Source organism: Lycium ferocissimum, chromosome 4, assembly GCF_029784015.1.
Source record: "Lycium ferocissimum isolate CSIRO_LF1 chromosome 4, AGI_CSIRO_Lferr_CH_V1, whole genome shotgun sequence".
Lineage (NCBI taxonomy): Eukaryota > Viridiplantae > Streptophyta > Magnoliopsida > Solanales > Solanaceae > Lycium > Lycium ferocissimum.
In genome coordinates this window covers 32,137,504-32,208,054 of record NC_081345.1, presented here as the reverse complement: position 1 = coordinate 32,208,054, position 70,551 = coordinate 32,137,504, and the positions used below count along the sequence as shown (strand labels likewise).

At 33.8% G+C, this 70,551-nt stretch overlaps 7 protein-coding genes and 1 non-coding gene across 10 annotated transcripts in view; 6 read left to right on the top strand and 2 right to left on the bottom strand.

The window, feature by feature from the left end:
- Nucleotides 1-2,524, top strand: part of LOC132052333 (uncharacterized) — a 4,051-nt gene extending 1,527 nt beyond the window's left edge. The window contains exons 3-7 of one of the 2 annotated variants that reach the window (XM_059443821.1): nt 1,208-1,343; nt 1,442-1,552; nt 1,641-1,723; nt 1,807-1,864; nt 2,254-2,524. In XM_059443821.1, the coding sequence (XP_059299804.1) occupies nt 1,208-1,343; nt 1,442-1,552; nt 1,641-1,723; nt 1,807-1,864; nt 2,254-2,333 (468 nt within the window). In that variant the 3' untranslated portion in view covers nt 2,334-2,524. Of the gene's footprint in view, nt 1-1,207; nt 1,353-1,441; nt 1,553-1,640; nt 1,724-1,806; nt 1,865-2,253 lie in introns of both variants that reach the window. The other variant, XM_059443822.1, reaches the window with a different exon arrangement.
- A 9,328-nt stretch (nt 2,525-11,852) lies between these two features.
- Nucleotides 11,853-20,077, top strand: LOC132052332 (kinesin-like protein KIN-14C). The gene is made up of 23 exons (XM_059443820.1): nt 11,853-12,040; nt 13,119-13,259; nt 13,359-13,516; nt 13,609-13,719; nt 13,907-14,111; nt 14,214-14,341; nt 14,442-14,525; nt 14,629-14,706; nt 14,791-14,883; nt 14,987-15,016; nt 15,390-15,731; nt 15,819-15,900; nt 15,995-16,090; nt 16,177-16,356; nt 16,459-16,565; nt 16,649-16,827; nt 17,053-17,217; nt 17,330-17,583; nt 17,808-17,971; nt 18,394-18,518; nt 19,062-19,196; nt 19,567-19,637; nt 19,724-20,077. Exons 2-23 carry the CDS (start codon nt 13,157-13,159, stop codon nt 19,783-19,785), a joined length of 2,952 nt encoding a protein of 983 aa, XP_059299803.1. The 5' UTR covers nt 11,853-12,040; nt 13,119-13,156; the 3' UTR covers nt 19,786-20,077.
- Nucleotides 20,078-24,625: 4,548 nt separating this feature from the next.
- Nucleotides 24,626-26,580, bottom strand: LOC132052330 (uncharacterized). Of its 2 annotated transcripts, XR_009413976.1 has the most exons (4): nt 26,350-26,580; nt 26,157-26,223; nt 25,063-25,618; nt 24,626-24,802 (listed from the first exon to the last, which is right to left on the bottom strand). XR_009413976.1 is itself a non-coding variant. In XM_059443819.1 (3 exons), exons 1-3 carry the CDS (start codon nt 26,511-26,513, stop codon nt 25,316-25,318), a joined length of 534 nt encoding a protein of 177 aa, XP_059299802.1. In that variant the 5' UTR covers nt 26,514-26,580; the 3' UTR covers nt 24,883-25,315. The 2 variants fall into 2 exon arrangements, 1 of the variants encoding a protein (XP_059299802.1); XM_059443819.1 differs by lacking the exon at nt 24,626-24,802 and having other exon boundaries at nt 24,883-25,618.
- A 15,669-nt stretch (nt 26,581-42,249) lies between these two features.
- LOC132054599 (NAC domain-containing protein 20-like) lies at nt 42,250-45,278 on the top strand. Its single transcript, XM_059446573.1, has 3 exons — nt 42,250-42,484; nt 43,470-43,738; nt 44,421-45,278. The coding sequence occupies exons 1-3, from the start codon at nt 42,277-42,279 to the stop codon at nt 44,958-44,960; spliced, it is 1,017 nt and encodes a 338-aa protein (XP_059302556.1). The 5' UTR covers nt 42,250-42,276; the 3' UTR covers nt 44,961-45,278.
- A 905-nt stretch (nt 45,279-46,183) lies between these two features.
- LOC132054598 (VQ motif-containing protein 20) lies at nt 46,184-47,483 on the top strand. Its single transcript, XM_059446572.1, has one exon. The coding sequence runs from the start codon at nt 46,323-46,325 to the stop codon at nt 47,199-47,201; it is 879 nt and encodes a 292-aa protein (XP_059302555.1). The 5' UTR covers nt 46,184-46,322; the 3' UTR covers nt 47,202-47,483.
- Nucleotides 47,484-53,226: 5,743 nt separating this feature from the next.
- Nucleotides 53,227-53,300, top strand: TRNAN-GUU (transfer RNA asparagine (anticodon GUU)). Its single transcript has one exon. It is a non-coding gene; the product is annotated as a tRNA-Asn (tRNA).
- Nucleotides 53,301-55,004: 1,704 nt separating this feature from the next.
- On the top strand, nt 55,005-57,750 carry LOC132052329 (small ribosomal subunit protein eS7-like). The gene is made up of 6 exons (XM_059443818.1): nt 55,005-55,029; nt 55,842-55,926; nt 56,017-56,090; nt 56,190-56,313; nt 57,019-57,201; nt 57,440-57,750. The coding sequence occupies exons 2-6, from the start codon at nt 55,852-55,854 to the stop codon at nt 57,557-57,559; spliced, it is 576 nt and encodes a 191-aa protein (XP_059299801.1). The 5' UTR covers nt 55,005-55,029; nt 55,842-55,851; the 3' UTR covers nt 57,560-57,750.
- Nucleotides 57,751-59,299: 1,549 nt separating this feature from the next.
- On the bottom strand, nt 59,300-66,808 carry LOC132052328 (protein NPG1). Its single transcript, XM_059443817.1, has 6 exons — nt 66,632-66,808; nt 66,069-66,266; nt 65,070-65,325; nt 63,776-64,989; nt 62,392-62,539; nt 59,300-59,870 (listed from the first exon to the last, which is right to left on the bottom strand). The coding sequence occupies exons 2-6, from the start codon at nt 66,240-66,242 to the stop codon at nt 59,551-59,553; spliced, it is 2,112 nt and encodes a 703-aa protein (XP_059299800.1). The 5' UTR covers nt 66,243-66,266; nt 66,632-66,808; the 3' UTR covers nt 59,300-59,550.
- Nucleotides 66,809-70,551: the final 3,743 nt, after the last annotated feature.

The following is a 70,551-nucleotide window of genomic DNA, read 5'->3' as shown; positions in this document are numbered from 1 at the left end:
GGCTAAGTGTGTTTTTCACATACTTGTTCAACCTATATTTAACGATTAAGTGTCCTCCACTGGCCAAAAAAAGAAAAAGAGAAATTAATATGAAAAGTCAGATGCCTTCTCCACCCACCACCCTCCAGTTCTCTGCCACTCAGTCTCTATGCTATAGAGTTTGATTTATACATACGATACTGTCAACTGTGGGATAATACCAGTCTGTATGCTTCTTTATTTCGTTTGTAAAGCTTCCCAATTGCCTTATAGGTACAGATAAAGATATGAATGGCTTAGAGCTGTGCATTTCTGTTCCATTTTCTCTCAATTTTAGTTCTTTAGAGTGAGTTCCATCTCTTTGCTTTTGTTCTACTTCTGTCTGGTTCAGTTTCTTAGTATTTATTGGAATTGGAAGTATAAATGGAGTTGCAGTGCACCGCTGATGCTTCTTCTTTAGTGTATACTTTCTTGGTGAAATAAGAAGGAAATTTCTTTTAGTTCTCCAAACAGCTTTTCTAGAAAATCCTCCCCTCCCCTTCCCGAAAAGAAGATAAAACCTGCAAGTAACAACTATACTTCAGTTCCAATCTAGTTGGGCTTGACTATGTGAATCCTCACTATCCGTATCACTCCATTTAAACCTGTCTCCATCCAAATATCTATAAAGAAAAGGTTCTCTAGCACTAGAAGTTTTTACACTTTTACTGGCATATAAATCTGTCACATGATACAGGACATTGGACCTAAAGAAACATACTAATATGACTAAAACGTGACTCCGACAGTTTCTAAACGTTGAATATAAAATGGGAGGAGGCATTTTCTTTTGCTACTGACAACTCATAGGGAATCCTTCTTTTAGCGGAGGGGAGAAAGCAGGAATAAGAGCACCTGCAGCTTTGTTTGCTTGATCCTACCTTGGGGCTCGTAGGATCTAAACATTTTAATCGACCAAAGCATCCTTGTTAAAATGTTTGCTTGCATACTTGTCACTTTTCCTATTAAGGATAATAGCTGTGTCCTTCCAATTCAGTCTGTAATATTAGCAAAATAAGTTGTAATTCCTTGCACAGCAAATGGAAGAAAGGAATTGGCGTTTACTAACTTCATTTGCAATTTATTCTCGCAGAGGGTCATTATTTCTTTACGAGGCTATACAATTAGTTAAAATCCTTGTATGTCTTTTTTCTAGAATGTTTATATGATTTCTTCTTTCCTTCTGCAGGCAATGCTTACAATTTTAGATAGCCGAATAAATAAAGCTGGGCGATTAAAAGCGTTGTATGTGAGGACTGAGAAAGGCGTGCTCTTTGAAGTAAAACCTCATGTTCGTATCCCTAGGACATTTAAGCGATTTGCTGGTATCATGTGTAAGTTTAATTACCTTGTGAACAGTTCTTCCCCATCTCTTTCCTGTTTTGTCAAATTCTGCTGTTTTCTGATATGGCTTCAACTTCAGTGCAGCTGCTACAAAAGCTGAGCATAACTGCTGTTGGTAAACGAGAGAAACTGTTACGTGTTATAAAAAACCCTGTTTCGCAGTACCTACCCATCGACTGCCGGAAGATCGGTGAATAATTTTCTCTTCGTTCCTCCCTTCTCTAACTGAATGTCCTTGGCAATTGACTAATACCTCCACTTCTCCTCTTATGCTTCAGGCTTCTCTCATAGTTCTGAGAAACTGGTGGATATTCAGGACTATGTTAATGGAATTAGCAATGACATGAACCTTGTTTTCATGGTATGTTCTAGTATAATTTTCTATAGAAGTTCGATTTTTAGGGACTTATAGTTACTTGATAAGTTGATATCTGTCATATGCAGGTTGGGGCAATGGCCCATGGAAAAATTGATAAAGAATATGTCGAAGATTATATATCAGGTAAACCAATCCTTCCTCTTTTCTTTTTTATTTTTAGTCCAATATCAATTAGAGCACAATAGTCGATCTTTCTGCCTTTCTTTGATATACATGGCTGGTTTTAATGCTTAGGAATGCACCTTAACATACTTGATGCTTCTAACAACCAATGTCAAATCCAATGTCAAGTACCATATCATAGCCCACTCATCTTGATAAGTTTAACGAGTTATTGTCGAGCCACCTTTACTTCTACTCTCTGTAAATATGACTTTAGCTTCTTTTTAACGCGAGGTATGCATGCATATTTTATGTTAGTTCTAAACTAGGTCCATGATGTTTGCTCTATGGCAAATTTTTGCGTCTTTCCTGGAGCTGAACCTTGTCTAATCATCTGATGTATCTTGCAGTTTCCGATTATCCATTGAGTGCTGCATACTGCATATCTATGATCACGAATGCTGTGGAGCGCAAATGGAAAATTTTGTAGACTTGCACCTTACCCTGATTTTAGTTGCTACATTTACTTTCTAGAATGTTATCCTTTCAAGTACTCGTCTTACCTTGTCATCCTAATTTAGCATTTACTCTATTTTTAAATATATTTTTGTTTCTTTATCTTCTTTTCTCTGTCATATAAAGTTTCAAATCAATGTAATGAAGGATTTGTTGTTGATCCAACTTTTCTCTGGTCAATGATTTAGGGAGTTGGTCTTTCCTTGAAACATTAAGAAGAACGTAACACTTGACTTTTCTTTGTATGAACTGGTCATATTCAAAGGTTGCAGCACTATACTATCTGTATATGAAATGGAAGTTACTGAAAAAAGAGAAAACAAAGAGAATGATTTGTACTTCTTTCTACAGTTGGATGATTTTCCTTGTACAACTTTTCTAATTGGAAAATAAGAAGTTTGACGCATTCTAAGTACATTAGAAGTTTCGAATATGACTAGCAAACATACAATTTGGAAACGATGGGCGTAGTAGTATAGTAAGAAACTGAGAGTGGGTGAACAAATTGTGGAACACAGCATGACTATGAGGACAGAAAACCTGAGAAAGTTAAACAGGTAGGAAACTTTCTTTCTGTAAAGCAAAAAGAGTAGAAGATCCAAATATCCAAGCATCCCAAATGTAGAGGTAAGTTGACAAATTTAAAAGCTCACTTAGATTTTACTTGTACAAGTTCCACACTCCACGGGACAAAAAGAATAGAACTCGACATTTCTTGCAAAATCTCCACGACATTCACTTAGAAAATATGGAGAAATTGTGAAAAGTAAGTAACGTAAGAACTTCTTAAAAATATGTTTTTCCGAAAGACTACTCATTCAAAAGCAACTACTTCCGGTCTTCCTCGGTCTTAAAGAGAGAGGCAGAGAGTACAAGGTTCAACACAAGTAATTTTTGGTGTGCATTTGACAATCTATTTTTAAAAATCTTAGAAATATAAAAACCGTCTTTAAAACTATAAGGTAAATTCCCTAATAAAATATTTAGAAATTAGAAGTGTTGGGAATATGTAATCAAACAAAAAATATTTGACTATACTTCTGTACATCCGTCCACAGTAGGGGAAAGAAGGTTACCATATATACAAGAATCTTTTAATTTGTTACGGAGTTATTTCTTATCAATCAATCAAGTGAGTCTTTCAGTTTTTACGAAGCCCTTTTTGGTCGATCAATCAAGCAGTACAAGCAAATGATGACATTGTCATTCTCAGGCGGAACTATAGTTAAACTTAAGGGTTCAACAGAACCGAACAACTCCGACCTAAATTCTGCATTTATGTTAAATATTACACTCATCTATAGCAAATTGCTTTTTCCAGAACTCAAAACTCAAAATTGTAAGTCAGCCTATGGTCATTCTCGGAAGAATTAGCTATAGGTGACCTTTTAGTTGTGAAATTAGTATAGGCGACTCATGGGGACCACTTGAAAGCAAAACCCAATTAAATTTGGGATTAAGAAAATTGGGGTCCAAAATGTATTTTTTTAAACTTGTTAATCTTTTACAAAATATAAAAAGACCCCAATTTAATCCAAAAAACCCATCAACCCCCTTCTCCTCCTCCCACCCCTCCCCCGCCCCACACCCCCACCCCCCAATTTTTTTTTTTTTTTTAAAGTTTTGAATTATTTATTTGCTTTTTCACCAGCCACCCCCTCCTCCTCCCCCACCCCCCCCCCCCCCCCCCACCAAAAAAAAATTGATTTTTTTTAATTTATTTTTTTTTCTTTTTCACCAGCCACCCCCTTCTCCTCCTCCCACGCCCGCCCCCCCCCCCCCCCCCCCATTCCTCCCCCCAAATTTTTTTTTTAAAATTGATTTTTTTTATTTATTTTTGCATCCCCCTCTTCCTCCTCCCAACCCTTCCCCTCACTCCGCCCAAAGAAAAAAAAATTTAAAATCAAGCTCCCACTCCTCCTCCTCCCACCCCTTTCCCCCTATTTTTTTTTAATTTATTTTTTCACCCCACTTCTTCCTCCTCCAAACCCTCCCCCCGCCCCCGATTTTTTTTTATCGCCCCCACTCCCTCCTCCCCCCCCCCCCACCATTTTTTTTAAATAATATATTTTTTTTTACCAGCCCCCACTCCTCTTCCTAGCCCCCAATTTTTTTTTTTTAAAAAAAAATTGATTTTCTTTATTTGTTTTTTCACCCCCCCCCCTTCCTCCTCCCCCAACCCCCAACCCCTCCCCCTCCCCCCCCCCCCCCCCCAATTTTTTTTTAAAAAATTTTGAAAAGTTTTTCTTTTTGTTTTTTTTGCACACCCCACCCTTCCGGGAAAAAAATTGTTTTGAAAAAAAAAAATTTTGAAAATTTTTATTTTATTGCCCCCCCTCCACAAATGATTTTTCTTGAAAAGAAGTTTTGAATTTTTTTTTTTTTTTTTTGGTTTCTTACTTCCCCCGCCACCCAAAAAAAATTAATTTTGTTTTAAAAAAAAGTTTTGAAATTTTTTTATTTTTGGTTTTTTGCAACCCCCCACTCCAAAAAAAAAAAAAAATTAGAAAGGAAGTTTTGAATTTTTTTTTTGTTTGGGTTTAGGAAAAGTTTGGATAAAATTCAGGTTGTTGTTGTTATGTGTTTGTAGTGAAATAGATGATTTTTTTGTTGTTGTCCTGGTATGGTTCAGGGTTTAGAAAAATATATCCAACAGATAGTTTTTTTGTTCTTGTCCTGGTATTTATCTGGTTCTATTTGTAGAAAATAACTAACAGATTTGTAGTTGTTGCAATAAATTCTACATTTTTTGCAACAAGTAGACAATCTGTTGTAACGACTCACTAATCTGTTGGACATAGCTTCAGTTATTTGCTTCTGTTTGTAGAAGATATCCAAAAGATTTTTAGTTGTTGCAACAAGTTCTACACTTGTTGTAACAAATAGACAATCTGTTGCAACAAGTTCTACACTTGTTGTAACAAATAGACAATCTGTTGCAACAACTACAAATCTGTTGGACATAACTTCAGTTATTTGCTTTTGTTTCTAGAAGATATCTAATAGATTTTTAGTTGTTGCAACGAGTTCTACACTTGTTGTAACAAGTAGACAATCTGTTACAACAATTACAAATCTGTTGGACATAGCTTGCTTTTTTGGTTCTGTTTGTAGAAGATATCCAACAGATTTTTAGTTGTTGCAACAAGTTCTACACTTGTTGTAACAAATAGACAATCTATTGCAACAACTACAAGTCTATTGGACATAGCTTCAGTTATTTGGTTCTGTTTGTAGAGGATATCCTACAGATTTGTAATTATTGCAATAAGTTCTACACTTGTTGCAACAAGTAGACAATTTATTTATGAATCAGCAAATGTTGAGGAAAGATATAGTCAAATTGGCAGCCAAACTGACAATCAATCCTCAAAAAGAGATGAAGAACAGAGCCAAGAAGCAGTATATATAAATGAAGAAAGTGAAGAAGAATTAGAAGATGAAGAAACTGATGATAGAAATGAAAGAGATGAAGTAGATCAAGGAAATCTGATACACCCCAGAAGGTAGTTGTTAACCAAATTATTACTTAAGTTGTGGTATTTGGAGGCTGTTGAACAATTTCTGTTTTTTTTTGTCCTTTATGTTATTTGTGAATGATGTTTATGAACTTATTTATTTTGATTAGTTGTGATATTTGGAGCCAAGGTGGCTGTTGAACAATTTCTATTTATGAACTTATTTATTTTGCTTACTAATTATTGTTATTGCAACAAATTACTCACCTTGTTGGAAAAAATCAAACAATTGCTTAAATTATTGTAAAAACTGAAAAATATGTCGCAACAGATGAGTTAATTATTGCAACAGATCATACAGTTGTTGAAGAAGTTGTAACAAGTTACTAATCTGTTTCAACAGATGGATCAGTTTAAACAAGTCACTAATCTGTTTAGACAAGTTGCCTAAATGATAGCAACAGATCATACAGTTGTTAAAGAAGTTGCAACAAGTTACTAATATGTTCCAACAAGTAACTAATCTGTTTAAACAAGTTACTAATCTGTTTAGACAAGTTGCCTAAATGATTGCAACAGATCATAGAGTTGTTGAAGAAGTTGCAACAAGTTACTAATCTGTTCCAACAAGTAACATATCTGTTTAAACAAGTTACTAATCTGTTTAGACAAGTTGCCTAAATGATTGCAACAAATCATACAGTTTTTGAAGAAGTTGCAACAAATTACTAATCCGTTTCAACAAGTTAGTAATATGTTCCAATAAGTAACTAATCTGTTTAAACAATTTACTAATCTGTTGCAACGATAGTACGATTGTGGAAGAGTTGCAACAAATTACTAACTGCTTCAACAAGTTACTAATCCATTCCAACAAATAACTAATCTGTTTAAACAAGTTACTAATCTGTTGCAACAGATCATACAGTTGTGGAAGAAGTTGCAACAAATTACTAATGATTTTAGTAGATATATATATTGATCACTAAATATGGTTGATTTCCACTGTTTATCACTAAATATGGGTGAATCAAGTAGTTCACACCAAATCACTCCAATGATCACTCCATTTAGTGCATATTGGACTTAGTTGATTATCTATCCTGACCCAAAATACCATCAAATTGCTTAAGTGTATATATTGATCACTTAATATGATTGATTTTCATTGTTTATCACTAAATATGGGCGAATCAAGTAGTTCACATCAATTCACTCCAATGATCACTCCGTTTAGTGCGTATTGGACTTAGTTGATCATCTATCCTGATCCAAAACACCATCAAATTGCTTAAGTAAATATATTGATCAATAAATATGGTTGATTTCCATTGTTTATCATTAAATATGGGCGAATCAAGTAGTTTACACTTCACATCAATTCACTCCAATGATCACTCCGTTTAGTGCGTATTGGACTTAGTTGATCATCTATCCTGACCCAAAACACCATCAAATTGCTTAAGTATATATATTGATCAATAAATATGGTTGATTTCCATTGTTTATCACTAAAGATGGGTGAATCAAGTAGTTCACATCAATTCACTCCAATGATCACTCCGTTTAGTGCGTATTGGACTTAGTTGATCATCTATCCTGACCCAAAACACTATCAAATTGCTTAAGTATATATATTGATCAATAAATATGGTTGATTTTCATTGTTTATCACTAAATATGGTTGATTTCCATTGTTTATCACTAAATATGGCTGATTCCCTTTATTGATCACTAAATATGGGTGAACCAAGTAGTATTTGTTGCAGCAAGTGTAGTATCTGTTGGAACAACTGTAGTATCTGTTGGAACAACTGTAGTATCCTTTGTAACAACTGTAGTATCTGTTGTAGCAAGTGTAGTACCTGTTGCAACTCAAATTACCATCAAATTGATTAAATATTTTATATTGATCACTACTTATTATTGATTTCCTTTGTTTATCACTAAATATCATTGATTCTCTTTGTTGATCACTAAATATGGGTGAATCAAGTAGCATCCGTTGCAACAAGTGTAGTATATATTGCAACAACTGTAGTATTTGTTGCAGCAAATGACATAGTTGTTGAACAAGTCCTTACTCTTGTTGGATAAAACACAATAAGTTACCCACTTTCTGCAACAAGTCACTCCACTTGTTGGAAAACCCCCAACATGTAACTTAGTTTCTGCAACAAGGCACATCTTGTTATTTGTATTGCTTATTTGCACGAAATCTTTTAGCATTGGATAAAACACAAGTTACTAGTTGTTGCAACAAGTCCTATTACTTGTTTGATAAAACCCAACAAGTTACGAGAGCAAGCTACTATTCATTACTTGTTGAAAAGCGTTCAAAGAATTTATTAACAAAAATACATACATTTGTGATTTGAACACTATCAACATATCATATAAACCAAGTTCACAAGCACCAATAACAGAAATTACCATTCTAAAAAAGAATAACATTAAAATGTCATAAAGTTCCAACAAATAACTATTATTACAACACAGTGCAATTAACAACTATGGAGCATTTCGGCTTGGACAACAACTATAAATCTGTTGGATATTTTCTACAAACAGAACCAAATAACTGAAGCTATGTCCAACAGATTTGTAGTTGTTGGAACAGATTGTCTACTTGTTGCCACAAGTGTAGAACTTGTTGCAACAACTATAAATCCGTTGGATATCTTCTATAAACAGAACCAGATAAATACCAGGACAAGAACAAAAAAATCATCTATTGAATATCTTTTCCTAAACCCTGAACCAGGACAACAACAGAAAAACCATCTATTTCACTACAAACACACTACAACAACAACCTGAATTTTATCCAAACTTTTCATAAACCCCAAAAAAAATCAAAACTTCTTTTCAATATTCTTTTTGAGTGGGGGAGAGGGGTGGTGCAAAAAAAAAAAAAAAAACTTTTCAAAACTTTTTTTTTTTAAACAAACATTTTTTTTTGGAAGGGTGGGGGGTGGTGGGTGCAAAAAAACAAAAAGAAAAACTTTTCAAAACTTTTTTTTAAAAAGCAATTTTTTTTTTGGGGGGGGGGGGGGGGGTAGTGAGGGGTTTGGAGCGGGGAGGCGGGGTTTGGTGAAAAAATTAAAAAAAATATATCAAATTTTTTTAATTTTTTTGGGTGGTGGGGGGGAGGGGGGATGAGAAGAGGAGTGGGGGCTGGTAAGAAAAAAAAAAAATTAGATTTTTTTGGGGGGGTGGGGTTTGGTGAGGGGTGGGGGGAGGGTTGCGAGGAGGAGGAGGACGAGGGGTGTGAAAAACTAAATTAAAAAATCAATTTTTTTTTTGGAGTGGGAGGGTGGAGGGGTACAGTAAAAAAAAATTAAAACTTTTTTTAATTTTTTTTAGGGGGGAGGGAGGGTTGCGAGGAGGAGGAAGGTGGGGGGGGGGGGGGTGAAAAACAAATAAAGAAAATAAAAAAAATTTAAATTTTTTTTGGAGGGTGGGGGGAGGTTTGCGAGGAGGAGGAGGGGGGGGGGTGAAAAAATAAATAAAGAAAATTTTAAAAAAATATTTTTTTTGGTGGGGGGAGGTGTGGGGGGTTAGGGGGTTGGGAGGAGGAAGGGGTGAAAAAAAAAATAAAGAATATAAAAAAAAAAATTGGCCGGGGCGTGGGGTGGGCGGCGGGGGGCGGGGGAGGAGCATGGGGTCATGGGGTCGGGGGAGGGGTCTGGGCAGGGGTGGGTCAAAGTGTTAAAAATAAAATTTGAGTGCAAAGTGTTAAAAATAAAGTTAATGGTCAAAGTGTCAAAGTGGAAACTTTTGGGCAACTTCAAAACCCCTTAATCACTAATAGAAAATTATCACCTCCACCTAATAATTAAAACTTGAGTCACCTTTCCTAAAATAAAAAACTAAAGAGTCACCAAAAATTAAATGCCCCGTCATTCTCTTCTAGATGGTACTCCCTCTGTCCCATATTAGTTGTCTTGTTTTTCTTTTCGAAAGTTAAGTTGACTAATCTTTGGAGCTTAATTGGATTAGATCAATTCAATATTTTAAAATTATAATTTATACAACAACAACAACATACCCAGTGAATCCCACAGCGTGGAGTCTGGGGAGGGTAGAGTGTACGCAGACCTTACCCCCATCTTAGGTAGGGAGGTTGTTTCCGGAAGACCCTCGGCTCAAGAAAAAGCATAAGAAAGGTCAGATACGGACAAACAAATCAAAGCAATTATGAAAATGAAAACAATGAAAGTAAATAAGCCGTTATAAACCAACAGATACTCGCAGAAATCAAGAGACAAGAAACTATAGAGCAATATAACTACTCGTAAGAAAGGATAAACGCGACTACCTACTAGCCTTCTACCCTAATATAAGTCCTCCATACCCTCCTATCTAAGGTCATGTCCTCAGTAAGCATGAAATGCGCCATGTCCTGTGTAATCACTTCCCCACATACTTCTTCGGCCTACCTCTACCTCTTTTGAAACCATCGCTAGCCAGCCTCTCGCACCTCCGCACTGGGGCATTTTCATCTCTCCGCATCACATGCCCAAACCATCTCAGCCTCGCTTCCCGCATCTTGTCTTCCACTGAGGCTACTCCAACCTTGTCTCGGATGACTCTATTCCTAATCCTATTGCTTCTAGTGTGCCCACATATCCATCGCAGCATTCTCATTTCCGCCACTTTCATCTTCTGAACATGAGATTTCTTGATTGGCCAACACTCCGCCCCATACAACATAGTCGGTCTAACCACCACTTTGTAGAACTTGCCTTTAAGTTTTGGTGGCACCTTAACTTGTCACCAACCTTTACGGAGGCAAGCCTCCATTCATCCACCACCGCACCAATACGGTGTGTGACGTCATCATCAATCTCCCCGTTTCCTTGTATAATAGACCTAAGATACTTGAAACTATCTTTCTTCCGTATGACACAGGTGCCAAGCTTCGCTTCCACGTCGGCCTCATGCACTATATCAACGAACTTGCACTCCAAGTACTCTGTTTTGGTCCTACTTAACTTGAACCCTTTAGACTCCAGAGTTTGTCTCCAAACCTCCAGCTTAGCGTTAACCCCGCTGCGAGACTCGTCAATCAGGACTATGTCATCCGCAAATAACATACACCATGGCACCTCACCTTGAATTTGCCGCGTCAATCCATCCATCACCAACGAGAATAAAAATGGGCTAAGAGCTGATCTCTGGTACAATCCCATCACCACTGGGAAGTGCTCTGTTTCATATTAGTTGCTATGTTTGGCTTTTTGAGAGTCAAGTTAACTAATTTTTTAAGCTAAATTAGATGATGAGCCCGTTTGGATTAGCTGGAAAAAAAAAGTGATTTTTAAGCATAAATGCTTAAAGTACTTTTTAAGTGTTGAAAGTTATTTTATAAATAAGTAGTTACGTGTTTGGATAAAAGTGCTTAAAGGGTTTTTAGAAGTAAGGGTAGTATTGGAATTAACAGAAAATATAAGGGATAAAAGGGTAAAGTTGTTGGTCAAACCAAAATGACTTTTTAAGATGGGGTTGAGCTTGACTTCTTGATTTTGGCTTATTTTATGCACTTTTTGACTTAATTTAAGTTGTTTTCTATTTTACCAAACACCACCAATTTATAAGTCAATCCAAACGGGCTCTATATCAATTCAATAGCTTAAAATTATAATTTGACATTCAAAAACTACACGCAAAGTACTACAAGTTGCAATTCTTCTCATATTAATATGGTGAAAAAATATATCTCAAAATGTTGGTCAAAATTTATATAATTTGATTTTTTTAAAAAAAAAGTGGACTAGTAATATGAGACCGAGGGAGCAAGATATTACTACAGTAATTTTTTTCCTACAAAGTAACAACATAATAATAGGAAAAGAAGAAAAACGTGGGAACTTTTTTTTTTTTTTTTTGGCTTGGGAAAGTTTTATTTTTTTACTAATGAAAAGGTTGACACAAGGCAAATATAAAAAGAGAAAATAGAAAGGTTAGCTAGGAAGAGATCTCCTAAATTAACGGTACGCGGTCAGGTTATCAACCTCCCTCAGGAGACTAACGGTACACGGAAAATGGGAGACTAAGCGAACAAAAAATTCCTCAGAGACAAAATTCTGAAAGAAGAAAAAAAAAAAAGAATTCCATATTGATTGCTAATAATAATGACAATAATTAAATAATCATTGCCTTTGGTCTTCTCTAAAGAACGTGCACAGTTTATGCCTTTCCATATCTACACTTTTCACAGGTTCTTTCCATCTTTTTCAACAAACATTCCTTTACAATTTCAGTCCTTTTCTGTTGACAAGATTTTTGTCGTTAATGAGTATGTTTTTTCATCTTATTCTTCTTATTGGTGATTTATGTATTCTTGGTTTCTCTATTCTTGATTTTTAATTTGCCTGTGATCATTCATAGAGTTGATTCTTGGATAATAGATTTCAAGATTGAGTATTGGTTAGTTAAAGCTTGAAAATTGAACAAAGGGTTATTTGTTTTCATGAAAATTTTGATGGTATTAGAATGGTTGATGGCTTTTGCATGTGTAATTGCCACCTTACTCTGAAGTTGTGCGTTTCATATTCTCAATTTGGTGATTATATTTCTTTGTTCCTATCTTCTTATTATTGATCACATTGCTTTACCATATAGAAGGTCGTTGCTTCTCATAATTTCTAGCTATTTTTCTTCATTTTCTACCTTTCAAATTATGTAATGTTTTATACATTGTGTTGATCAATTTATACTGTTGATTAAAGCTAGTCGTAATTTTTAGGACCAGGACCGGGACCATATTAGTATAAGATGCAACTCCAAAGTTGACTTTACTTTCCTCAATGCCCATGTTGCATGTTGTTTGAAGTGCATATGAAAAAAATGGTGGTAACTGTTTTTGCGTTCTTGTTATGCTAATCATAATGTTCACACAGAGCGATGAGATTTAATTTGGAATTCCTTGGATTATTTGTTAGCTAGTTCCAATTACCAAGAGGTCACCTGTATGATAACCGTGCCTGCCTTGGTGGAAAGAGTTACCCGGTACCTGTGATGGTGGAGGGTACCAGGTACTTGTGTTGGTAGAGGGTTGTAGGTACCTGTGAAATTAGTCGAGGTGCGCGTAAGCTGGCCCGAATATCACGGTTATTAAAAAAAAAAAGATCTGATAATTGTATATTGCCTTGCAAACTTTCTGATAATTGTGTATAGTGAACTTGCAAGCTGCTTCTGTTGTTGAGACAATCTTTTAGACGGAATGTTTTCGTTTTACGATTTGTGGAGGTCAGGGATAAATTGATTTCAGCATATCTGTTTTCAATGTGATTCAGATGTTCTCTGAATTGAAGACCGTGCTCTAGTTACCATCATGAATTCAATCCTGGATCGTGTAGCTAAAGATTGTGGTAGACGGAATAGCTCAACTCCGTCCACTAGTGGGGACATCTTTGAGCCTTCGTCAAGTAGTAATGGTGAGGCTGAAGTCAAATAATATTTAATACCATGTATTTGCTGATCAAACTCTTGCTTGGGCTGATTTTCTCTTTGATTTCACTTTGTTATGTATACAGCTAAGCAACGGGCAACTTTGGTAGAGTGGATGAACAGTCTTCTTCCTTACTTAAGTTTGCCAGTAAATGCTTCTGATGAGGAATTACGAGCATATTTAGTTGATGGAGCTATCTTGTGTCAATTATTGAACAAGTTGAAACCAGGTTTTATACCAGAGGTAGTAGTAATTAATATGTAGGATTTTACAGTAATTAGAAGCTAAGGGTGGTTTTGTTTTGATGATCTGACTTACTGCATCTTTCATTCTAGCTTAATGGTTCAGGTCATTCTTCGGAGTTAGGCTCAGAAAATGTGAAACGGTTGTTGTCAGCTATGGATGAAATGGGCTTGCCTAGGTTTCAAGCATCAGATCTAGAAAAGGTTAGCACGAGTATAAAGCTGTGCTCTCATGTTTCTAATATATGTGCATCATTTTATGTCTGCTTATCATTATATAAAATGGTTGTATGTGTTATAATATGCATAAATGTGTAACTTTCTGTACCTTTAGGTACAATTATACATCATTTTTCTTCTTTTGATATATTCACTCTGATACATTATCCAGGGATCCATGAAAATTGTTGTGGAGTGCCTTTTAACACTTCGAGCAGAATTTACTCCAGATGTTGGAGGATATGGTTCAACCACACCAGTATCTCGCAAACAGGAACTGTCGAGTACTCATTCTTCCCCATCCTCAACAGAAGGGAGACGAAAAATAGGATCAGATTCAAAATTCCAGCGTGCTTTGAGAAGTCCCGTGATGGCAGGTATGGTTGTTTAAATCCCTATGTTCTAACTACTTTCCCAAGCTTCACTAACGAGATATCTTTTTTCTTAGATTGTTGACTTCTGTATTTTGAACTTTATAGAGCCATCAGCTGCATTATTACATCACGTTGGACATAAGTTCCATGAAGTATTTCAGCTTAAACAAGGGGGCTATGCTGATCTTCCCCCATCGAAGATTACCGAAATGATGAAATCTAACAGCTTGGATGTTAGTAACATGTCCCTTTTTGTCGGTGAAGCTTTGACTAAATTATACATCTGAAATTTGACTTCATACTTATTACAACTGATTGTTTTCTTGCACTCAGATTGCCCCAACCCAGTCACTTCTAAGTGTTGTGAATGGGATTCTTGATGAAAGCGTTGAGCGGAAGAATGGAGAGATACCTCATGTGCGCACAAACGAGATAAAGATATTCATGATTATATTCTGTTCTACTCGAATACATCACAAGAATTACACCCTAACATCGTTTAGTTGTTTAAATCTGTCAGCGGGTAGCATGCTTGTTGAGAAAAGTAGTGCAAGAAATTGAGCGGCGAATCTCTACTCAAGCTGAACATCTTAGAACGGTATATATGATACGCCTTTGCTGTTTTCGCCCAAATTCTCTTTAAAATGAACCTTTCTCATGACATTTATTCTGTTGTCTGTAGCAAAACAATCTATTCAAGACTCGTGAGGAGAAATACCAGTCACGGATCCGAGTCCTGGAAGCCCTTGCAACTGGGACTAGTGAAGAGACGCAGGTAGTGTAGGCTTCGCTTCCTTTGAAAAAGTTTTTGAAGTCTAGGAAATTTTACTTCTTCAAGAGCTTATGCATCCTTCACCCACACAAATCTTTTATTTCAGATTGTCATGAACCAGCTTCAGCAAATTAAGGTAGTTCACCACCTCTCTTTCTCTGCCACATTGTTTGCTCAATGATCAGTATATTTAGTGGTATATATACATTCTGTAGTTTCATTTCCTGTAATTTTGTTTGTATTAACTCTTAATATATGATCTACCTATCTGATCTCTTGAAAATAAAGTTACCTGTACTTTCTCCCATCCAAGGTTTTTGCTTGCTTGGAGTGAGCACTGAGTGTGTTGTAATCATTACTTATTTACATCAAACATCATTTTCAACAGTGTTATGTATCTACTCTGCCTACAATTTTATCATCACATGTGTTCAATGAAATTTGCTATTGATGAAAAGGATCTGATTTTAAAGTTTAGCATCCCTATTTGAACTGAAATCATATTACAGAACGTAAAAATCAAAATGGATGAGGAAAAGAAAAATGAGAATCACGACGTGGTTAGATTGATGAAGGAGAAGGATGATCATAGTCAAGAGATTTCAGCTTTGAAGCAAGAACTAGAAATAGCTAAGAAAGCACATGAAGTACGGTGCCTAGAAATGGAAAAAGAGGCTAGAGATACTCAACAAAAGCTTGAGGAGAGGTTGAAAAACATCGAGAGCCTTTTAAAAGAATCAACAAACAGAGTGAAAGAACTCGAGACTTTTTCTGAATCAAAATCACAGAGGTGGAGCAAGAAGGAGAATGTGTACCAAATATTCACAGAATTCCAGCTTGGCGCACTACGAGTATGATTTGATCTTTTTTTTTCTCTTAATTTAATCTAACATAATTCGTTGTTTGTCACATCTGATCTGGATATCCATAAACTTCAGGAGCTGAAGTTTGCTTCTCAGTCGATAAAGCAAGAAGTAGTGAAAACACAAAGGAGCTATGCAGAGGAATTCAATCAATTAGGTCAGTGCTGTATATAGGTGGAAGATATCAAAACAGATTTTAAAGTTAAGTGATTGTGTAGGATTTTTCTTATGAAGTTAAATTTCTATGATAGGTGAAAAATTTAGAGCACTAGACCATGCAGCTGCAAACTACTCTGTCGTCCTTGCTGAGAATCGTAAACTACACAATGAGGTCCAGGAGTTAAAAGGTGTTGTTATATTATGAAATTTTAGAATTAAGAGGACGGAATATTTCTCTCCTTTTACTGTTGCTTATGAATCTTTTTCAAATTAGGAAATATTAGAGTGTATTGTCGGATAAGGCCATTCCTTCGTGGACAAAAGGAAAAACAGTCGGTGATTGAATATATCGGAGAAAATGGGGAGCTAATTGTTGTAAATCCTTCCAAACAAGGAAAAGAAGGCCGTAGGTCTTTCAAGTTCAATACGGTCTACAATCCAGCTTCAACACAAGGTTTTCAGATTCCTCCGAACTATGCCAGATAAAGTTCATACAAATTCTGTAAAATTATGTTTCATGAATAAAAAAGGAATTTCTCTATTTCAACCTTTGCAGCTCAAGTGTATTCAGATATTCAGCCCTTAGTACAGTCTGTGCTTGATGGTTATAATGTATGTATATTTGCCTATGGTCAAACTGGCTCGGGAAAAACGTACACCATGGTAAGAATACTGTCCTATATAAATTTGTTAAATATGTTTACACATCGTTTAACATTGCTGAAGCAAGTTAAATTAACCTCCAGACTGGTCCGGAGGGAGCAAGCGAGGAGGATTGGGGAGTCAATTATCGAGCTTTGAATGATCTTTTCAGAATTTCCCAAATGAGAGAGAGCACTTTCAAGTATGAACTCAAAGTTCAAATGATGGAAATATATAATGAACAAGTTCGTGACTTACTGTCAAGTGATGGTTCTCAAAAAAGATATCCTTTACTAAATTTCATTTTTTTTAAGCTTTCCTAGCATTATCTCCATTTTTCTCCTTTTCTACATTAAACAAATTGTCAATTTGGATGTAAACTACCAAAATGTTTTAGTTGTCCCTTCCTTTTCTCCCATTTCGTACAATTCCAAATAATCACAAAAGATCAAAATTATGTTTGCAATATATATCATGGATCTGCGACTGTTTTCCTTGATTTGCACACACTTGGGATTTTATCTACCTCTCAACCCAATGGGTTAGCTGTCCCAGAAGCAAGCATGTTCCCCGTCAATGGAACTGATGATGTCTTAGATTTAATGCATACGGGATTGAGAAATCGAGCAAAAGGTTCTACTGCCATGAATGAAAGAAGTAGTCGATCACACAGGTTCAAAACAACTATTCATCTATGAATTTCAATATTTAAACTACATGTTTTTCCTTTTAAGTTTTGATAGGTTATTTCCTATATGGTAAAACTTATTTCAATATATGTCCAGTATTGTAACTATCCATGTCCAAGGGAAGGATATAAAGAGTGGTTCGTCAATGCATAGTAGTCTTCATTTGGTGGATCTTGCTGGAAGTGAAAGGGTAGATCGCTCTGAGGTGACAGGAGATAGATTGAAGGAGGCACAACATATAAACAAGTCATTGTCTGCTTTAGGAGATGTCATATCTGCTTTGGCACAAAAGAATGCTCACATTCCATACAGAAACAGCAAACTAACTCAAGTCCTTCAGGCTTCATTAGGTATTTCTCTTTCTATACAAAATGTTTTGCTTTCAGTTCCTCGTACAATGGTAGACCTAACAGTATAAGCATGTACCTGAGGCTTCTAATGGAAACAAATGTCTGACATGGTTGAGATCTCTAGCTTTGGTGTTTAAAGATTTTGAACATGTCAGGTGCTTGCTTCTTATCTGTAAGATCACCGTCTTTCTTGTGGTAATTTATAATTCTATTCTGTTGTACAGGCGGTCAGGCAAAGACACTTATGTTTGTGCAGCTTAACCCTGAGATTGCTTCATATTCAGAAACCATGAGCACATTAAAATTTGCTGAACGGGCATCTGGAGTAGAGCTAGGCGCTGCTCGAAGTAGCAAAGACGGCAGGGATATCAGAGAGTTGATGGAGCAGGTGCTCTCGTAACTTTCTATTTGTACTAGATTAGAACCTTTAATTGTTGTACTAGAATTGGTGACCAATACCTTTTTCCAATTAGTTAAATGTGGGCCTTATTAATCGCTCTCAAGTAAATTACTAATTTGGAGCAAAGAAGAAGATTTAGTTATTCAAGTAGGTTGGTCATAAGGCGAGACTATTGTCTTGGCAATGATATTAGTTGGCGATGGGTTTAAGCCCTGTCCATAAACAAGAAGTTCAAAGCTACTTACCAGTCGAACCAAGCATGATCACCTGCGTTCTTTTTTCTTTTTCTCAATCGAGATGGCTTTCCTCTTTATTATTCCTCGAGCGAGAGCTGATATTGCTGCCTCACTTAGAATTTCCTGCTCTGGAGCATGTGAATTTGTGACCATTGTTAACTTTTGATCTTCCAGGTAGCATCTCTCAAAGATACAATAGCTAAGAAAGATGAGGAGATTGAGCAACTACAGCTGCTCAAAGATCAAAAGAATGTTTCTCCAGAATCCAATGGTGAGAAACGCAGTCCAAACTCATTCAGGTATGGTTCTTCATCTCCAGGCAAAACTTTATTTCGTGAGACTTACAAGGGGTTTAGACATAAGAAAGTGATATTTGAAAAAAAGTTGAGAAACGGTATTTGGAAGTTGAAGTTGTGTTTGAACATGCATTTAACTTTAAAATAAGTAGAAGTTTTGTGAGTGGAAAAAATAATTCACTTGAAAACTGTTCAAAACCACTTTTTCAAACTTGAAACTCATCTTCAGAAAAAATTTCAAAAGATCAATGTATAACCAAACGCTGTTCTGAAAAAAGAAAATTGAAAAAAGGAAAAAAATTCATGTCCAAGCGGGCTGTTTGGATGTAGCTTGGAATTCTGTGGTAGGAAAGACTCCAGACTCAGTGAGAAAGCAACATCTGATAAGGGCTCAAAGAGTACTGATCAGAATTATTTAGCTAGTTTCAAGAATTATAGTGATGAGTTTAGACACCAACAGGAGTCCCTCTGGCAGTCTCAATCTGAGACTGTTAGACGGATTGTAAGTCAGATTATTTCTGCAAATGCTGATATCTTTGTGTTCAGCGACGCAGATAATGAGGAAAGACTAAGTGATATGCTATCTGATAGTGGTCTTTCTGTGGGCACAGAAACTGATGGATGTGCTGAAAGCACCAATCCTTTCCCTGAAGGATACAAACCACCAGAGAAGACACATAAGTAAGTAAACATCATCTCGGTATGTTTGTGCTTTCTACAGAATGTTATTTTTATGAAACATAAGAGAATAAAGATCTTAGAGTTTTATTCAAGTAAATCCAGGTACCCTGATTGGCTTATGTAGAAATTTTATATAGAAACTAAACTTTCATCTGAAATGTTGTTATTAACTACATGGAAAAGGTAAAACAAAAGGTCAAGCATTCAAAAAATACTTATTGCTTTAGATGAAACTAAAAAATCCAGGAAGTTCGTAGACTTAACATCACTCCTCCAAGATTTAAGGTATTCCAACTGTTTTGAACTAGTGATTTTCCGCTGCTTGACTTGAGCTAATTGCTTGACTATCATCCCACATGGCCTTTTGCAGATACAAAACTACATATAAAATACGTAGATCTCCGCAAAGATCAGACAGGGATTCTCCAAAAGCCTCTAACGGTATGTTGATTAAGCATGACATGTTCCCAGAATACCCCTTGGCTAAAAATTAGTGGTGTAATTGGAACTTCCTTAATATGTTTCAGGTCTGCGAAAGTCGACCAGTGCAGCCAATATGTTGGCTAAATCTACCAAAAGGTGGCAGTAACATGATGCAGTAGTTGTGTTTATCAAATTTCTCCTCTTTAACTGTACAGATTCTTTTCATTGACCAGGGAGAGTCCCTTTTAGAGTGTAGGACTATACATGACATTTTGCTATTTTTTCTTTTTTTATTTGGGAATACGGAGGGAGGGGCAGGTTGTGATATACTACACTCAATTTTTTTATAGGTTTCTTTTTTCTCTGTAAGGAATTCAGTGAGTAAAGCTTGTATAAAGTCTGTTGAGTTGTCACATACAAATGTTGGTTTTTATCAGCAATTTATCTTCGGGTTACTCGTATTCTGGATATGCTTCAACATCTTGTTTTGACGGAGAAACCTCTAGCTAGCAGGCCTCCGAATTGTGAAAATAAGTTAAGGACAAGAATTGCAGTTCAGTTTGAAACACATCAAATGTACAATGTCATTCCAGAAACTTGAAAGGACTTATCTTTCTTTGAAAGAATTCATATGTCAGTACAAACTTTTCCAGAAAGCAAGTCATGAAAATATTCGTCCTTGTAATCTTTTTGATCTCTTAAACTTGTACCAGTAGGACTCTATGGCAGTGAATAGACACAACCAAGGAGGCTTTCTTTCCTTTGGATAGAAAAGAACCAAGAAAAACAGTGAGATTTCCTTTTCTTATGAAGGGAAAAAGTGTTTTTATGCAGAATGAACTATATGTGTGAGCATCAAGGCACATAACTACATTCTTTATTGTGTGCACTCCTTACTGGTTTCCCTTAGTCTTAAAACCTTTCAGATAATTTCACGAATGATCATTCAACTTTTACTTTATCCAAAATTACCTAGTTTTTTTTTTTTTTTTTTTTTTGTAACAAAGAAGTCGCCTAAGTATCAAGTAATGTACCATGTACGTAAATGTCAGTATCAAATAATGTACCATCTACGTAAATGTCTTTTGATCATTTGTTTGAGGATAACCGCGGACTATTATTCAACTGCACTGAAATGGAGGTGGTATTACGAGTCTCCAATACTGTTGGATATATGAATAACTTATTAACGTCTGGCAAAGAAGTTAACTTTTGGTAAAGAACTACGTACACAGTAAAAGCAAATCTTGCAAAGGACAAAGAATATCTAACGGCACAATCAAGTGTAAAACTCGAGGCTATAGTATATATCCTTGCTTGATTAGTTATTTTGCATAAGTTTCACCACCTTATTCTACACTCAATTTTAATTAAAAAAAATTCATCCATTTGGTGCGTCTTGTATTAACCCCACCAATCCTTAGTAAAACAAGATTAGTTTATTTGAAGTAAGCAAGAAGCCTACTCCCGTAGAAAGCATGCAAAAGAAAGAAAAAAAAGTAGAAAATTTTGATTTAACTAAGGATACATACTAATATATACTAGTATATTTTAGTAATAATATCATCAACATACTTGACTATATACATAATATCTTTTCTCGACGACATTACATTAGTTGTAGTCAAATACGAGAAAGAAACTTTTTTATTTAAAAATATCCAAGGATGTACAAGGTGGACAATGCAATGCATAAGGCACGAATAGCACATAAAGGCTAGTTCACTCCGAGTCTTAATTTTGCCTTTGGAAACATTAATCCCTATTAACAGGTTAACAAAGTAGCAGTAAGGCTCCTCCTTTTGGAACAACCTTGAACCATAGTTGGAATTTTATGTTAAGGGTTGCAAAAGGAAGACAAAAAAACTAAAAATAGCAGTTGTGGATGTGTGGGGGCAGAGAGGGGGTGGACGTATATGTATAAACAAAACTTAAAAGTGAAATAGCAAAGCAGGCTCGAATCCGCCATATCCATCATAAAGATACTTGTAAACAAAAGGTATAACACAATGGGGGACCAAAATATTAAAGGTTGAGATATCATTCACAATTGGATAGGTTCTCCACATTGTATAGACAAGGGCCATCGTGACAACGATAAGACATGTACCTAAGTTAAGAGCATATTCTTTTTTAAAATAATGCTCCACAACCACAAAGCAGTAAACACATACCAAACAGATTAAAAGACTGACGTCATTCTTTGAATATTGTTTACACGATATGCATAGGTGTCGTCTTCTGGTCAATCGAATTGCTAAAAATCAGGCCGGTGAAAATCATTTACATCCTCCATAAAAAGTAAATATTATCGTCTGGGCTAAGAATGAAGTGAGAAATATTAGTTGAGTATATAAGTTAATGGAGTTCTATAACAAAATAAATTAGCAGAATAAATAAAAATTAATTTTATAAAAAATAATCAAAACTTTAATATTTATTTATACACGTGAAAAGTAACAGGTTTTAATAACGTTATAAATATGTTTCTATCTAGGAATGCAAAAACAATTAAAAAATGGAGGCAAATTTTAAAAAATGATTTATTTATACTGTAAATGAATTTTATTTGTATAATTTAAGAAATATTCCATTAGCGACAAACAAAACTTGTTTATTTATATAAACAATATCGAATAAGAGAGAAGTGAAACTCAAATATACACACATGCATGTACATACATATATACATACTTACTGCATATAATATTGCAATAACAATCATTAAAAATAGCATTAGATTTTGTTACAAATTCATAAAAGCATTATTCTACTTCTAATGTTAATGAACTTAAATAAAAACTTATAAATACCAAGATCAAAAAAAAAATAGTATATATAATATAAAATGGTATTACATAAATAGGGATTGAGAAAAACAAGGCTGAAATAGTCATTACATAGAATAAAGGATGGAAAATGTTTATTATTTGAAGTTGAGGAGGAGTTTAATTTTTAAAGCAAAATTGGTGGATGAAAATGATTTTAGGGCAAAAGGTCAAATTTACCCTCCAAGTATGGTTTATAGTTTAAATTTGCCCTCCGTCAAAGTTTGGGATCAAATTTGCCCGTTAGGAAACTTGATATATTTGCCCTTTAATGGATGGAAGTCCACATTACAGCAAAAAAATTGCCACGTTGGATTGCCACATAAAAAAGATTTCCACATCAGATTGCCACCTAATATTAAGCCCATCAGATTGCCACATCATAACTCGACCCGTATATCAAGCCCATAAATATTATTTCAACCCTTGCCCTTTTTTATTTCAGAAAGGAAGCATTAGATTCAGAGGCGGCAATCGATTTCATCATTTTTCTTAAACCAGATTGTGCCTCACAATGTGGGTATTAGGGTTCTTCATTTTTTATTGATTTCAGCTCCCATTTTTTAATTTTTTACTCTGCTTCATTCATGTAATTCTCAACTTTTTCAACTTGATTTTCTTGATAGAGTTCCATGGCTGCCCAAGCCTTGTAAGCTTCCACTTCAAAGAGCTTCATCAGATCATCTTCTATTGTGTAAGGGTCAAAATTCTTGTCACAAAGAGCCTGGTCTGAAAGAATGTTGAATTGAGCGAAAAGAGACGCCATTTTTTGTGAATTTGGGAATACAGAAAAATGGGATTTCAGAATTTCAGTGGGAATGGAATTTTATCATACCCACATTGTGACGATAAAAAAAGGCAAAGGGTTGAAATAATATTTATGGACTTGATATACGGGCGGGCCCGGTTATGATGTGGCAATTTGATGGGCTTAATATTACGTGGCAATCTGATGTGGAAATCTTTTTTATGTGGCAATCCAACGTGGCAATTTTTTTGTCACTATATGACTTCCATCCATTAAAAGGCAATATATCAAGTTTCCTAATTCGGAAAAGGCAAATTTGATCCCAAATTTTAACGGAGGGCAAATTTAAACTATAAACCATACTTGGAGGGTAAATTTGACCCTTTTCCCATGATTTTAATCCCTAAAAATCATAAAGATCAGGTTTAAATCTTAACAAAACTTAAAAAAGAAAATGCTAGGTAATTTTTCTCATCTATTCTAAGCGACCTTTTCAAGTGATAGAAGAATCACTCTTGCGTACTTGCGTTCTTTCTCTTGGGTAGGTCACCTCGTTCTCTCTCGTCTTTTAGTATACAATAGTGGTTCTTCAGTCTTTGCTTTTGGTGGTGGGAGTACTTGGTTGCTAGGTATTTTTTTTTTCCAACCAATTCGGTTTTGTTTGTCCTAAGATTGGTCTCACTTTTTTTTTTTAATTATTATTAGAAATAATCAAGATTCGTGCAAATTGCAAATTGAAAATTAACTGAAGACGACCATTATAAAAAGGGGAAAAAAAATGCATATTAGTGAAGAGGGATACCCTTCTTGGAAAGTACAGGAGCCGTTGAGAAAACAAACAATTTGGCAATCTTTTATTGTGTTGTCTAGCAAAGAGGTGGACAACCCATGAGCAGAGCCAGCCTAGCCTATAGACAAACTAGTCAGCAATCGAACTTTTCTTTAAATGCACACGACAAATTGCTAAACATAGCACCCCACGCCTCTAATTTTCCTCCTTAATCTCAGGGAGGAGCAATTGGACAATTCAACTAAACGTATATCAAATAACCAGATACTAGTGCAAAAGAACAAAAAATAAACATAAGAAAGCAAATCAATCCACGTAGTCTCCAATGTTTCCCCATCACAAAATATACTAAAATATTTCGTTCAAACACTCCTCAAGCATTAACCACCATTTCTTTATTGCAAAGAGATAATGACACACCCTTTAAAAAAAGTTCAAAATTTGTGAACAGAATCAGAGGGTAGTGGCGATAATAATGGCCATTGAACATAGAATAATTGCAACATGATTCATTATCAAAGTTGAAAATACTCGCAAACACGTGCTTTGATCCATCTGTACTGCACTATTAGTCTATTATTACAAAGCAGTAGCAAGCCAAGAATATAAAATTAGTATAGAAGAATACAAGAAGACCGAATTTCTAAGAAAAGACCATCTTTTTCCTTCAGATTACTATTACAATGAAGGCTAAAAGTCACAAACTTTCAAAGAACACCTTCTCTGAGTCTTCATGCTACAATTAAGTGCTCTCAACTCATGCCACAAAAAGGAACCCTAGTCACTCCCAAAGAAAAGATAAGCAAACTGTACTGCACTATTATTCCTTTACTATTATTAACAAAGCAGTAGCAGGCCAAGAATAGAAAATTAATACTAATAGAATTACACTAAGAATGAAATTTCTAAGAAAGACCATCTTTTTCCTTCAGAATACTATTACAATGAAGGATAAAAGTCACAAACTTTCAAAGAACATCCTCTTTGAGTCTTCATGCTACAATTAAGTACCCTCAACTCATATGTTGTTCTAAATTGCTATAAAAAGGAACCCTAGTCACTCCCAAAGAAGATTACTATCTTTTCTTTGGGGGCTATTACAGTTTTATTCTTTTGGACTTAAAAAACACTCATTCATCACCTTGGTCACAATATACACACATTACTGGATTTGAATGATTAGAGAACAAAACTCATCAGCAAATTGGACTAAAACCTTCTTTCTTTCTGTCACTCTATATATACAACACTAAACAAATTGGTGTAGGCCTCCTTCCCCCAAAATCTCTCCTTTTTATCTATTCTTTTGTGATGTTGTCAATGGATTTATCTAAGCCATAGCTGAGATACTGTTGCTGCCGCGACAATTGAAGCCTTCAATCCTCACAGGAGCTGTGTTGTTCCCAAACTTCACACGAACACAGCCTCCTCCGCTCATGATCGCGGAGGAGGGTGGTGGAGTTGTGGGTGCCACTGCTCTTTCTGGGACTGGTAGTATGGGGACAAAACTGTGGTTGCCAAATTGGGCATCTTGGATCAGGGGATTTCCAGCCCTACTTGGTGGAGATCCATAAAAGAATGGTGGAGATGAAGCCACCTCAAAATTGGCTTTATCAACTTCATAATTCTTCCCCTGTGAAACAGAAAAATCAGAACTTGTTAGCTATCAGTATAAGTGAATTGAGTTGTTAACAAACTAGATCATCTATAAACAAATCAACTTGATGAATTAACTCGTTAACAAACTAGATCATCTAGAAACAAACCAACTTGTATTATTTTTCTTTTAAAACACTGTTTAGTATTAATATCTGAGAAAGTCACTTTCTTTGTTGAAAAAATTGAAATCAAGAAGAAAGGTGACTTTCTTGAGAAATCAACCCTTCAAAATACTGAGAAAAAAAAATTCTTATAAAGCAGAAAATTACAAGTCATAGTAATTTCAGATATTCAATTAAAAACAGTGTCCTAAACTTCCTTATGCTTACTAGAAATACCCCCAAAAAATTAAAGATGCAACATATCAAGTGATGACAAAAAATTTCAGTGACCTACATAAATAAAAGGAGTTAAAATTAAGAAGATCTACTTGAAATCTTGAATCCCCTTCTAAAAAGGCGAAAAAGATTAGATTTTTCTTTTAACCAAAAAAAAATTGATTAAAAATTCACCTTTGTGAGGATGATATCCAGCAGCTCAGTTCCAGCTTTCAAATCACAAGCCTCCATTTCTTGATTTCTAAAAACCCAAAAGAAAGCAAAAAAAAAACACTAAATAAGAACAGAGAGAATAAAACGTAGGACACAAGAAAAGAAAAGAAAAAAAAAGACTATAAATTTAATGTTGGGAAGAAAAAAGGCATACCTAAATTGCAGCAACTGATAAGGTTTGATGGGTTCTTCAACAGAATTAAAGAACCCAACCTTACGGGGCTTAGGACAAACGACACCATTTGACACAGAAATGTCAGTTTCTCCAACTCCAACACAACCCACCAAGGCCTTCTGTTGATAAGCGTACATATTCATCTTTCTTCTTCTTCTTCTTTTTTTAACAGATCCAAAGCCTGAAAGTTAAAAGAAAATGTTTACAAACCCTTAAGATCTCTACCTTCCATATTTACATATATATAAAATGAAATTACCATAAATAAACATAGAAGAAAAAAGAAAGAAAAAAAGAGAGATGGGTAGTACCTGGTGGGAAGTAACAAGTGGATGCCTATAGGAGGCAAGAAAAAGAGAGATTTATGGGGGAGAGTGAGGCGGAGAAAAGAGAAAGAGGAAGGATGGGATTGGGGCTGACTATTCATAGAAGACAAGAGAGAGAGAGAGAGAGAGAGAAAAAAAAAAAAAAACAATTTTCCTTTTTTTTTTTTTTTTTTTTTTTTGCGCCTTTGATGACCTCTATAATATATTTACTCCCACTCACTCCATGTACTAAAAAAATCTGTGTGCATAACATGTGTACTTAACATTAATTTTAGGTTTAATACATAGGTTATAAAAGTCTTTTATGAAATAATTTCACCGAATTCATGCTTCATAGAACATCTCAATTCCTAATAAAGTGCTTCAATTAGATACTTTCGATTCAAATTTTGGGGAAAAATTGCACGTGTTTTCATTCATCTATTACATAGTTAAGTTAACCACATAAAGTATGTCATCTCCTTTAAGTATACACATTGCATCAATAAGCCGTAAATCCCAAGCATTTTCTACTTGAGATTGATGCTTATAATTAAAGGAGATAACATATTTTATGCGGTTAACTTAACTATCTAATAGATGAATGAAAAGACAAGGAAAAAAGATTCTAAAATTCGAATCGAAAGTGGCTAATTGAAACACTTTATTAGAAGTTGAGGTGTTCAATTAAAATATGGCTTATTTCGAGTGTCTAAATGAAATATTCTGACAAGTTTAAGGGGCTAACTATGTATTAAGCCTAATTTTTTTTAAAAAAATTCTTGTTTGGCATTCAATTTTATTTTGGGTTCTATTAATTCAAATTTGTAAGAAAAATCTTACTTTTAAAGTAAAGCACTTTCTATAAAAACAAATGATTAGCGCAAACTCAAATTCAAGAATTTTTATTAAAAATCGTCATTTAATATATATCATATAATTAATATGTATATTTATTTATTTATCATAAATATAATTAGTTATTGAGTAAGTTATATACTAATAAAGTATAATGCAATTTAATGTGCTATAAAATATTTTTTTGTTCTTTTTTTTTTATTAGAGAATTACTATAGGCGATTTAGTTTGATAATGTAAAAAAATATATATGTCATCACTGTACAAAATTCAAAGTCTAAACTAATAAAGGTGCATATACTGAGTCTAATAAAATTCTTTCCATAAAATTTGAGTGGTGAGTTGCATTCACCACTTGTTATTCTTATTGTGGTACATTTGCACTTAATGCTGCCGCCGTATCATTTCAATTTTATCAGATGTCCTCGAAGGAACGTGAACCCGATGTTCCTTCCCTTTCCTTTTTAGGTAAAGAAATTATATTGTAAAACCAATGAAAGCATATTAGTATAAAAATATAGACCCTTCTCAACAAAATAAACGCTTTTACTCTCTTGTTCTTTTCCAAAAAATAAACATAGAGGACAAAAATAGAACAACTCTGACTTTTATAATTTAATTCTGTTGATAAATTTATAAATGTATAGCCTAGCTCTCCCTAAATACATGGAGGTAAACTTACATTTTTCTAACCTAGTTCTGATGTTTTAGTTTAGTATATTGTTATTAGCAAGTGTAGAGAATAGCATTAACTTTATGTATAGTAAATAATGAATTAGACGAGTATAGACGCAAGAATAATGTACTGGTAAAAGGTCGTAAGTCATTTTTTCCTCATGAAACAACATAATTCAAAGGTCATAAAAAAAAAAAGATTAAGAAGAAGCACAAGACGACAAATACTTACACACTTTCAGTCAAAGTTTGAATTCAAGCATAGTCAAAGCTGGTGTTCAAATTTACAAAGATTGAAAAGATGATGAACAGTCGTAGACGTACCTCATCTGCTTATGTTTTCGATAGTGTCCCATTTACTGATGGTGATAATTCACTTATAATTTAAAAAAAAAAAAATATATATATATATATATATATATATATTGCCTAATGCAAAGTGTCAACTTCATCTGTTTATTTGGATATACACTAAACGGAAATGGGAAAATGGGGTCCCTTTTTGCTAAGTAAAAATTAGTCCTCACTATTAGTTCTCCTGTTCCAGTTTACATGACCTAAAAAAGACGTTCCGAAGTATTTAATACAATTGTACTTATGCAATATTTAATAAGTCAAAATAATTAAATTATTGAATTTAATGTGTGTTTTATTTGTCAAACTAACTTTTAAGACATCTGTTTACCATGCTCCTCCGTTTCATATTAGTTGTCATGATTTTTTTAACATGTCCTTTAAAAAATCATAAATAAAAAGTGTTGTTTTACTAATTTACCCTTAACTCTTTTCAATATAATCAATCTTGTTCACTTTTAAAAACAATTAATTTTAAGGGCTAAATGAAAAAAAAATTATTAAATCTATTTTAATTTTGTAAATTGACGAATATTTTGGGACGAACACATTTAGTACCGTTGACAACTAATATAGGACGGGGGGGAGTATTTCATCTATCACTAACTAATATAATATACACCTAAAATTAGAACATTAAGTTCCGTGTTAGTGAAACACTATCAAATAAATAAAGTTGATTAATGATTACAATTTAGTGGGCCACGCGAATTTGAGTTAGTCGAGCTTCAGTATGACTACAAAAACATCTGTGAGAACAAAAAATTTAAAAATAGTTACAATTTTATGATCAGATTTTCACCCAAAAAAAAAAAACTTTGCTTCTTTTGGTATACGACTCTCTCAGAATTTACATTAAGATAAAAAGTGAATGAGACGCGGTCAGCCACCTAACATGGTTTAATGGTTCCACTTTCCTAATTTATTACTCCCCTCATTTCATTTTGTTTGACTTGATACTAAGTACAATAGTTAAAATATTTAATTTTCAATGTGAGCTTAATTATAATCTTCAAGTCTGGACACTAAATATGTATATTTGAAAATTATATGAGAAAAGAAATAAATTCACTCCTAAACTTACGAAAACTCATTTTAGCATTTTAACTTTATGAGTAATTATTTACCCCCTAATCTCGTTCAACATGTAATTTATACCCCCTTAAGAGATGACTTAGAAAGTCCGTGAGAGGAAAAAGTAATGCTTAAAAACCGACTACTTTGTCCAGATGTCATTTTCTAATTCGTCATTATACAATTAAATACACTTAATATCGAACATTTCTTTTTTCTGTCTTTTTTTTTCTCTTCTTCTTCCCACTTTCTCTTTATGTTTTCACCACCATTACACCCGTTTCCTCCACGCCACAACCTTTTTCCAGACAATTTTTTTCCACAGATTAGGCTGCATATGTTTCAATTGTTTCTTTTTTCTATTTATATTACATAAGTAATTGCCCCACAGGATACCATATTTATAATCATTATTTTAGTATTTGATTTCATGGAAAAAAAAAAGCAACATTAAAAATAAAATAACTTGAAATCAAAAAAATAGAGTCATTGTTCTGTTTTCGGCATCATTGGTGCAATTGATTCTGGCTTTGATTTGGAAGCCACCACTCATGGAGAAGAGTTGAAAGCTTGAACAACCATCGGAAAAACTCCATGAAAGAAGCTTGAAGCTCGAGCTAATATTCTTCAGATCTGAAAAATGGTTTGTTGCTACCATTTTAAAGCTCCTTTTATAGTAGCTGTGGATTGATTTAGAGCTAAAAGACGAAGAGTAAAACTAAAACTGAATACCCATCTGAGTTTACTATTTTCAGATATAAGGAAAACAAAGTTCTCAGGTTGTTTGCTATCACAACCTGGAAATTAAAAGCAGAAACTTTGGTGTAGAAGAGAAATTCAAGAATAACTTGCGCACCAACATTAATAAAAAAACCGTACCAAAAATTGCAGAAGTGGACTCAACGAAATATGGTGAAACGGATGTGGTTTAGGAATTAGGGTCATTTGTTTGGGAACGGGTCGGGTTTTAACTTGGGTTGTGTTTTGTTCATTTTATAATTATTTTTTAAGTTTGGAACAAATTATATTTAGAAAAAAATTATTAAATGACGTGGACCTATCACAAGGCGACTGGTATAACAACACCCACCTCTCAACTAGTCTGGGCAAAGTAAGGTTGAGGATAATTCACGTATAAATTGTTTAGGGGGTAAGAAATTACCAGTTTTTAATCAAAATGTAGCTTTGAGCCACGAAGTTTAGGAGTGAATTTATGTCTTTTCTCAAAATTACATAAAAAGTGGTATAAAAAATAGCTAATAATCCAAGAAGATATGACAAAAACAAATTCTCTGAATCTTCAAATAATATAAATGTGTTAGATAATGCACTTTTATTTTTCATTCGAAAAAGGGTCAAATATACCTCTGTACTATGAGAAAAGGTTTAAATATACCCCTCGTTATATTTTGGGTCTAAATATACTCCCACCATTATACTATTGGAATATTCCTCATCCGTTAAGTTTGTCCAAAATGGACATCCAACTTTATATCTAAGAATGACAATCGATGGATGTCAATAGCGTACGTCACCTTATTTTCCTTTAACCCATTTTACCCCTCCCCTATATTTGTTCTTTCATCGCTAAAATCCCCCCACCACCTTTTGCCAAAATAAGGCTATAAAAATAGAATTTACATAAATCAGCCGCTATAATTATTTCGAAAATTATATTTGGGTGCAGTGTTATGCATTTAAAATTTTCTCGGTTGTCTAGGGATGCTTGATATTCCTTCCACAATTTGACTTTAACTTATTCATCCAGTACAGATAGGTGTTGCTTCTTTACTTCATCTTTATGTCTTCCCAGCAAAGCCATACGAGGGAGAGCGCTACACTGGGGATGTTGCTGTTTTTGGCGATTATGCCAATTCCATTTTTGTAGAATTTTATAATTTTGGCTCACGTGGCCAAAAATAGAATTTTAGAAATCATAAGAGCAGCTGATTTATGCAAATTCCATTTTTATAGTCTTGTTTTGGCAAATGGTGGAGGGGAAGAAAATTTTAGTGATGGAAGAATAAATATAGGAGAGGGTTAAAATGGGTTAAGGGTGATAAGGTGGCATGCCACATGACATCTATCTCATCAATTGTCAGTGTCACGTAAGATTGAATGTCCACTTTGGATAAACTTAACAGAGAAGGGATATATTTAATCCAATAGTATAACGTTAAAAATATATTTAAACCCAAAATATAATGAAGAGAATATTTAAACTTTTTTTCATAGTACAAGATTATATTTGACCCTTTTCCGTTTTTCATTTCTCTTGAAAAGAAGGTGGTTTGGAGTTTGGACCCATAGATTAAAAATCATATGGGCTCTAGGCTTGATTCATGGTTTTGGGGCAATTCGCAGAATTGTCCTTCTTTTGGGGTGGTATTTAAATTTTGCCCGTTATATTTGTGGTCTTTAAATTTTATCCTTCGGCTAAAATTTATAGGTTTCGGGTTCGAACTCCCGCTCAGTCAAAAATTTAAAAAAACTTTATAAAGCAGAGTTTAAATTTCGCTATGCCCTCCCGGCTGTGACTTTTAGTTATGTTTAATAAAAGTCTCGCGGCGTGCGTTTGAAAGATATATATATATATATATTTATATATATATATATATATATATTTTTTTTTTAACTTTTTAAGGTAAACTTTTAGTAATGCCTTAACTAAAAGCGTGTCCCATAAAACATAACTAAAAGTATGTCCCATAGCGCGTAAGTTTTTCCTTAAGCATAACTGGTGTTTGCCTTATAAGGCAAAGTTTAAATTTTGCTATACCCCTCCCGTGAGACTTTGCCTTGAGGCATATATATATATATACATTTTTTTTTTTACTTTTCAAGGTAAACTTTTAGTTATGCCTTAACTAAAAAAGTATCTTTCAAAGACATAATTAAAAGTATGCCCATAAGTGCGGAACTTTTCCTTAAGACATAACTTAAACTTTGCCTTATAAGCAGCAAAGTTTATGCCTTAAGGAAAAGTTAACTTACGGTAATTTAGTTAAGGCATAACAAATTATGCCCCATAAGGCATAACTAAACTATGTCTTAGGAAAAATTCCTTATGAGCGGACTTTTAGGGCATGCGGATCCGACATAACTTTAGCTTTTCCTTAAAGATTGTATGTCGCATCCGGCATACACTTCTCCAATCCTGCCTTGCGAAATTATTTTTTTATTTTATGCTTGAGCGAGAGTTCGAACCCAAAACTTCATGTATTCGCCACCTTTTCAAGTCAAGCAAGACAACTTAAAGGCACACTACAACATGGCGGGCAATTTAAAGACCACAAAATTTAAGCAAGAAATTTAAAGACAACCCCAAAAGAAGGGCAATCCGCGCAAAAAAATGATGGTCTTGACTCTGGAACGTGAATACCACTTACCTGACAATTTTTGAAAAAGACGACATTAAAGGAACAGGAAATATCATTTTATGACACGATGGGCAACGTGCTGACTCTGTTTATTTTACGCTAAGGCCCCATTTAGACGTGATTTAAAATTATGACTTGAAAATATAATTTCGAAAATATGATTTCGAATTATATTTGGACATTTAATTTAGATATTTTAAGTTAAATTTTTTTTATAGACATAAAAATTTGTAAAAACTATAAAAATATTCTCAATTTTTATACAATCTTACAAGATGAGCAAGTCATAGTTCATAACAAAATTAGTACACTATTAGAAGACCTTTTTAAAAAACACAACATCAATTAACCGAACTTTAGTTCAATAAAAACGAAAATTTAACGTGAATAGTAATGTAACTACTTTTTAATATAATCCTCCCACATAAATTAAAGGTTGGTAGACATAAATAAAAATTGGTGGAAATTAATGAGATTAGTAAATGATTGATCGGGGTAATTATTAAAAATATCTACTAACTTATGAGTTTTTTTAATAAAATATAAATTTATGGGTTAAATTTTATATTTTAAAAAGTTGAAACCATGATTTGAAACCATGAGTGAAAACATATGTCCAAACGCTGGTTTGGGGTTATGGTTTCAAACCATGATTTGAAAAGGCATGGCCAAACGCCTTCTAAGATTTGATATGTCAAATATATGATTTATTTCATTTACAAATGTAGCTTTTTACCTGAGGGAACTTTCACAAATACAAGATATATAACAATTATTTATATAATCTACAACTAATTTAGATATTACAAATTGTGCAACTTAAAGCTAAAAACAAGGAGATTATTGCTATAAATAAAAATCTAAAAATAAGGAGATTTCTTATATTAGTGATAACATAATTAAATGTATATAAAAATACAATAAATGCTTACCTAAAAAAACTTCAGCACCATCTACTAGCAAGCTAATTCATGAATTCTAACCCAAAAAAATAAAGTTAATTCATGAACAAGTACATTATTCTAGTATAGGTTATATATATTATTCTACCTATATATCGTATCTTGTTACCATATATGTTATTATAGAGTACAATTGGTTGGCACGTAGAGTAATATATTCATATATTAGGTATATAATATACATACTTAGATATAATCATTTCTACTATTATATCCACAAATATTTTGTTATCATACTTTCAGTTAAATTTGCCAATTTGAATATACCATATACTTTTTAGGTATATTTTTGTGTACTTTTGTATACAATATACCATATATTTCCGTGTAGTTTTCTTAATGTTAATATTAATATATTCAAATAATTTCTTTTAGTCACAAAAAAATAATTGCATCAGTCATCAAGTGAAAATAAAAAAAAGAAGAATAAAGACGAGGAAATGAAAGAAAAAAAATCTTTTTAAAACGGTAGATGGAATATAGAAAATTACATTATCTCCTATGTCCTTTTCATAGATTTTTTTTTTTTGGGGGGCCGGGGTTGGGGATGATTTTGAAAGAAAGAAAGTAAAAAGTAATATGCATTAATAGTAGTAACTCCTAAAATTAAGTATTATTGATATATTAGGAATGTAAGAAGTTGTATTTTAGTAATTAAGAAGTTCAAATTTTGAATAAGTTGTATTTATAATCTTTTTAATTACCATTTAAAAAACAGTGAATCCCACTTTACCCCCCTAACATTTAAGGGTTGGGAAACGATACTCTCCTTATCCAATATTTTCCGGTGAAAATAAGTAATTAATTTCAATAAAATAATAAAAAGTCACTAAACTAGCCATTGAAACGAGATTTAATCTTTGTTAAATCTTACCTATATTTTTCTCTATATGTCCAAGTTTTGAATCTTTCGTCTCTCTCTCTCTCTCTCTCTCTCTCTCTCTCTATATATATATATATATATATATATATATATATATGTATATGTATATATTAACAATTAAAATTAAAACACAAAATTTGTGGACCAGGAAACAAAAAAGAAGATAATTCAATTGCTTTTGTAAAATAGTGCTAAGTAGTAATTATTAAATTTATCAATATATCTTACGACAAATAACAAGAGAAAGTTTCGTCATATTAAAGTAATACTTTTCTCATACACACATAGTAAGAAAAGTATTTACGGAATATATATATATATATATTGTATATAGATGTGTATGTGTGTGTATATATTATGAATATAATCTAAAGATTAAATCAAATAATATTTAAAAAGATTTAATTTGTTTACTTTAATTTCACAGAAATATCGTTAATTTGAGTGTATTATATCGAGAATTAGATAATACTTAACATTTTATTATGATACAATGTCCTCAAACAAGCGACATCACAATTTAACATAGATTAGTGTTTTTTAATATCGTCGCATTGCGCGGGTGCTGATACTAGGTGTATTTAGATTGTATAATAATTAAGATCTTGGCCCTCCGTCCAAAAAAAAAAAAAAAAAAAAAACAACGACATCTAGTTAGAAATTTATTAACAAGATTTTTTCAAGTAGTTGTTATACATTATTTTTCATTTAATAGGTGAATGGAAGATAATAATAAGAGTTATATATTGTATTTAATTCTAGAAAGAAAAAGAAAAAAAGATCTTTATTAAAAACAAAAGATTCTCACCGGAAAATATTAGATACGGGGGTTATCGTTCCCATTCAATATGTGAGGGGTATCTTTTCCCAACCCTTAAATGTTAGGGGAATAAAGTGGGATCCACTCTTTAAAAAAATTGTATTTGTGTGACTTTCCCTTTTTCCCATTCAAGTAAAACATGTGCAGAGGCCCAAGTTAGAAGTACGAAGGATAAGCCCACCAGACTCAAGCTAGCTATAGGTGAATGGCCCAAGTGTTCGAATATATTGAGTAATCTTCACAAACCTCTTTTCAGCTCATGTAATGGTAAAATAACCACTATAATGAAGTTTCCAAATTATAAGTAGAACTCAAGGTTATTTTTTTGGAATATCACCTTTAAATATGAAATTTCATCACCGTAAAAATTTTCAATACAGAACTGAAAAGTGGCCAATGGCTGCTTTTTGCGTATTTATTTTAGTAGTTGAATCAGTGTATTAGCTAGGCCCAATTTTTCTTTCACCCAGTTTCATGATTTTTGGGGATAAAATTCACAAGTAGTCACTTTGAGTGATGACCTGTTGTTTTACCCTTTTTCGTCTAATAGTAATTTTTAACTTATTAGTAAATTTTAGGCGAATTGAATTATGAGCCATTTTGATTAGTTCAAATTTGAGTCACAAGTCTATTTGTCATCTCTTAGCACCAAAACTTGTTATCATTGTGAACCGATTTTCAAGTCCAATAACAATGTCTTAATTTCTAGTGACAATACAAGGAGGAGTGGAGGACCCTTGCATGGATGTATCATCTAATACAGTCTACCTCTTTCTAACGATGTTATTTGTCTGAATATTTTTTGACTTTTTTAACATGAGACAGTCCCTAGACAAGTCTAAGGTTGCCGAACATACCTGATCTTCAGACCGATATATTATATAAGGTGTAATCTGGAATGTTTATCCACTGTTTTCTTTCCCTTGTATCTTTTGACTTCATGTTCAATAGTACAAGTCAACTTAAAGATTCTTGCTCGGGAAAAAAGTTACAAAAACATATAAGATAACACATAACATGAAAAATCGGTTTTGAAAAAAAATAAAATTGACCTTTATAGTAAAATATTATTATAGAGGATGATTGTTATAGAAGGTCTGATCGTATGATAAGCCTTAGCTCATGGACATGAAGGTTATAATATTGCCAGGTTTATACAAATTAATTTACAGAAGAACAATCAATAAACTCTCTCTCCTGGAGTTGTAAACTTGTAATATTGCCGACACATTTGATCCCTTCGTTGGGGTAAGGGTGGGTAGGGTGGGTGAAACTAAGGATTTGGGGATATAAGCTTTCTAGCTGCCCACGTAATTCCATGGATTCTATATATATTGCGTTTTCTGCGGGTACGTTTCCTTGATCTTCCTATGTACTAGTAGTAATTAGCTAGCCAACCAAGTTTAGTAGCAGCGTTGAATATTAATCGCTGCTTTAATTAGTCTCACAACAATTAGTACATCTGAATACAGCAATCTAGAGTCCCCCGTGGTGCATTTATTGATTTAGAGTTTCCAGTGTAGTAGGTTATTTCTGCAACCTCATTAATTAATATAGTTAGGACTGATATACTATGCTTTGATTTCTCACTGCCTGGCCTCCTCCTAATTAATAATCCGAAATGCAAGTGAAATAATATTCAAAGGAAGTCCTATAAAGACTTTGAAGTAGATCCTCATAGGATGGTACATCAGACTCATCGATCTGTAAGAAATGTCAACAACAGCTAATTGCATGTGTTAATCCTGAATTTTCAAACCTGAAGTCAAGCACCTAGCTCCCCGCAAGTCCAACCTAAATGAAGATCACGTTGAATTATAAGTGTTTTTAAGGAAGAAACAAAATAAAGGGCTTCCATGCATATGTCACTTGTCAGACCATCATTTATTTGTCTGCACACAAACAAACATTTGTAAAAAGATCGAATATATTTAGAAGCCTAGTACTTTTCATTTCATTAATCATGTGTTCCTCGCCCAATAGTAGATCATCCTAATGATTAGTACTATCATTTTTGCATATTCAAGTTTCTGTCTAGGATAATGTCAACCTTCATAACATAGCTGTTAGGGTTTTTTAAATTTTACTTTTGACAAATGACTAAGTACTTGATAGTGTTCGTAACATCTTGGTTACTTTTATGCTACAAAAGAATTAATTTTAACTAGAGTATGGAGTTATACACATTACTACTCTCACGAGCTTTAATTATGGAATTGGTAACTATACAATTATTCAGCAAATCTTCTTATCATTTTTTTTCTTTCTATATATATGTAACTAAACCAAATGACTGTTGTTACTGTTATTATTATCTTGTAGTTAATGCATTTCTGGGGCAAAACGAAAGTCACTCTGGCTATGATATTCAAATAAAACCCGAATAGATTCTGTATTTTATTATGATGCATATTAATTACTTTAATAATTACTATTACTAATCTTTTTAACCAAAAAAAAATAAAATCTAAAATCATGCACTGACAGCTAGGCAGAGTCACTGTTGAGAAATGGATAAGTCCATCCAGTGGTGGATTCAGGATTTTCATTCAGGGTGTTCGAAAAAAGAAAAAAAACTAAATATACTGTATGTAATTTTTTGCCGAGGGTGTTCAAAAGTTACTATATGCACATAAACACAGAAAATTTACCCTATATATACACTATAATTTTTTGCCAAGGGTGTTCGGGTGAACACCCTGGCCCCCCAAGTAGATCCGCTCCTGAGTCCATCCCAAGGTAGACCGTAGACACGTACAAAGTAAAGCCCAATTTTTTTTGCAAGGATATGAGCTTAGATGCATATATAATTTGTAATAATTAGGCACCTGCATAAAGGGTCATAACTACTAAGACTGGAGTATGATATTTAGTAGGTAAGAGATATTAAGTGACAGTAATACGTTTGTTTTTATACTATAATCTGATAGAGCTAGCTGAGTTCGCTCCGAAAAGGAGGTTTTGGTTTTAAAGAATTTAATTCTATGTGCTTTTGATGAGCACGTGTGGTGGTATTGCACAGTTGCGAGTGCCTTTCTAGAGAACTTGATCGTTAAGTTCTTAAGTACAAAAGAGTTCTGTGTTAGGATTGAAAAAATGGAAGCTCCAAAGCAATTAGGAGTAGTAGCTGAGTCTAAATTTTATGCATTCATGATGTATACAATATGAGGTGATTGTATAACTTAAACAATGAAGTCATGACTTCTAGTATGTTACAGATAAATTCTTCTCTGATTACACAATCAAGTCACTTCTAATTAGATGTTACGGATAAACTCTTCATGATAATTTAGCATAATTTGGTTTTCTACTAATAAACATAACACATAATCTTCAATTACAAATTAAAATTCAGTCATTTTATAATATATTTACATCATCAATACATACATACATACATACATACATATACATATATATATATATATATATATATAAAACCCTTAATTATTGTCTGTTTGACAAGCTTTTGGAAGCCAAAATCATTCATTTTCTTAAAAAGTGTTTATTTTAGACAGTTGAGTTGTTTGATCAAGCTTTTAGGAAAGAAATAAGTGTTTTTGAGTAATAACAAAAACTGTATTTCAGAAGGTAAAAAAAGTATTTTTTCCCCAAAAACACTTTGAAAACTTTGGTCAAGCACAAATTACTACTCTAATATTAACAAAAGAGCTTTTTAACTTTATTAATCAAACACAATCCACAATTTAATTTTAGAATAAACAAATTTCCAAAGTTTGATGAACAAGCTATAAGTTCATCAAAACAAAATCAAAAGAAAGAAAAGAGAGCACGGTAAGCAAGGAAAGCTAGCTAAAGGAGCTAGGTAGGATGGCCAGTCTTATGGTTGGTGATCAATTTATCCACTAGGCAAGTAATCATTTGTCCAAATCAAAAAGATTAGGTTAAACGTGTAATTGGCCTAACCACAAATAAATATTGCTGTTAGTGTTGTGTCTATTCACACATGGTTAAACCTATACTGGCCTTTTCTTGCCTAAAAACTATAGGAAAAAGACAACAACGTTGGCATCTATCTCAATTCTTAACTTTCCCAGTAGATGTACATTATCTATTCTTAGTTCGTTAACTAATGATTATATTATAAGAATTAGGCTTAATGCATATGCGGGCCCCTAAGCTTATTCCATTTTTTTTATTTTGGCATCCTAATTAAGTGTTATTTCTATTGAATTCCTAAACTCGTCATCAAGTGTGTCTATCAAACACAATCCGACTTACATAGTATTCCATCTTCAATGTAAGAATATGCTAATATATATTCTAATATAATTATGCTATCTTTTAGCGAAGACTAGCAGTAATTGAGAGGAAGAAAAACGAGTAGCTCTTAATTAAGCTCGCATGAAAGAGCAGAACCAGCAGAAACCGACATATCCATAACCTAAAGAATAGCTTACCACATGTCTAAAATATTACTCCACCCTCATTTCCCTAATTTAGCTTATGCCTCTAATAAAAATCAAATTTAGGACGTTTGATAGACACACTTGAGGACGGACGAGTTCAGGGATTCAATAAGAACAACACTTAGTAAAGGTGCCAAAATGGAAAAAAGGGAACAAGTTTAGGGGGCTGCATATGCATTAAGCCTATGAATTACTTAGCCATTACTATATTGTTACGTTCATATATATACTCCAAAACACATACTGTAACACGTCCTCGGTTAATCAGAGGGTAGGCAAATATGCTCTAGCAATGTAAAATAATATACTCCGTATGTGATATATCAGGCCATTGATCAAAAGGTGATCGTAAGTACCTAATTTTATTTAATAGCATTAATTTGATTAATAACCTAAAATAAATAGTAAGTACGTGCCATGCTATAAGAGATTGAGTTATAATAATACCATAAAAAATACTTATACAGTCAATGTATAAAACTTAAATTATTTATATGGTTATTTATCTATTGGGGATACTAAGGGCAGGGATGATAGGATATTCAGGATGACAAAATGGAGCTTTATTTCTCATTGGCCAGACTAATCGAGGATTTAGACCGATTCACAGGGTGGGTAGAAATGGGTGAAGGTAGTTGGACATACTACTGGTTAAAGAATTAATATCTTAATCAAATATAAACAGGACTCCTCATTTATTTCATCTAATTAAATTATTTTATCATATATAGGTGCATATTTACACTATGCTAAGAGTGCACACGGTTTACACCTTGTTCTACTGTTTGAAAATGACAGGTTAATTTGTTCTAAATGGAGGCAAATCGTAAACCATAATTTCATTAAATATTCTTAAAAGTTCGCAGTTTAATCTATACATATTTATTTAATGAGTACCCTGAAGAGTTTTGTTTCTCCTGTACTCGTTCACTTATCAGCTTAATGGTCTTAACAAGTAAAAGATTACTTTATACTCGTTTGACAAAATTCACATGGTAAATAACTCAGACTGTCTAAAAAGTTATGAATTTAAGTTATATATATTACGGTGTAATGTACATATGTCATTTATCATTCATTTAGGTTATCATATCTTGTATCAATCAAATGCTTATTAAATAGGGTTATCTGCAATTGTTCTTTAAATGATTGGATTTGCAGCTATTTTGAAATTGTTCATACATATAACCTAAAACTCATCAGGCAGTTCAGAATACCCCTTCGGTCCACAAAAAGTGATTATTAGATTTTGACACACTCATAACATTAATTAAGAGGGTCATTTGACTAAATTACCTTAATTAAGCCATATCAACAAGAACAATAACAACATATCTAGTATAATCCGGCCACAGAGTAGGGTTTCGGAGGATAGAGTGTAAAAGGGTACCTTAATCTAGCTACTTGTAGGAAAATGTAAAATGGTATTTTATTAAAAAAGAAATGTTCTTACCATTTACTAATAGAAAGGGTAAATTTGACAAACAATTTTTTTTTGTTTGTTGAATAGCCACTTATTTTAGACCAAATTAGAGCCCGTTTGGATTGGCTTATAAGTTAGTCAAACCAGCTTATAAGTCATTTTTAATTTATTTGAGTGTTTGGCAAAATAGAGAACAGTTTAAGTTAAGTTAAAAAGTGCTTAAAATAAACCAAAACCAAGAAGTTGCTCAACCACAACTTATTTTTTTTGGCTTAAAAGCCATTTTGGTTTGACCAACAACTTTACCCTTTTATCCCTTATATTTTTTGTTAATTCCAATTCTACCCTTACTTCTAAAATCCCTTTAAACACTTTTATTCAAACACGTAACTGCTTATTTATAAAATAACTTTCAACACTTAAAAGTATTTTAATCACTTATACTTAAAAGCCACTTTTTTCCGGCTAATCCAAACAGGCTCTTAGAAAGACGGAAAAATCACTTATATGGATGGGAAGAAGTATATACAAAAAAATGTCAAATTATGAGCATAGTAACTGATCTCATAGTGGCATTATAATAATCATATTGTGACCTAAGAAAATCTAAAATCTTGATGCATCTATCAATGTCAATATGGTAGCTGTAAAAATGAAGACCAAAAGAAATGGAAGAAATTAAAAGGATGCTTCTTTCTGAAGATTGATGCGTACATAGAAAACAACGCACCTTTATATAGCCATGGTCTCTGCATCCGTACTTCCCTCTCTTGAAGAAATATCTAGCAATATAATGGATCAGGAAAATCTACCTCCAGGGTTCAGGTTCCATCCAACTGATGAAGAATTAATCACATATTATCTAAGTAACAAGGTTTCTGATTTCACCTTCACTTCTAGAGCCATTGCTGATGTTGATCTCAACAAATCTGAGCCTTGGGATCTCCCAGGTAGCAAATTTTTATCACTGTTTTGCTTCTCTTTCCCTTCATCTTCTACCCTTCATTTCAACAATATTCTTGATCTTTTATTTCTTTTAAATTATATTATCTTTCCTTTCTCCAAAGGAGATGAGCAAAAAAAGAATTTTTTGCTTCTCTCTCATTCAACATATATATGGAGTATTATATTGCTCTAGAAGAAATTATTTTCCACTCAATTCTCAAGTATAATCTATTGTATTAATTTTTACTTGATTATTTGTCTACAGATTATTTACTTAAACGTTACAGTAATTAATTGCAAGTTCATATATTATATATACTAAGTACTGATTTTTGAAGTTCAGGAGAGAAGCAAAACAAGAATTTCTTGCTTCTCATCTCATTTAACAATATTTTCAGTTTTGAAGTGTTTAGCAGGCTAGCTGCAGCCACAAAGTGTAATGAGAAAAGATGATATTAAAACTTGTGATCTTAGATATAATATAATATTTTTATAGCTATAAAAATTTTGAAACTTATAATTCTACATGCACATCATGATATTTGTGTGGTTATAAAAGTTTTTTTAAAAGAAAGAGTAAAGTGTATACACTATCAGTATAAAAAAAATTACGTAATACTATCTGGTCAATCAAAGAGTATTTACCGTTAAGTCTCCTTAAATGTGGATTTGTGACCTTGAAAACAAGTCAGATTTACCTGCTACAACAGGTAAAACTGACCTACCAGTGAAAAAATCTTATACTGACAGTGTATATAACTTAAATTCGAAAGAAAAATATTGGATTATGTCACTTTTTCTGAAACAAACTACTAATAAAAAAATTGTGTCAAACAAGATGGAACTGAGGGAGTTATAACAAATAACGCCAAAGAGAATCGTTAAAAACTGCTGCATGAAATCATCAATAATTCTAAGCTTACCTATAATGTCTACGCTCAATATATCAAAATAACAAGTGATTTACATGTTAAATTGTATCTCCTACAGCGAAAGCGTCAATGGGAGAAAAGGAATGGTATTTCTTCAGCCTTAAAGATCGCAAGTATCCAACAGGCCTTCGCACTAACCGAGCTACAGAAGCAGGCTACTGGAAAACAACAGGCAAGGATAAGGAGATTTATCGTGGTGGATCAGTCCTAGTTGGGATGAAGAAAACTTTGGTTTTCTACAGAGGGAGAGCTCCTAAGGGTGAAAAAACCAATTGGGTTATGCATGAGTATAGGCTAGAAACCAAGCTTGGTTTCAAACCTTCTAAGGTAATTCTTTTCAATTCTGGAAATTAAACACACACATACCAAAAAAAAAAAAAAAAAAAAAAAAAAATGGATTTAAGTACGTTAGAAGAATTATTAATGTACTTTAATTAACATCTTGTTTCAAATAATTTGCCGTAATTAATCCCACTTATTATGGACCATAGGTATTCTGATGCTTTAAAAGTTCATCTACATTATCGACGTATATAATTTAATTACATAAAAATAAAATTTAAAAAAGTTGTAGAAGTGAATTAAACTTAAAAATAGATATAATAACAAATTCCTTAGTACTTTCTCCCTTCATTCTAGAAAGAATGATGCTATTTTCTTGTTAATCGTTTAAAAAGGATGACATATTTTAAATTTGAGAATAATTTATGTTGAATTTCACATTTTATTATTAATGACAAGCTTTTATGCCTGTACAAATATTATGGTGTATTTAAGATTACAAGTTTTAAATTCTTTTGTAGTCACCACAAAGACATATTTAAGATAACGTTTTTAAAAATATTCCTATTTTTTAAAGCTTATTGACTAGTTAAATTAGGTCATACAAATTGAAATGAGAAAGTATATGACAAAAAAGCGATGATATTTCGGGCTATAATAGTGTACATTTTCTTGGATTAGCACCAAGATTGTCCAGACTAATAGTATAATTTTGTCTTCTTTTCAGGAGGAATGGGTAGTTTGTAGGGTGTTCCACAAAAACTCAACTGCGAAGAAACCACAACCAACATCATCATCCCAACAATCTGATCAAGAGTCTCCTAATTGTGACACTTACACATTAGCAAATGAGTTTGGGAATAATATTGACCTACCAAGTTTCAACGGCGCCAATATTCCTTTACAGAATTACACCAATCATGAGAACATGAATATCATGAACTTGACAAGCACTAGTACTCTTCCATTACTACCTGCAGCTTGGTCTTCTAACCTGCTAAGCTCAAATAATCTTCCATCAGTGAATTCTTTGCTCCTTAGGGCATTACAATATAGGGGTAATTATAATCATCAGCCAAGTGATAATCAAGCTACAATTACTAGTACCGGTTACCCGTTTAACATTCAATCACAAGGTACTATTTCTCATTTTGGGATTGATTTTAACCCCTTGGAGGGGCCTTCTTCCTCTGTTGTACTAGATCCTCTTCAGCAACAACAGCCACAGGAGCAATCATACAAATTGGACTCAAATATTTGGGAGTAACTTGTTACTGTGTTGACTTAATTTAGGGGTTGCCCCTAGTAAGTTTCAAATAACATGACTATTCTCAGTGTCGATCCTCTTGTCACAAAAAGTCACATTTCAGGTAACCAGTAATAACTAGGTGTTTTCATATTTATAGTAAATTTCGCAAGTCCATATGTAGGGCAAGGTGTAGTTCATAAACAAGCAAGAAATTTCTGGATTCATGTTAATTAAGCTAGTGTAGTCAGCTGTAATTGACTTGGGAAAATCCCTATAGTCGCTATTTTACGTATCTTTTATTCAAACGAGCTCCATATTTGCATTTGTATAACACAACTAATTATCTTCGAAATGGAAAGTATAATTATCCAACTTTTCCTTTTCTTCTCGGTCAAATAGTGCCACTTTTGTTCTTTATAACATGTTTGATTATTTAACATGGACATATACGAAAAAAGTTAGCTACTTATGCTAAATTAATCATTGCCGTGATCATTTACGTTCAATGTTACACTACTACAGCATAAACATGCATAAGAACTAATTCATTGAATTCCATTAATGCAATTGCTTAGAAATGATTTTTTAATTTTTGAATTAACATGATTAAGCTTCTTATATACTCCTATATCGAGTGGCAACTAATTTTATAGTATTACTAAATTGAGAAAACATGGAGACACAGTTCAAATGCAAAATCTCTCCAGTCCCATAGTTTTAGTTTTGGGCCATGGAGGCCCTATCATAGCTGGCCCAAATCTTCTACAATAAACCAGACAATTGTTGGTCTGCCGTTATATGCATGGATATACCCGGTTCAAGCACGGTCCTATCCTATTAGCTTCTGGAAAAACACAATCCAGCACGGGTACGTAATTGTAGAATAAAATAGTAAACGTGACTGTTAAATTATCATAATGTTGAAAGAAATTATTTAAGAAAATAATAATCTTTAAATGTATATTTATACACACACATGTACATGGCCCTATATATATAACAGATTAATCTTTAATATTTGCTCCTAGAGTTAAGTTAATTCCCTTAAGTGAATTAATTCCTCATTTTGTCGTGGAAATTAGATCATTGTTTTCGCAGTTAACGTGATGCTTTTTCCTAGCCGATAAATTAGCTATTCTTTACACCTAATAATTTTCCCATAACTGTTCTCCGCTAAGCTCTCAGAATTATCCTTTGTGTCACTTTTCTGTAACTAAACTCACACTATTGTAGATTGTATCCAACTCAACAACTTTCACCCACAGCTCATCACTCAAAATTGTTCTATATATTCACCACACAAATTCACTCAACTTTCTTCACCTCTCATCAATTTTGGATAGAGATATACAATTTTGGAGTTGTTCTCATAGCTTAACCATGAACCAGGCACAATTTTATGATCATGCAAAGGCTGATCAAGCCGTCATCAGCAACAACAATAATAACGTTTGTTCTCCTTTGAAGATCAATAAGGCATCTCATTTCATCAAGAAATCATCATCAAATTCATTATCATCTTCTTCCTCTTCGTCCTCCCTGTATAACGGGGTAGCGGCCACCACCCCTACCACCATCCCACATCAGCAGCCACGTCATCCGGTCATCATCTACACTCATTCTCCAAAAGTCATCCACACACATCCACGCGACTTCATGGCATTGGTCCAAAAACTCACCGGCTTTTCTCCTGAGGATGACCACTCATCGCCTTCTCATCCTCCTCGACCGATACCTCAACATCCCAAATCCGAGCCAATAAACGAGGAGGAGGACCTCACATGTGATCCTGAAAGCTGTCTTGGAGATATCCTCCGATCTGATCAAGAAAATATTTATCATAACAATATTACAAATAATATTAATAATAAATGTGAGATTTTGGCAAATGATGACAATGAGTCCACTTCGGTTGTCACGGATGAAAGTAACGGTAGCTTCAGTGTAGGAGATAATTCGTCAGCTTCTTGTTATGTTCCGCCTCCTCCAATTTTTGACCTAGCTACTATTAATGATAATAAAGATATAAATAGTGGTATTAGTAATTATAATTACAATAATAATCTTAGTGATCCTCCAGGTTTCTTTGATAGTAATCTAGCACCTTTTGATCCTAGTCCAATTACTAATTCTCCAGATTTGTTTTTCTCAGATCAGCAATTTTGTAACTACACGGATTCTTTATTTTTTATGCCTAGTATGAGAAACTCCTTTTCTTCTTCCTCATCAGAAAGTATTAAGGAGCTTCCAGATTTTTGAAGTCCAGCTTAGGATATTTTATATGAGAAGTAGGACTACTTATTATTATTTTTTAATGAGAATTTTCTGATTTAATTTTCTAAATTTTTTGCTTCAGTTGAGAAAAAAAGTTTTGCTTATTTTTCCTTGGAGGAGGAGTCTAGATGAGTCTAGAATTGTTTCAATAATGAGATATCATATAGAAAGAGGAATGGTTATTTTTCCGTTTTGTAGTTGATAGTGTCATTTGCTTTGCAGAAATTAATAAGATTACTTTCATTCTTTGCAAACTCAATTATTCAGAGTTTATTTTATTATCTAATGCGCAAATTCTGTTTATTTCTTGTTCATGCCCTGTCCCAGTAGCTTCTTTTTCTTTTTTCTTTTTTTCCTAGAAGAGTAGGCACTCTCAATATCGAACAATGTTTTATCTTCTAAATTTTGAACGTAATTAATTAATTTTGACCATTGGCAGTGAGTCAGCTGTAAAAATGGATATGCACTCGTCAGATTTATCTTAAATAAACGATATGAAAACAATACATCAATTGTTTCATCTTTTAAATAATCAGTAATATCACCGTGCAAAAATGACTAACTACTCCGTTGTAGCACTGGCAATTCAAAAGGTAAAAAAAAGCTAACCACAATCTCAATTCAAGATGGATTAGCTGTGATATAATCAGGAATTCCCACTATTTAAATTGAGCAAAATTTAAAATTGACATGAGTCTCAACCTTAGAAACATCAACAATGAACCGCGAAAAGAGGAACTGTTTCTCCTCCAAGAACAGAGAATTTTGCACGATCTGATGAAAATTAAACTGTAATTGATTTGTATGATTGAAAATGTTTGGTATCGAAATAACAGGGCGTCATGCGGAAGCTAATAATTACAAATCATGAACGTTAAACCTATACTAATATTATAATATGATTTGACCAATTGGCCTACATATAACAAAACTAATATAAAGACATTAAAATATATTGAGAGAATAATCTCCCCCTAAACAAGACTCTTTAATGACTACATTTTGGATATTATTGTGTTTTTTTTTCCTGCATGAGAAGAAAGATCTTCTATTTATAGATGTTTGAAATTTCTCCTCCAAGAAAAAGGATAGACATGGAAGAGTCTTTTCTACTAAAAAAATCTTTTCCACCAAGTTAACCTTTTAGGAGTAAAACACGATTATGGTGTAGAATACAAATAAGTTAGGAAATTCAGGACAACCCTAACAAATCTCTCTTTGGCATGAATCTTCTGGCTTATTCACATAATTTTCATCAATGTTGCTTGTCATAATTAAAAGTAGGTATGGTTGAAAATTTGAGTCTTCTGCCTCAAAAGTGAGCAGAGGTTAAAAGTGGAGCTCATGCGTTAAAAGTGAACATGAGTTGAAATTGGCCCAAGCGATTAAAGTAAGCAAGGGTTGAAAAAATTGAGCTCATACATTAAAAGTAAGCATGAGTTGAAAATTGGAGTTCATGCCTAAAAGTAAGCATGAGTTAAAAATAATTTTTGTTTTAAAAATATGCAGTAGCAGGATTGTTGAAAATTATATCCACATGTCGTACTCTTTTTTTTTTTTTTTTTACTTATTTGATTAAAAAAAAAAAAATTAGCGTCAATAGGCTACAACTTGATTTGAATCTGTTTTGAACTTGTCTTCAACCTCGTTGAACCATCGCGCCCATACCACATGTTGGGATTGAAATATAGAAGGCATCATGCGGAAGCTAATAATTACAAACCTTGAACGTCAATAAATTAGACGACAAAGAAAACTATACTAATATTATGATATGATTTGACCAATTGGACTACATATAAGAAAACTAATATAATATTAAAATCCATTGAGAGAATAATCTCATCTAAACTAGACTCTTTAATGACTACATTGTGAATTTTTTATTTTTTTTTGTATGTGTTTCTGTATAAGAAGAAAGATCTTCTATTTATAGATCTTTGAAACTTCTCCTCCAAGAAAAAGGAGATAGACATGGAAGAGTTTTTTCTACTAAAAAAATCTTTTCCACCAAGTTAACCTTTTTTGGAGTAAAACACAATTATGATATAGAATCCAAATAAGTTAGAAAATTCAGGGCAATCCCTAACAGAAAAAGCAAATATTTTGGGTGTGTTTGGTATGATGGAAAATATTTTCCTAGAAAATGATTTCTTGAAAAACAAGTGATTTTCCTACTTATTTTCTTGTATTTGGTTGGATGTAGAAAATATTTTCTAGTGTTTGATTTGACGGAAATACCAATTCAACCCCCTAACCACATGCACCCCCAACCCCCAACTCACTACCTCTCATCCCCTACCCCCCTACCTCCACCCCCATTCCAACCTTCCCTACTACCCCACCCCGCATTTTGAAAAAGATGCTACTTTCACAAAGTGGCTATTTATATAAGATAACCAAATACGTCCATACCTTTGCAAGTGGCCTTTTTCTAGGACAACCAATAAAATGACTACTTTGCACTTTGAAAGACAACCCAAAAAAGTGACTATGTTTGTAAACTAGCCATTTTTTAAAAGGTTCACAAAAATGGTTATTTTTGTAACTTACCAGTTTTTAAAATTGACATAAAATAGCTATTTTTGCAAAACTGTATTTCTTGCAAAACAACTGAAAATGCAAATTCGCAGAATAACTTTTTGTCATTTTTCAAAAAATGACCACTATACAAAGTAGCCATTTTGTGTCACTTTTAAAAATGACTACTTTACAAAAGTGGCCACTATCTGAGAAAGGATACATTCCAAAAGTGGGTTATTTTATAACTTTCACAAAGAGGCTATGGATACTTTTGCAAAGTAGTTAGTTTTTAAAAGTAACTATTTTCACAAAATGACTAGTTATGAAAATTGGCTACTTTCAAAAAGTGATTATTTTTAAAAAGTATCTAGTTTCACAAAGTCACTATTTTCTTAAGTGACTACATTTGCAAAATGACTATTTTTGAAAAGTAGCTACTTTTTAAAAGTAATATTTTTAAAAAGCGACTACTTTTGTAAAGTTGCTATTTTTGAAAGTTACTACTTTCACAAAGTGCCTAGTTTTGCAAAGTTGAGAGATCGGGGGAGGTGGTAGGGAGGTGAGAGGTAGGGGTTGGGGGTAAGTGGTGATAGAGGTAGGGGTTATAGGGGTGGGGAGGTAGTGGGTGTGGGGTAGAAGACGGTGGTTAAGTGGTGGGTTGGGGTGGGGGTAATGGGGGTGTAAGGGTGGTTAGGTAGTGGGGGTTCGGGGGTTGCGGGGTGTGAGAAGGTCGAGGGGTAGGGGTTGGGGAGGAGACAATGAACTTGCAATGTTCCTTGTGGAACTTGTTTTCCCTACTTCCATTGAGGGAGTCGTTATCCTCATTTTCAAGGAACTTGTTTTCCTAGAAAAAATATTTTTCAAGATATTTTGACTAACCAAATATGGGAAAATTGGAAAAAATTTATGGAAAATGTTTTCCTCCATACCAAACACACTCTTTATGCTTTTATTTGTGAAAGGATATAGAAATTCTTTTTCTTTCATTAGCTAATGAGTACGTAGGATACCCATCACCTAAGAATGCGGTGCAGCGAATGGGGCTGCTTCTCTCGATATAAACAAAAATTTTTTAGGGAGCACTTCCCCCAAATAGATCCTACGTGGCGCGAATTCAGATATAGTCAGACTCTAATGCGAATTTCGGACACCGAGTGAAAAAAACAAAAAGAGTACTTAGGATTCCATCAATACCACAAACACGATCAGTAATACCACAAACACGATCAGTAATAGAACTCCAAAAGCTACTGTTTTCTAATCTAGATAACGAAGATTCAATTAGCATAAAATAACTCCGCTGAGGCCGTGAGTGCATTTTGTTAAAGCTATTCCACGTTTTGATTCTTTTTCACGTGTCTGTTTGGTATGAAGGAAAACAAATTTCAGAAAATAAAACTTTATCTGGTGTTTGATTGTCATAAAATTATATTTTCACCAAAAGAAGAAAAACGGTGTTCCTCATTTTGGATGAAAGTCGTTTTTTTTTTTTAATTTTTTTTTACCAACAATCTCAACTCCTAATGTCAAATTCCTAGTCCAATCAACACTTAAATAATTTATCGATATTTTTAAAAATGTTCGTAAATTACTAGTAATTGCAAAGACATATTTGTTTATCATAATATAATTACAGTGTAATTCCTCACGTTCATGTTTGATTGTACAAATATAATTACATGGTTAAAAAACTTAATTCAAAATAAAAGTAAGGTAAATAAGTTTTAATGTGTGATAAATATATGTTTGAGGAAATAGAAGAAAAGAAATGCAAGACACAAAATTTAATAAGAATAATATTTAAAAATAAAATAAAGAGTATTCAAAAAGTATCCACTCGTCGGGAATTGGATAATGAAATCATCCCACATCAATTGCACTTGAACACTTCTATTCTAACCGAGTAATTAAACACACCAAACAATACAATTACATTAAAACCCAATTCTAAGGTAGCTTTCCAAACAAGCCTTAATATACTAGAAATTTCGCCAAAACACTATACAGTTTACTAAAATTACGATCAATCTTTAAGTAAAAATGAAAAATATTTTTCACTCTTTGCTAAACACCGGAAAATATTTTTGAGAAAGAAGTTTATGCAGCAAATGCATATTTGTAATTTCAATGACAATGCTCATCAAGAAAAAGACGGTGTGAAAGTGCTTATTTGGTGATTTTATATTATGCGTTAACTTAATTATAAATTTTGGCGTGAGGTGGATAGATTTTTAACAATTTTCATATCATGTGACATATAAAGATAATCAATGTAATATTTTGGTACAATATTTAGTTTTATGACTTTGTTGAATACAATGAGCCCTTGGGTTGATGATTATTTCTTAAATTAATCCAGTCGGTTTTGAGTTATTTTTAATGTTTATTTTTTCCCACATACTTTGATCGAAGAATAATGATATTAATGTTGTGAAGAAAATCATGAAACGGATTTCTCGTTCTTGTAAAAGCAAAATCTTTCTAGATTTTGTTCTAAATTACCTTTTGCCTTTTCTTGAGAACGTTATCAAATTGAGGAGTATTTTAGTAATTTGTATCTTTCGTATATGTGCGTTTGTGGGTTGTTGGGGTGGGGGTGGGGGTGGGGGGAATAATATACAACAAATAAAATCTGCTTTTATGACGAATTGCCAATGCTGGAATAGCTCAGTTGGTTAGAGCGTACATTTTTTTTTTTTTTAAAACCAATGTTTTTCATTGCTGAAAGTCTATCAAAAGCAGCTTCCACATGATATGTTGTTGTGGGTGTGTACTAATGTGTAAAACTAGTCGCATTTTTATCTATAAAGAAAGACTGAAGTTAGTGAAAGCTAGGTTCAACTCCATATTTATATGCACTACGGAGTATTTTCTATATAGAGTGTATGTGTGGCAATAAGTAGCAGAGTATTTCTATCACCACATAAAGCGTAGACGAAAAAAAAAAATCATCTGATATTAATTTTGTGTTCGCTGAATTTGAACCTAAGACCTTGTGGTTTTCCTATGGGGAAGGGGTCAAAAATGCCCCTCCACTTTGGGAAAAGGGCTAAAAATATCATCCGTTAGAAAAATATCCCTCCCATAATTAAAGTTTTTCAAATATACCCCTATCTTAACGGAAATCCACCAAAATAACCCGATTTCATTTTTAAACCCGCTCTATTTAAACCCGACCCAGCTACATACAAAACCCATATGCGACAAACTTGTTCCCGAGTCCTACATCTGGAGCCACTAGGCACAGGAGCAAGTAACCCATGTGCACTTTTTATTTAGTTAGGTTGAGTTTAAAAATAAGATTCGGTTATGTTGGGGATTTTCGTTAAGACAAGGGTATATTTGAAAATTTTAATGACAGGAGGGATATTTTTAGCTCTTTTCCCAAAATAGAAGGGCATTTTTGACCCTTTTCCATTTCCTATATGCATGTTGTTATACATACAGAAGTTTAAATAATGGCAAGACTCATTCCCAAACGGCTCATGCTGGAATAGCTCAGTTGGTTAGAGCGTGTGGCTGTTAACCACAAGGTCGGAGGTTCAAGCCCTCCTTCTAGCGTTCATTTTTTCTTTCTTTCTATTATCAATCAGTTCTCAGAGTCTCATTGAAATAGCAAAAGGAGGAGTATGCAACATCTACAAAGTAATAAATCGAAGTAAAGCTGATGGCTTTTTAAGGCTTTTACTGGAATGAGCAGTCTATAACATTGATTCAGTTATTGAAAAAGCAGATTAAGATGTTTGAGCACTTGTTTCTCATCAATCAAGTGGCTAGGTACAAAAGGAGTTCTACATTTTCCGAATATTCTTTTAAAGTACTTTTTAGATAATTTAGCACAAGATAAGGAAAACCTAAAAAAGCTTCAAATACTTGAAGTTGTTTTAATCCGATAGTGAAAGCATACATGGTTATGTGTCCTATTTTACTTTTATCTCTCATATTCGCGCATGCATCCTTTCTTCTAAGCTTGTTAATCGGTCAGATCAGATTGGGTTTAGCATATGTCGGATTATAATTTCAGTTTTTGAATTTCCCAAAATGTAATCCGAATCTGATCCAAATACGTTCGAATTAGATCTATTTTATAAATTCGGTTTCGAATAATTCGAATAAAATATTTATACCAATTTGCCTGAGTATATAGTTCTCCGTTGCTATAACAATCATTTAAACAGAGTATTCATACAAGTAACGTAGTAATATTTTTTAATATTTGGTTAATGTGTAATGAGTAGGGTATATTTTTGGACAAGAAGGGGTTACTCAGATCATCAGCACCTCCCACCTACAACTGTAAGGTTGTGGGTTCGAATCATCAAAGGAGCAATAGCTCCAACAAAGGGGATCAAACAGGAGGGGAATAAAAAAAAAGTAGGATATATTTGACTTATTAGATTGAACCATATAGGTAATGCGCTAACATCTAATGGATAGTCGGGTAGGCTAAACTTAAGGTATGAGAAATTCGGTTTTCGGATATCCAAAAATCCAAAGTTTCAAATTCGAAATCAAATCCAAAAAAATTAAAAATTAAATCCAAAATTTGAAAATTTTAAAATATAAGTCCAAAATGTTGGGATTTTGACTTAAGGTATAAGAAATGGCTATTTCTTGCCACTTAGTGGCCAGCAGGTACATATATCCCAATCATTTTTTTGCGTGGATTGTCTTTCTTTTAGGGTGGTCTTTAATTTTTGGCCCCCAAATTGGTGGTTTTTAATATTTGTCCTTCGCATAACACCTGAGTTCGAACCCAGGCTCAGTTAAAAAAAAAAAAAAAAAAAAAAAAAAAATCAAGGCATAAGTTGGGATTCGCAGGGTGAAAGTTGGACCCCAACTTATGCCTTAAGGATAAATTTTAGCCAAAGTTAGGTCTTAAGACAGAAGTTTGTAAAATTCCAACAATTTTTTTTTTTCCTTAAAGCAGAGTTTGAAACCCAACTTATGTCCTGCGAATCCCAACTTATGCCTTGCAATTTTTTTTTAAAAAATTTTGACTGAACGGAAATTTGAACCTGAAATTAAGTGACTTTTAACGAAGGCTAAAAATTAAATACCACTGATTTGAGGGCCAAAATTGAAGAGCACCCCAAGGAAGGACAATCCTGCAAATTGGCCTATGCCGATTAGCCTTGAAGTTACTAAACCCAATGGGCCGTTATTGAATGAACTAAACGGAGCCCGTAAATGTAAACCTTAGAGCAAGCCTGATCCTTTATACACCCTCAAAACCCTAGCGTTCCTTTTTCTTACTCCCGCAAACATTACAGCTCCCTCTCACTACCAGGTACTTACTCTCTTCTCTCTAAGCGAATAACATCTTCAGGTTTTACGTTAAATTTTAATCTTAGCTCGTATTATACGAACATGATTAATTAGTTCTAAATTAGTATCTTTAGTTTTGTGTTATTAGATATATGTAAAAGTTTGAAATAGATGAATTAAAGAGAGAAACCAATGCTGATTTCGAGTAATATGACCTTTTTTCCTCAAGCACTTTTGAAGCTATGTATTATGTTATCTTTGGCTTTGTGTTAATGGTTATCAAGTTAGAAATACATAAAAATTAATAGAGAAACCAGTCCTGATTTCGAAGAAAAATGATGTTTTTTCTCAACCCCTTTTGTGGTTATCTTTAGCTTTGTGTTATGAAAAATGGTTATATGTGAAATAGATGAATTAAGACACAAACAATTGCTGATTTTGAAGTAAAATTACGTTTTCCCTTAACCCCTTTTGAGGTTATTGATTGATTTATATTTAGATTTGTGTTATTGGTTATATGTTTAAGTTTGGAGAAGAATTAAGACAGAAGAAAAATGACTTGTTTCTCAACCCCATTTGAGGTTATAGGTTGGTTTATCTTTATGACGTGAAAACCATTATGTTGATATTAAATTTAATTGAAATGAGCAGAATGAAGATTTATAGATGAATGAATGATTGATATGCCGTTTTGTTAGTAGTATTAAGAAAAAATCTTTGCTGTGTCCAGTTGTATATTCAGATAAAGTTACTTGCGTGAACTGGCTCTTGCTGATGCTTTATAGTATTACTTGGGCGTATTACTTATTACTGTCTAAATGGTCGGGTAAACAGATCTGTGAAGATGTACACGTCAAGGCAAAAGATTCACAAAGATAAAGATGCTGAACCTACTGAGTTTGAGGAGTCTGTTGCACAGGTTATGCTTTGTTCTTACTTGATGAAATTTGTTATTGAATGGTTCATTGGATGTAATGTTTAATAAAGGCATTAAATTGTTACTGAACAGGCTTTCTTTGATTTGGAGAACACCAACCAAGAGCTCAAAAGTGAATTGAAGGACCTATACATCAATTCTGCAGCGTATGTGTGGTCTAATCTATGCTCTATTATTTTTGTATGCTGTAGTTAGTATGTATTTTTGACGTTGTAGTAACTGCCTGCATGTCATGCCTATTGCAGTCAAATTGATGTGTCAGGAAACAGGAAAGCTGTTGTTATCCATGTGCCCTACAGACTGAGGAAAGCTTTCCGCAAGGTTCATGTTCGCCTTGTTAGGGAGTTGGAGAAGAAATTCAGTGGCAAGGTAGCTATCAAATTATTTTCATAATTTTCTGTCTTCATCATTACCTTTGAAAATGTCCTGAAGAATTGTTGTTAAGAGTGTTTTATCTGAAACATACTTTATGTTTGTTCATCGTTGTTTGTTGAATTTTGTTGTGATCTGTAATGGACTATTTCTTTGTAATTCCCATTATGGTTCATCAACAATTTATTCCTTTTTATGGCGCTGCAGTTCTGTTTTCTACCATATTTTCCTTCGTTGTTATTTGGAAAAGTTGACATTACCTGTTGGGACTGGCATTCCGAAATTCACATACTGTTATTTAGACATAGTGGTATTGATGTATTTCTGTAGTTCTTGATTCCCTTCATTTTTTTTTTTAAATTATTGCTGTGGTACTATTTTGATAAAGATATGATAATCTTCTAAATAGTTTGTGTAGCCCAATCTTCGAAAACGTATTCAGTTGGTCCTGCAATCATGACAAAAATATTATTGGCCTTATTCACGTGTGTACTGCATGCTTTTTTCTCTTCCTGTAGACATCAATTACCTTTCAAAAAATGCATATTATACTTGGTTAGTTGGTCTCCACTCTTTAGGGAAAACAATGAGGCCAAAATGTTATATTATGCCATTAGTTTATTAGGGTAGCTTTTCTTGTTTCCTTGTTTTACAATGTAGGCCGCGAGCTTCATGCTTTTGATGAAGTTTTGATTTTTGCAGGATGTAATTTTCATTGCCACCCGGAGGATAGTGAGACCTCCCAAGAGAGGTTCAGCTGCTACACGACCCCGCAGCAGAACTCTTACATCTGTTCATGATGCCATATTGGAGGACTTGGTTGTTCCTGCTGAGATTGTCGGGAAGCGTACTAGGTATCGTGTTGATGGCTCCAAGATAATGAAGGTAAATAAGCTGTATCTTCTTGCATCGATGTTTTTGGCTGCAGTTAACTGGAATAGTCTTTCGGGTGAAGTAATAGTACTGCTTGTGCATTTTTCACTAATGTCGGAGAACTAGTAAAGGCATAGTTTTACTTGTTGATATCATTTTGGAGTGATAACTTTTGTGACCTTTTCATTTAAAAGGGCAGAAATCTCTATTCTTGTTTCCTGATTTGTTTCTCAACCTTTTTTGTGGATAGGTGTACTTGGACCCCAAGGAACGAAACAACACTGAGTACAAGTTGGAGACGTTTTCAGCAGTTTACAGAAAGCTTTCAGGCAAAGATGTTGTGTTTGAGTACCCCATCAATGAGCATTAAGGAAACAAAATGCACGTCTTTATCTATTTGATGTGAAACTACAGATTAGTGGTTCCTTTGAAATTTTGGCAATTCCATTTTGTTTTAGAATGCAGAGAACTATGTGAAATTCCTATCTATTTTCAGTTAAAACCTTGTTGCTATGTCATAGATTTCTGGCTTGCTTATTAAATTTGGTTTCATTTGCTCTCTCTCCCTTCCTCCCTCCCTCTGCTATACATGGGTAATGTCAATGACTGTTGGCACTGGTTTTTGAGATGGCTGCTCAATACTGATTCTGTTCACTCTGTGAAAACAATGTATATCACATTGAATGTGGTGTAGTTTTATAGTATTTTATACTAACTATTTAATGGATAGAGAACTGGATCAAGACCTAGTTTTTCCACCCTCTATTTTTTCTGGGTTGAAGACTAACTTGGAAAGATGTTTCTCACCCTCTAAGCCAGCTTTCAAAATTTCAGACCTATATCGACATATTTTGTTCATTTGTTGCCAAAAAGATCTTCAAACTTGTGAAAGTGGAGAACGAAAGTTTTGGGTATGATTTTATGTTTGCAAGATGAACAAAGGCAAAATGATACTGCTGGTTGTGCTGCTTGATCTATTTACTGTAATCTGTGGTGAGAAATGTTTGCCTTCCCCTTTTAAAGTACAATCCACCTGGTTTATCATTCTTTCTTATGTTATATGCCGTATAATTCAATTAAATTCACTTGTTTTTTGTGCGGAACCTACGCATTGAAACTTTAGTTAAGAACAAAACAACTATTACTATTAGTTTCCAAACGCCTTTAAGTGAAATAATTTACTCAGCTTACCTGCACTTCTTACTAGTTAAAAAGTAAATGGGGAAAGAGCTTTTTGCTACAGATATAGGGTATCTACCAATTTTGTATCCGAATGATTCAAGGCCTATTGCTAGAGTATGTTCTGTTTGTCTCTCTCTCTCTCCGTTACCTATTCTATTTCGCTCTTTCGAAACATTGACATCAAGAATTGGTTAATACACTTGCCTATTTCTCCTCCTAAAATTACATTGTACAGCCTGAACGTCTCATTCATGTCCCAGCAGAAGCTTTTTTTAACTGCTCCACTGAGATACCCTGTCATGGAATGACTCCGTGTTTATTTTCCCTTAAATTAGATGACCTTAGTTATTTCTTGTCGATTCCTCGACTAAAATAACAATACCTTAAACAAAACTCATTTTTTTGGGGCAGTGTGTGCAGTGGTTGGCATTATGAGAGGGAAAACCGGGCTTAGTCTGTATATGCAATTGGTGTAGGAAATGAATTTGATTCAAATTTACAAGTAATAATAAGTCAAATCTAGTAAGTTTTATACTTTCCAGCATAAGTCTTTTAGTATTTATTATGCAACATACCACTTTGACTGATGACTCGCAGATCCGCTACATGGACAACAGTTGATACATGGTGCCAAAGAATTTTAAGTGTCATTCCATCAGAATCATGTAAACAAAGGAAAGTCCAGTCATAGAGGACTTGAAGCTTATCTTTGACAAACCTCAACGAGAAGTTTATAACAGATGCAGATTTTGTTTAGTAGGCTCTCCTACACCTTTAACCCCGAAAAGGTTGAACTCGCACAGAAAAAAACATCCAAGATTTGTGGATAGACCGGTTAGGGACTGAGATAACAGGATGAATAGGGGGTACTGGGGTGGGGGTGGGGGGCGAGGGTATGGCTGTGAGCCCAGCTACTAAGACAAGGATGTGTCTAAATTGTTAGATCTTTGTTGATGCACAAGAATTCACATTCCAAGTGGACCAATTGTTCTATTTCCTATGAAAGTGAACATGAAATTATATAGTACAATTAATCTACAATTACATTGAAGTAGAAAATATCCCCAAAAAACCTACCAAATATGTCATCTAAGGATAATTTTGGACATTGTGCCCAAAAAACCTGTATAAATAAAGAATAAAAGAATAAGCATTTGACTTGTAGATGGTTGGAAAACTTCAAATGACGGAACTAAAGCTTTCGATGGGATCAGACTCTTCAAGCATGGAAGCTGCCTGGAAACAATCAGCAGCATCAGCTACCCGACCATCGTCTCTATGAACCAATCCCAAGTGGTACCAAGCTACACGATTGGTAGGTTCGATCTTCAATGCATCTGAGAGTAATGCTCTTGCCAATGACAACATATTCGAGCCCATTTTAGCCATTAAAGCACCAAGCAAGATCTTACACTGCACATGATTCGGATCTACTAATAGAGCATTAACATAAGCAGCCAAGGCTTTGTCATTTTTTCCTTGTCTTTCAAACATCATTCCTGGCACAAGTTGATATAGAAAAATCAGCACAAGTTCTATTCTACTTCCCTCCCATTATTAAGGAGGCTTTTAAATATCAAGGACAAAAACTCGGACAGAAATGTATGCAAGCAGCCTTATCAGACTCCATATGTTGGTAATTTTGTCATTAGTGTTAGAATATTCCTCCAATAATTACAATCTAAACCATCATAACCACAATACAGACGAATTCTGTTGGTAAAATTGCCTTTCTCTTTTTAATATCAGTTCATTGTTGACAATGACGTCAGACAATAAAAAAAATTGACATCATTTTCTTGGAAACGAGAAACATAACTACAAGTAAACTAAAATAGATAAAAACTAAACCATAGACAATTTAGTGTTCAAAATTCTTTTCACCCTCGTTATATTTTCCAACTTTTGTTCCAGCGCATTCTACTTTTGCCACGTATTATGCTATGAAGATGAGTTGAATGTTAAAAGTAAAAAACATTCAAGCAATACAGCCATCTTGTTATTCCGATATAGACTGTATTCTCAGAGAAACAGGAAGGCCCTTGGGGGTTAAGTTTCCAGCACTGCTTCTATAACTTCACATCTGAAGGAAAATGCTATGATTAGAGAAGGGAAAGGAAAAGAAATAAAAGAAAGATACATGAAAGGATTGTTTCTTTTTCTTTCTTCACCTTGGAGAGAAATTGTCAAAGAAGATGGGCATATAATGTTGGATGTTGAAGAGAAAATTAAAAAAAATTGGTCTTGGCACTTGTGGATTTTACTTCTTTCAACATTCTCTGCCCTCTTCATTTAATAAGCAAAAGGAACGGTATCATTTCTAACTATCTCATTATTTCCGTCCTTTCCAAACATAGAGAAGTCTTTGTAGGACAAGGGACATGATGAAGCTAGTTGGCAAGATCCTCAACATGCTTAAGACGAGTATGTGACAAAACAAATAATAGGAACTGTGTCTATTAAGAATTTCTCATAACCAAAAACCCAATGGCTCAGAAAAGCTTAAAATGGTAGAGTTCCAGGCCGATTTTGTAATACTATAAAATGAAGTGATTCATTAAATTCTTAATTACTCTTTACAAAAGTCTGATGTCACAATGGATGGCACACACTATGTTCAGTCTTTCGAAGAAAAGAAAACTAATTTTAAAATTTTGCTTATAGCAGCATTTACTCAAGTTTCTAGTAATCTTCATTGATACAGAGTTTGTGCAGTTCCAGAGGTGAGCTGTGCCCCACCCCCCCGCCCCCCTCACACACACACCCACACCCCTTTCCTACAAAGAAAAAAACGAAGCAACTATAGCAACCATGTCTAAATTCCAAAATAGTGGGTTCAGTTAAAACTGAATCCTTAATATTCATATCCTTCCAATACTATTAAAAGGTTTGCTAAAGAGAGATTCTCTACATTTTTTATGGACACATTAAATCTCTAAACAAACTAAAAAGACTTCTTATAAATACTACTATTGTTAAAAGCCTATTTAAGCCCTAAAGCTCGGTAAAGCCCCTTTGTGCATTTCGCCTCACTTATTGGTGCTTTATTACAGGCGTCGAGGCGCTAACACATGCGCACCTTCACGGATACATTTCTTCTTTAAGGGCGCAACAACATATAAATAGCTAAATTGTAGGCTTTCTTTGCTAAAGCCCACACTTTAATTATGCTTTGCGCTTAAAAGCTCCAATAGACTTTTGACCCTTTTTTTGCATTTAGTTGTTGTTGACAACTTCGATAAATAACCGACATAGTGTAAGTATACCAACACGACTAAGCTAATCCTAGCTAGTTGGTATCAACGTATATGAGGCTTTTGCTTCCCAAAAAAAGCAGAGGAGTTAAATGTAAGTACCTATAATCTGTCCTGTGTTTCAAACTCAAAGATTTTACATCCCTTTGGAACTTTTGTATTAAGATCAAGTGTGCATCAAAACTAGTAATTCAGTAAGTTCTCAGACAGCAGCTATAAAAACATTGATGGGATGCAGATACTAAAGGAGGAAGAGAAACATGCTCAAAGTTCAGAAGGTACAAAGCAGAAAAGCACCATGCACTATCTGAATTCTCCTGCTATTACTACTCCTATAACTAAACTACAATTATTTAAATAACACACACACACACACACACACTACTGTCCATGATTAAATAAAGAGTCTAATGTAATGTAGATCTCACACGAAACATTGCCATAAAAACATAAGGAAGTCTGAAGTTTCCAATCCAACAGGCTATCTCCCAGGTCATACGCAAGGTGCAAAGAAAGAAAAAGCTAAATTTTAATTCGAACGTATAGGAGCAAATTCTAGGTAAGCAGATTTGCATGCTGAGGTAATTTTCCAAGTCTGTTTAGGTTATTCACAATCACTGTTTTCAGTCTTTATACGCACTCACCTTCTTTTACGTACTCAATTTGATATCACTTAAAGAAAACAAAGGAAGAAAGTCAATATTTTTTTAAAAAATACAACAAACGTAGCTGGATCAGTCATTGTAAATTAAGTTCATAATCTTGCCTTCTGCATGCAAAGTGTCTGCTGAATATTCGATTAGATCTCTTGCTTTCTCCAAACATGTCTCTGCATCCTTAAACTGTGAAAGGGTAGAGTACAAGTTTGCCAGTCCATGCCAAACTTCATATTCCTTTACTTTATCTTCTTCCACCTGTAATAGCAGTAAGAAAAGAAAATTAATTCAATGAAGTCTGAACTAGAAGCATAGTATAAATGGCAAGCATATTATTGAAGCCAAAGATTGTTCAGTGGTAAGGCACCATAGAAAAAAATGGGTTTTCTAATGGAATATGTATTCTTCTCTTCATTTGTAAGACCATTAGCATAAATAATAGAAAGGAATCTGCACACATTCAATCTCGTTTTTTGATAACATAAGGAAATCATGATGGATCTGAAATTAAGTGAACTACAGAATAGTATCTGTAAAGCAAGGAATTGGCCAAAACGAGCCCATTCATTCTTTCATACATTTGTTCCGTTCACTTCTCCTTTTCCCCTTTGCACCACTAATGACAAAATATCCACTCAAACCACACATGCACCTCAATAGAGCAAATACAACTACCCTTTTTTATTGCAGATATGAATATCAAAGTCATAATTTACAAATGATTCAACCAATTTAATGGTAAATGGTAAAACTCATCTATCTGTAGCATGTTAATCTAATAACAGACAGTGGATTATAGTGTGTAATCATGTTGGGTTGCAAAACAGAATTACAGTCTTTCACCAAGAAAAGCTCAAGGATGTTCATGAGAAAATTATGCTATGGTGGGAAAGAGTGGGGGAAAAGATGATAGTGGATATGATGACCGCCATGGGGCAAATTTAGCATTGGAAGATTGTCTCGGCACTGGCTTTTCATGGATTTTAGCCCTCTATTTATGGTTCTGATGTCTGCTAGGCTGGAATATGACTTACGGGCCAATGTTGTTGGTACCTGTGGTCATTAATGACTTTTCAAGGTTGTCATACTGATGACGCTTGTAGTGCTGAGTGACAGTAATCCCAATGGAGCAAGTGGTCATTATGGCATAGAAAGGTCACTACCAGCGACGATTTTGGTTTCAGAAGATTTAGGAATTTGGGGGAAACTTATTTCTGCACGACAGAATTGTGCTGCTTCTGGCTAACTAGAGAGTCAGGATCCAAGTAAAATGCTTTATTTTGTTAGTTAATTCTGGGGAGACTGGAGTCAGAACTGGTTTCGAAGTTGAAACTATTGAACTTCAGAATTAGAATCTCATTGAGAAGTGGTTACTTCTATCCCAGTTCTGAGTTCCAAATGCAGACTACTAGGGGGCATAAGGGGGTGGGTGAAAAGGAAAATCTGAGATACACATATATGTTTCGACTAAACTTACTAGATATACAATCTAACCTGAGGTGCATTTCTGAATGGTCCATAAGATTTTCTTTGGGCTTGAACCAATGAAAGGAGATGACAATAAGGTTCAACAGCATCGCTGTACCGTGACTGGGATTTTTTTAGCTTAGCTTTCATCCTTAGCAGAGGTCCTTGATCCCACTTTGCAGTCTCATCGAAAGCCGCATCAGTAACTACTTCAGCCTCTGAATAGCGTTGTTGAGCAGAAAGAACTAAAGCAAGCAGTCTCCAACCTCTTAGAGTAGATCCTGCCGTTGCATCGACATACTTTCTCGCATATTGCAAAGCTGTCTCCAGATTACGGTGCTGTGCATATTGAACCCCTAACTCAAACATCAAATCTGAATTTTCATGCTCTAAAGCCATTGCACCATCTAAAGATTTTAAGGCCTCAGATTGAAGACGAGTTCTCTCAAAGTCAGAGGTTGCAACTTTGGCCTGCTTCCCCAAACAAAGACCTAACATGCGGAGACCAACACCTTTCAAGTGTTCATTTGAACCACCCTGTGAATTAGTTATTGCCCTCTGTGCATACTTCACTCCCTCAGCAGCAAGAAAGACATCCTCAGAGCAAATTTTAGCAGCCAACAACAACGAGAGAACGTCATCTGGCTCTTCATGCTTATGAAGAGACTTGCGCAGCAGACTCAAGGCAGTTTTGTTCTGTCCAGCCGCACTATAACAAAGTGCTAAAGATCGCCAACGGTCAATCCGGTTGAGTACCCCTGGCATTACCTCTTCAAGTTGCTTAGCTAACACAGAGGTCTGACTGCATACAGACAGAGCAAATGTAAGGTGCTCTAAAACTGAAGGGTCCCATTTGATCTTACCAAGGTAAACTTTTCTCATTAGAATCATTAACAGAAGTATTGCTTCTTCCAAATTGTTCCTAGGTACATAAGAACCGTCAATTTGCACAGCTAAGCTTGGTGGGCAAACCTCAACCCCACTATAAAGCAGAAACACAGCAAAAGCTTTTTGAATCCTTGCACAGCAGTCATTATCAAGATTCCATTGGCTTAAGAGGGCACGGCGATAGGCAGACATTGCTTCTGAATAACAACCAGCTTGCTTCCATAGCTCTGGAAGGAGCTCAACAGCATGGCTCACAGTCTCTTGCAGCTTATTCTCCACCAATACATCAGGTATCCCATTATCAAATATCTTCTCTACAGCATCAAGCACACTTAGACACTCACGAGCAGCCTCTACAAATAGAAACGTCTGTAAATGATCAAATCAAAGAAATAGCAATTTTGTATAAACTACTAGTGAAATTGCCTTGTACCAGTCAGTCTCCCAAGCTTTTGCAGGGACTTGGCTTTCAAATATATGGCCTCAAGGACCAGACCAGCAGCATGCTGTGAGATGCCTGGCACAGACTCAATGCTTCGAGTGCGGCCCTTTTTAGAAGGTTGTTTCTCAGTAACAGAAGGCTGCATCCTATGTATGGCTGCTTGGAGATCAATACCATCAAACACCCTAAGAGCACCTTCCACATTTCCTCTTTGATATTCCAATCTTCCAAGAAGAGCTCGCGCTTCCTGCCATCAAAATTATAACAAGCACCCTTCAGACCTTCAAGTTCATGTTGATGACAATCAAGAATGGAAGAGATAATGGAAGAAGAAACAAACATTAATAAATTATTAATACAACTTAAAGTGCTTTCCGGAAAATAAGATCAATTACATTAATGTTGACTAGCATTCAAATGCTACATGCAAAATAAGTACAATCTGACCAATACTAATCCCATCAAAACAAAAGAAGGTAATCCACCTTAAGTCCCTGGTTTCTTTTTCTAGACAAGAAACCAATACCCATTTTGCTTATTAAATTGAAGCCTGTAAATCCTATATTGCAATTTAATTGCACATAAACTTTCACCAAAGATCTAAAGCATCACCAAATAGCAACAGATAAGAAAGCTCACAACTCGCAAAAAATTATAGTAACGCATCATGCTTATAATCGATGGAAATCATACAACATATGAGAACAGAAAGGACAGTATTTTCAAGAATCATCATTTAAAGAGATTGACTCTCAAACTCATCATCAATGAATTCTTTCAAACATTTAAGCCCCCACAAAAGACTTCCGCAAGCGATCATGAATTTAATCAAAGAGCATTCTGTCCTAACTTTTACTGCTTTATTATCACTATGAGTTTGTACAAGCTCTCAATATTGTTTCCTTACGAACAAGCTACGACCTTTATGGTTACATGACAAAATTCAATAGGAATGCAAAGAAAAAGACATAAACTTTGGCAAAAACTCACCTCAAAATTGAGGGACAAACCTTCACGCAATGCAGATTCAGCCTCTTGAATGTTTCCCTCATCAAGCTTTGCTTCAACAACATTTGTTTGCATGGAAATCCCATTTGCACAAATTTGCCTGACTGATAGGTCCACATCAGCCTGTCCTAATTCTCCTGATTCGCTTCCAGACATCTCTGGCCCCACTTTCTATGCTCACTACAATTAAAAAAAGAAAAGAAAAAAAACATCATTAAACGTAAAATTTGATCCCTTAGGTCCTGTAACATCAAGAAAATAGACAAAGCCTTTGCCCCTTTTGGTTCTTGATGTTAATATGCATCACAAACTCATAACTAACAACCCAATTGGTGAAAAGATTCATCATTATTATAAAACACAAACACTAAATACATTAGATAATTAAAAAAAAACCCGTAAATTTGAATCACAATTCTAAGGATTGATACAAACAAACAAAGTGTTAGGGGTATAAAAAATGAATCTTAAAAAATAAAAACAACTGAAAATTTATGAATAAGATAAAAGAATCAAGAATGAGAGAAAATGGGGGTTGTTATTACCTCAAATGTTGTGGATTATAATGGCAGATGAATGGTGTTATAGGTTTATTGTTTAAATCCCTTGTTTAAACAGCCAAAAGTGTGAAAATTTGTTTGGATCAGAAAGAAAGAATGGTGACAGCGTTGTTGAGGTTTGACTAATGATTCAGAATATTCTAAGAAAAGAAAAAAACAAAACAAAGCACTCAAGGTCCAGGTTTTATATAGAGTGCTCCATTTGGGAATTTTGTAGTTACCGCCGCCGATATTTCGAAACAACTTTTTACCCTCTAATTTTATGCATCATCATTTCATTCATATCTTTTTTTTATTTTTTTTATTTTCACCTGTGTTTGGTATCTGTATTGAACGTTGACTAATTTAAATTCGCACTACGTAAAATTCATTAAGGGAATAGTACAAGGGCGGATATATCAGATTCAGCGAGATTGTTCGTTAATCAATCGTCATGCGATATTTTAGCCCTTTTAAGTTACTGAATTCTAAACTAATAATTTATACATATTAAATGATTTTCTTAAGATAAACACAGTGTTTGGACAAAAGTTAGTGGGTTTAGCCAAACTCATACCTCAAAGGCTAGCTTCGCCTTCACGTTGCGTAAGACTCATTAAAGCGAAAAGTGCAAGGGCGATATATCAATAATTACAATACGGGCTCAACATTCCGATAGCTTTGATTCGAATAAAGATTATAATTTAAAATACAGATCAGCCTCCGAAAGCACCCTCTACCAGACCTTTTTTTCATACACATATTTATAGTTTTATACTCGAATCCTCTAATTATGATGAAATCGATTCCACCACAATCTTTGATGGTCGTATTAATTTATAGTATAAAATATAAAATAAATAAAAACTAAGGTAACAATACATATTTACTACTCCATCTGTCTCATATTACTTGACCACTTTCTTTTTACATGCCCTTTACGAAATCATAAATAAAAGTGCATTTTTACTACATTGCACTTATCTCTCTCCAATTAATTGCACTTTAATCAATATTGATTACTTGAAAAACAATTAATGCTATGGGCAAAGTAGGAGAAACTTAACTAATTATATCTTGATTTTGTAAATGGACACGTATTTTGGGACGGATATTTATAATAATGTCAACAACTAATATGAGACCGAGGGAGTAATTATATTAAAGTTATAATTTTATTTTAAAATGACACATGTTCGTGAAGTTATTTCTTTTGTATATAGACGGGGAAGTATATGTGTAACGCGTTGCCCTTGTTACTGATTGATTTATTACATCTTCCCAGTTAATTACTCTGAAAATGTTCTCTAAGTTGTTCCTTTTTCATTTTTTTTTTTTCTGGACTGATTGCCATTTTCTAGCTGGCACAAAACATTTTAAATTGTAGCAACGGATATTTGTATACTCATAGGAAGTCAATTGTAGATTCAAAATAGAATTATCCCATCATATATATAGTGTTAGAAAAGAACAAGTGGGTATTTCACTTTCACTAGGCACATGCGTTTGCTTCTAAATTTGTCCAAGTTGTTCAAGTAATTAAATATGGATTAATGATGAAGAGTCAAATAAGGCCAAACATTTATTGTTAGAGTTGTTTGAATTATATCGTCCACGAAAATACTATAGTTGTAATCAATTTTCGCATGTTGTAGCATTGCACGAGATATATTTGCCTATGAAAAGAAAGAAGATTCAATTTCATTGACCTCTCAACCAGATTCACATAATTTAATGGCAGTTTGATTTAAAATATTATACTAACTTCTTATTTAGTTCAACATTTCATTACAAAAACCTCTTTAATCAACAGTTAATTTGACCGCTACATTTGAAGATATGACCAATCAATTTATTTACCTTTATTCTAAGTCTCATATCAAGTGCGATTATTTTTAATTCCTTTTTGGAAATCAATTGATGATAGTCGTAAAGAATGAAGAATAAGAAACAAGAGATAAATCGATATATACTCATATTTTATCCAGTTAAAAGGAGGGACATTTCTATTTGTAAAGGACATTTGAGATCTAATGTGGAAGGAAGAACACTTTTAACTCGAACATTAACATTAAGGACAATTGTGATCTAATAAATAGAAGGAGGACAAATTTAAATTATTTTTTAATGCGTTAGAGGTATTTTCAACCCTTTACCCGGGGCGAGGGGGGGGGTAATTTTGTCAGAGAGTTGTTTTCCTCCGTCGATCGTGCATAACCTCATGTATGGGATCTTGAATATTTTATAGTAATATTATATCTACTTTCGATTATTGCATGAAAAAACTTTCGCGCACTTGTCATACTTCAATTGTGATACTGCACAGCACTCATTCAAATGTGTCGGTCATAAATTAATCACCGGATATTATTTTAAGATAAGTGGTAGATAGTTTGTAATATAAGAAGTCTTAAAATTAAATGAATAGACATATCTGTTTGTGAAAGGATATGATTATTCTGAAAAGTCATCTCTCAAATTTATAAATATAAGAACACTCTTTGAAGTAGCAGATAGAAAAATCTGCATGTATAATCTAGGCTTTGTTGTATCTTAAAGGGAATTGTTTGTATTTTTTCCAATATATATACGGCCAATATCTCTTTAAAGAAAGTTGATTTTTCACGCTTCAAAGTCATTATCTTTTTCGATTATGTTTACCTATTTTTCTAACAATCTTAAAGAAATGTTGTGTTACGAAGAAGATGATGCTATTATGGATAATTCAAAACAGTGGAGTCGACAAATTAAGGAAAGGAAAATGAAGAACATTTGTGTTGTGGTGGTTATTTCTGGATCGGCATTTACTGAGGATCATTAATGAAGATGATGTTTACTGAAAGTAAATGTCGATTATTTAGTTCCACGGAAATTAGTAAATGGGCATTGACAAAACAAAATTGGATGGGTTATGCCATTACAAGAAGGGATCTGAACCATAGAATGGTTTGAACATTAACATTCTTTATTTCCGGTAGTTTTGGCTTTCTGAATCAAAGGATGTGGTCTCAGTTTTCTCCAAAAGCTAAGTCTTCACAACATGTGTTTGAGAAGATAGACAATTAATTGCATAAATCATACGTCTTCCATCTGTGCAAAACATTGAACATCAAATTTGCAAAGTACGGCAGACGGTACTAAAGTTTACGACTCTGAAGGAAGTCGCTATAGTTGGAATTGTTTTTAAATTTCTATCCTTGATGTTTTTGTGAAATTTATTTTCATAAATATTAGGTTAGCTGACCTACTTGTGATTATCATGAAAATCATTTTAAATAAGTTTAGGAATAACATATTTAATATGCTTATTATAAATTCGTTATTCCACGCCAAATTAAGAAAATTATCATGGCAGAACTATGTTGCATAAAATCATGTGAATTTTACTTTTAAGTTGCGGGATGATATTTATGAATTCCTTTATTTTGATGGATAATATCTATACTTGAAAGTTGTTAGAATAGTTGAAATTCAGAGAAATGCTAATTTTATTACTAGATCATTTTGTGTGCATTAAAGAATCTTCTTGTTAGATGCCCTTGTGTTAGAGTACTTGAACGCTATAAACTTGGTAACGAATTAATTTACTGAATTTAGTTTGCTGTATTTTTTGAGTTATGGATTAGTTGGAAGTCCATTGGGAAAAAATAGTCTTTTATTTAAAAAAAAAAAAAAAAATACATGTGTTACAGCACAAATGTGATGATTTACTGATGTTAATTAGATGTCCACATGAATTATGAAAAAGACACTTGAAGATTTCAAAGTGTGTGTTGGGCCGGGGGGGGGGGGGGGGGGGGGGGGTGTTAATAAATCAAGATTTTGTTAACTCCCACATAAATCATTATTAGCAGATATTGATAGAGTAGTTAATGAATATATTCATAGTTGGTTCGGTTTTGGTAATGACTGGTTAATTAAATTAT

What these genes read in the sequence shown, in the direction of transcription:
- LOC132052328 (XM_059443817.1), bottom strand. Translation starts at nt 66,242, where the DNA reads ATGTCTGGAAGCGAATCAGGAGAATTAGGACAGGCTGATGTGGACCTA. An exon ending in GTTTGTCCCTCAATTTTGAG is followed by an intron (nt 65,326 to 66,068) that starts GTGAGTTTTTGC and finishes TTTTGATGGCAG; the next exon opens with GAAGCGCGAGCTCTTCTTGG. An exon ending in AAAGCTTGGGAGACTGACTG is followed by an intron (nt 64,990 to 65,069) that starts GTACAAGGCAAT and finishes TTCTATTTGTAG; the next exon opens with AGGCTGCTCGTGAGTGTCTA.
- LOC132054598 (XM_059446572.1), top strand. Translation starts at nt 46,323, where the DNA reads ATGAACCAGGCACAATTTTATGATCATGCAAAGGCTGATCAAGCCGTC.
- LOC132052329 (XM_059443818.1), top strand. Translation starts at nt 55,852, where the DNA reads ATGTACACGTCAAGGCAAAAGATTCACAAAGATAAAGATGCTGAACCT. An exon ending in TTGAGGAGTCTGTTGCACAG is followed by an intron (nt 55,927 to 56,016) that starts GTTATGCTTTGT and finishes GTTACTGAACAG; the next exon opens with GCTTTCTTTGATTTGGAGAA. An exon ending in CTATACATCAATTCTGCAGC is followed by an intron (nt 56,091 to 56,189) that starts GTATGTGTGGTC and finishes TGCCTATTGCAG; the next exon opens with TCAAATTGATGTGTCAGGAA.
- LOC132052332 (XM_059443820.1), top strand. Translation starts at nt 13,157, where the DNA reads ATGAATTCAATCCTGGATCGTGTAGCTAAAGATTGTGGTAGACGGAAT. An exon ending in GCCTTCGTCAAGTAGTAATG is followed by an intron (nt 13,260 to 13,358) that starts GTGAGGCTGAAG and finishes TTATGTATACAG; the next exon opens with CTAAGCAACGGGCAACTTTG. An exon ending in AGAATGGAGAGATACCTCAT is followed by an intron (nt 14,526 to 14,628) that starts GTGCGCACAAAC and finishes TAAATCTGTCAG; the next exon opens with CGGGTAGCATGCTTGTTGAG.
- LOC132052330 (XM_059443819.1), bottom strand. Translation starts at nt 26,513, where the DNA reads ATGAATATGTACGCTTATCAACAGAAGGCCTTGGTGGGTTGTGTTGGA. An exon ending in TATCAGTTGCTGCAATTTAG is followed by an intron (nt 26,224 to 26,349) that starts GTATGCCTTTTT and finishes TTGGGTTTTTAG; the next exon opens with AAATCAAGAAATGGAGGCTT. An exon ending in TGGATATCATCCTCACAAAG is followed by an intron (nt 25,619 to 26,156) that starts GTGAATTTTTAA and finishes TCTGTTTCACAG; the next exon opens with GGGAAGAATTATGAAGTTGA.
- LOC132054599 (XM_059446573.1), top strand. Translation starts at nt 42,277, where the DNA reads ATGGTCTCTGCATCCGTACTTCCCTCTCTTGAAGAAATATCTAGCAAT. An exon ending in TGAGCCTTGGGATCTCCCAG is followed by an intron (nt 42,485 to 43,469) that starts GTAGCAAATTTT and finishes TATCTCCTACAG; the next exon opens with CGAAAGCGTCAATGGGAGAA. An exon ending in TTGGTTTCAAACCTTCTAAG is followed by an intron (nt 43,739 to 44,420) that starts GTAATTCTTTTC and finishes TCTTCTTTTCAG; the next exon opens with GAGGAATGGGTAGTTTGTAG.